The sequence below is a fragment of the Crocodylus siamensis genome, chromosome 3 (genome assembly GCF_052110815.1).
Source record: "Crocodylus siamensis isolate JL-2025a chromosome 3, ASM5211081v1, whole genome shotgun sequence".
Taxonomy (NCBI): Eukaryota; Metazoa; Chordata; order Crocodylia; family Crocodylidae; genus Crocodylus; species Crocodylus siamensis.
The window spans coordinates 50,654,538-50,726,626 of NC_143397.1; positions in this window are offsets into that span (position 1 = coordinate 50,654,538).

The window sequence follows — 72,089 nt, forward strand, 5'->3', positions numbered from 1 at the left end:
CAGGGCCTGGGAATTGTTTAGGGGGCTCTGTGTGTGTGTGGGTGGCAGGGCTGTGTGGAGGGGAATGGGTGTGGGGGCCAGTGCTAAGAGAAGGTGGCTATGCAGTGGGGCTGTGGCAGGGAGGGGGCAGGAGGGAAGTGCCTGCCTCTTCAGTGAGGGAAGGAGAGCTTGGGAGCGAGGGGCAGCAGAGGGGTGGGAATCTGGGTTGGGAGTACAGGGAACCGGCAGGGTTGGAGGAGTGTGTGTGTGGGAGGTATTATTTCTGAAAAAATAACACTTGTTATTTACTGTAACTTTGTATAATTGTGGGGGAAACTGCCTCCCCCCCCAATTATATGCCCCCCCCCCGGCAGGTTTCCTTATTTTTGGAACTGGAATATAGTAACCCTATGCTAGAAGGCAAAAAGAAAAAGAATTCCTGAAGCCAAAAATACTGTTGTGGAGGTGGGAGGTGGGAAGGAACAATCTTCCTAACCTAATTGGCAGAAACCGCGAAGGCCCATTTTCCAAGAAGATATCTTTTTGTTAGAATTCTTGGAAGCTTTTTGGTAGTCTTGTAGGTGGTCATGGGTTAACTTTGCTAAAGTCATTCATATTTGCAGAGTCTACCTTCAAGCATTCAGCTGATATGTGGAAAATAGAGCTGGTTGAAAACGTCAAGTTTTGTTGGATTTTTTTCATTGAAATTTTTCATTGAATTTGTTTCTAATTTTTAAATTTGCATCATGTGCTTATAGTGCTCTTAAAAGCCAATGACACTGTGTGGAGGATCATGTTGTGCAGTGATGGTCAGTTAGAACTTTAGACTCAATTAAGGGGGTGGCTCTGAGACATCACTGAATAACTCATGGTTTCAGGAGACAAACAAAAGTCCCACTACAGTTATGCTCTGCAAGCATGGAGGGGTGCTGGCTGGGGAGGGGGTAGAAAAAAAAGAAGACACTCAGAAGTAAAGTTATTGCTGGTAATAAGCTGGTTATGGAGCACTTGATAGTTTAAGCAGTTTTCAGTTAAATCGGGCAGAGGTGTTTAATTATGGTGCTCTTACAGAAATTTGAGAAGCAGTGTACTTCACATGAGCCATATGATTTTGAACGGGGTCTGAAAGAAAGTGAAAACATAGTTTGTGACTGATTTGAGGCTGCAGTTCTAGGGGATAAGCAGACCCTGGTGAACCACCAGATTGTGACTTGACATCTTCGACAAAAATCTCAGAGTCCTGGAAGATCCATAATTAAGTTTGGAATATCAATTAGAATTTGTCAAGCAAAGGAAGTCAAGGAGATGAGATTGATGTTATGGATAGTGGACATAAGGGAAAATTTTAATTATGATAGAAGAGCCTCTTTGTAGCAAATCTTGTATTGCTCAGAGTCTGCAAAATAAAACAAAATGCACTTCACAGGGCACTACACACACCGGCAAATGAGGCAAGGAAGAAAATACCCATTTTGGGTCTGTTTTTTTTTACATTGGAATAATTGCAGTTGGTCTCATATTGCAAGGAATGCCAACAAAGTACACACATTATAGACAAAAAAAATTATACCACCACCAATAGCTCAGGGAGATTCTTCTGAGGAACAGTGTTACAACAGAAGATAAATGAACTATCGACCTGAAAATAAATGGGACAGTCATCCACTGAACACAGGTGTACAACTCAGTGTAATACCACAAACAGTGATATTAGCTCTGAAATGCTGCAGGCAATAGGAAGTAAGCAGCTAAAAGTCAGGGCTTACGGTGATGATGACTTATTCTTATAAAGGGGGCTTGTGAATTAAATGTCTGGGTAAATAACAGACTGGGAAATACTATTTGTATTACTAGTACAGAGAAAACCCCTTATTTGGTTTAAAGAAGTGAAGCCTTTTGTCTCATTAAGAGGATGTGCAGAGAACTAAAACTTTTGGGGAAAAGTTTAAGAATATTTTCCAGGGGATAGGGATGCTCTCAAGAGAGCATGGAATAGATTTCAAAGAGTCAAACTGTCTCATGAGTCATGCTTCATGCTTTGCCCTAAGACAAAAGACCTGGAGTGACTCATTGCTCTAGGTTTCACAGAATAAGAAGTAGAACAAAGAGTGAGCATACCACTGGCATTATAGGACAAAAAAAAAAGATGAAACCCTTTGCTCATGTATAAACTAAAATGATTAAATGTGTAAAAAAGAGAACATTTTTCACTACAAAAGGAGGCACTTCATGAGAGGTGGCTTTGCCAAGTATTTTTCTGCACTTGACACATCAGCAGGGTTCTGACAGTTGCCCTCAGAAAAACTGTGCACATGTTTGTGCACATTTGACAGCCCCTTTGGGAGATGGTGTTACTTTATCCATTTGATAGCTTTGAGGGTACTAAGGCCTATATAGATGTTTTGATCTGGGGAAGAACAGTAGAATAACATGCCTAGAGACTCCAAGCAGCTTTGGGAAGAGCCAGAACCATTACATTCTACGTAACTGGCATAACATACCGGGAGAGGAAGCAATGCAGAAAAGTACGTGGGAAGAACAAAGTAACATCAAAGACATCACCAGCATGGTTGCCTGAATAGAAATGGAAAGGGTACTATGATTCCTGAGAGTGGTGAAATGTGAAAGGAAACTTGTGCTAAATCTAGCTGCCTGAACCAGAAACCTGAGAGTATTATTGTGTAAACATGTCCAATGAGCATAGAATATAAATCTTAAAAGTTTGAGAAACTGAAGGCAATTGAGGTTCCAGTGCCGAGGTATATTACGGTAGTTAATGCAACACTAGGATGTCCACAGGTGCCTCAAAGGAAGATATTATTACAGTCCTCTTATAACACTATGGTAAAAATTAGGGTTACCTTATGTCTGGGTTTTCCTGGACACGTCCTCATTTTAGATCCTGTGATCTTGGTCTGGGTGATTTTTTTAAAATACGATCAAATGTCCAGGATATTGCTCTGCTCCTGGCTTGCCCCAGCAAGGACATACTTGGGGCTGAGAGCAGGGCAATTGGAAGCAGGGTGCACACACACATGGCTGGCACTGGGGCCGGTGCCTGTGCTCACAGGGGCAGGGCTGGGGGGAGCAGGGAGCTGTGGTTTGGGAGTGAGGGGCACCAGCAAGACTGGGGGGAGCTGTGGCTTCTGAGTGAGGGGCACTGGGAGGTGGGGGGGGGGGGGCGCTGTGGCTTGGGAGTTAGGGGCAACTGGGTCATCTTGAAAATCCCAACACAGGATCATTCCCTTCAAGCCCTGAGGGAGTCTTCTTGGCTTTCCAAGGTTACTGAGACATGTTCCAAGGATCTCACAAAGTTCCCACACTCCTGGTGATCCTGGAGATGCATCTCAGTAAGTGGGGAAATACTGGGTTTCTCATATACTGTGGCATACCCCAGAGATCCCAGGGGTTCCTCTTGGTAAACAAGAAAGGTTTGGCAGGTGCTCCTAGGGCTCAAGGGACACATTTCTGCAAGGGAATTGCTGGGTGTGCAGGATCTGGTTTCTGGTTCAGGTAGCTCAAGCACCTACCTAGGTGGTTGGAGAGTGCTGGCAGCTCTGGGCTGGCCACTGGCACTTTCTCACCATAAAATAAATAGACATTCACATCTAAGTAGAGCCCCCAAAATGAAACATCTTCATCATGGCCACACTTAGTGGTGCAACAAGGGGCACGGGTGTCTTTGTTTACTTGTTTTTTGTGCCACCATTAAAAATTTATGGTGTCACCAAGGTGATGAAAAGCAATGTCTGTTTTCACCCTTAGAGAACTGATTGTAAAAAGGAGCACTAGGTGCTGAAAGAGCAATGTGCCATTTTCATGACAAAGATGAGCATGTATAACTCATTGGAATTTATATAAGGCTGGGTCAAGATGGTGGATCCATGAATGTGAAAAAATAAATAAGTAAAAAAGATTCAATTGACATTTTAAAAGGTTTATTTAGTTTTGGATTGATTCCTGGGAAATGGGAAGCAGAAAATATTTCTGATATTTAAAAAGGTCAAGAGAGAAACTAAAAAAAGAAACTTTAAAAACAGTTGCTTGAACTTCACTTGTAAGGAAGTTTTGGAAACTATCTTATGTATTACTAACATGGACTCAGTCAGGGAACTGCTTGATTTACCTTCTCCAGTTCTTTGTGTATAATCCAATACTGAAAACGTAAAGTAAAGAAGGAAAATTTGGAGTCTACACATGCTTGGGGAGCAGAGACTACTTTTCAAATGTGGCACAAGGTGATACACCTATGGGTATCACCTCTTAAGTTGACTTTACTCACACGATGGCTGCCACCATGTCAAGAAGCTTCATGTGTGTGTATGCTCTGGTATGGCTTAAGTTGATTTAGTTAAGTTGCCTTATTTTAAATCAACTTATTATGTGCACCCTCAGAGACTAACTCTGAAATAGAGACAGGGAGTAAGAGATACAGAGGATTGGGAAGAGGACTTATCTTAGGTCTGATCAAAGCTCCCACTCAGAATTGGAGCTGGTATTCATCTTCTAGTAAACCGTAGCAAAAAAGGAAACTATGAAAGATGAAAGGGTTTCCCTGTAAGGTTCTTTTGAGCAGAGGTTCTTTACCTTGTCTACACCCAGGACCTTTATCATGCAAGAACATGGTATTAAAGAAAGAGAAGATAGTCACCACTCTTGTGTGCTTGTTTGTGAAACTTGAGAAGCTATCATATTTACTAAACTATAAGACAAGGTTTTTTCCACCAATCCACATAGGCAAAAAAGATCCTTGTCTCGCATCTGCATACAAGAAAACACATTAAGTACATTGTCTACTGTTAAGCTACTGCCAAAAGCAGCATGTATTCAGTAGTGGAAATCAACTAGGGCATTGATTAAAAAGCAGCCAACACTGAGCATGACTGTAAGACACACGACCCATAATGAACAATCATAATGATAGGGTCCTTCTACGGGGATATATTAGTGCAGTTAAATTGAATAAAATATATGGTAGTGCCCATTTTGCTCAGTCCACCTCATCACTGACTCTTTTTAAAAAGTCATGGTGAGCCACAAGATTGCATAAATTTTGAGTTCCTCTTCACTCCCATACCTGAGCTGTGCCTTTTTTTCTCATTTCCAGTGGTTCCTGCTTCTTCATCATCCTTAAATATCTGACAAACATCACCAAATGGGGTCCCAAACTATTCACCCAGAGAAGCTTTGTTGTCCCCTCTCTCAGCCTGTCCTGATTAGTGTGGCCTCATGAACCATGAGATGAAACTGGAGAAGGTTGCCCTGCACCTCATCTTCATATACATTTTTGGAGGATCCCAGGACTTGTGACAGGAATACCCAGTTCCAATCATGAGTTGGGGGTTAATTAGCAAATGGCTCCTTTGTGAGGGAGGATATCTGGAATACACACACATACTGAGCAGTGCTGAGCTCTGGGCTCACTATGTTTTGAAACACTCTTGAGTCTGGTGGTGCCCAGCCCAATGAATCATATGGAAATTCATGAGCTTTTTGGTTTTGGACCAATATCATGTATAGTTTGTATTTTCATATATTTCATAGATTTCATAGATTTCATAGACATTTGGGCTGGAAGGGACCCCAGAGGATCATCGAGTCCAGCCCCCTGCCCCAGGGGCAGGAAGTCAGCAGGGATCATAGGATACCAGCAAGATAAGCATCCAAATGTGTCTTGAAGGGATTCAAAGTGGGTGCTTGAACTGCCTCCAGTGGCAGTCTGTTCCAAACTTTCAGGGCTCGGACAGTGAAGAAGTTCTTCCTCATGTCCAGCCTGAATCGGTCACAGTGGAGTTTGTGACCATTCGATGTTGTCATCCCTTGGGAGGCTCTGGTGAACAGACATTCCCCCAGATCCTGATGACCACCCCTGATAAACTTATAGGTGGCCACCAGATCACCCCTGAGCCTGAGCTTTTCCAGGCTGAATAGCCCCATTGTTCTCAGCCTCTCAGCATAAGATCTGTTTTCCTGACCTCTGATCATGTGCGTGGCTCTCCTCTGCACCCTCTCAAGCTTCTCCGCATCCTTTTTTGAATTGTGGAGCCCAAAACTGGACGCAGTACTCCAGCTGTGGCCTCACCAAGGCCAAGTACAGTGGGAGATTGAAGTCCCGGAATCTGCTTGAGAAGCATCTATGGATGCAAGCCAGCATTTTGCTCACTTTACTAGTCGCAGCATCACACTGAAGGCTTATGTTCATCTTGTGGTCAACCATGACCCCCAAGTCCCTTTCATCTGTACTGCTAATCAACATAGCACTACCAAGCCTATAAGGATCCTCCAGTTTTTTCCACCCAAGGTGAAGAATCTCATATTTTTCAGTGTTGAACACCATCAGGTTCTCGTCCGCCCATTTCATTAGTCTGTCCAGATCTGCCTGGATCACCCTCCTGTCCTCACGTGTGGGTGCTTTACCCCAGAGTTTGGTGTCATCGGCAAACTTGGCCAGTCCACTTCTGATACCAATGGACATCATTGATGAAGATGTTAAACAGTATCGGCCCTAGAACAGAGGGTTGTGGCACCCTACTGGTCACAGTGCACCAAGACGATTGGCTCCCATCGACCACCACCCTTTGGGTCCTTCTGCGGAGCCAGTTCCCCAGGCAGCAAATCATGGTGACATCAAGGCCGCTATTAGCCAGTTTAGCCAGGAGGTGATCATGGGGTACCAGATCGAAGGCTTTTTAAAGTTGAGGTATACGACGTTGATCTCTTCCCCCTTGTCCAGGTGATACGTCACCTGGTCATAAAAGGAAATAAGATTGGTCAGGCAAGACCTACCCGCAACAAACGTATGCTGGGTATCCCTTAGGATATTGCCTTCAGCTAGTCTGTTAAGGATGGCCTCCTTGATAATCTTTTCCAAGACCTTCCCCAGGATAGAGGGCAGGCTGATGGGCCTGTAGTTTGCTTTCCTCCCTTTCTTGAAGATAGGCACCACATTGGGCCTCTTCTAATCATTGGGCACTTCACCCAAGTGCCAAGAACTCTCAAAGATCTGTGCCAGGGGCTGAGCTATGATGCTCGCCAGCTTCCTGAGTACCCTTGGGTGTAACCCATCAGGGCTGGCTGACTTGAAGGTATCCAGTCTGTCGAGGTGTTCCTTCACGAGATCAGCTTCAATGAAGAGAAAGGAATCTCCCTCACTTGGGCCTCCTTGACCCATAGTGGGCAGGGCTGTCCCATGGGACTGGTGAAAAACTGATGGAAAGTACCCATTTAGCAAGTTCGCTTTTTCCTAGGCATCAGTTGTCAGTTATATATTTTATATAAGTAGGTCCAAAAGTGCTGCTTAAAAGTATGTTTGTGGAGAGATACAGAATGTTCAGCCCTAATGTCATCCAAACTTGTGCTAAAATTTACATCAGTATAAAAAACCAAGAACAAAATATGTCAATTCATCCCTGTGTTTTCAAATTTGACTCTTACTTCTATGTGCTCAGGAAGAGCAAGGTATAATAGTGTAAGTGAATAGGGAGGGGCTGCAGGGGGAAGAAGTTGTGGGGTGGCCATGCCCCACCCCTCAATTTTTTTCCGTGCTGTAGGAGTGTGTGTGTATGGGGTGAAATAGCAAGGCAAACCTCCAATAGTTAGATTCTATACCTGAAAAATAACAAATGTATACAGTTTCCATATATAGAATCTAATTATGTGGGGGCAGGGCAGGGGTCATCTTATAATCAGGGTAATCTTATATTTCAGTAAATATGGTACACTGAGGTTGTTGGAACCTCATTAGTTATGATAATACTATGTCCTGCCTTAGATCTGCATGTGGCTACTGTAACTGGAGACAGAGTAAGTAATGCAAGTAGAATCTGGAAATTGTGGATCCTTTATTTAAGTGAATCAGTTTGTAGATTCTCTAAGTAGATTTTTAGTTGCCAGGAGGGCTTGAGAGAGGGCATTTGTGCCCCAAAACCTGTCTGCCAGCTCTCCCAACTGTACAGTTGTCCATTAAAAGAGATCACCAAAAAACCTTGCTTTTCACATATTTCCTGGTCCCTCACAGCTACAGTCAAACACTATTATAAGTTTTTATACGTCAGTTCTGGGCAAAAATATATAGAGACTTAGAGCAAAGAATCAAACCTAGAAAGGAGTGCACAAGGCACAGCTAAAAATGCAGTTTGATTAACATCTGGGTGCAACTATAAGCATCATTGAAACTGTCGGGCTATTGACATGCTATATTAAAAGGTATACATCAAACTAGCCATACCCAATGCAACATCCACCTTTCATACTCCATCTTACATTATGGAATTTTGCATGTAATGCAGTAATACTCACTCTTTCCTACTCATCCATTAGGCTTCTCTTGTAATAGGAATAACAAATTCTCTGAAGAACACTAATCTCAACTAGAATGTAAATATCTGAATGAAATTCCTCATGTGAGCTAGTTTCCCCCTATAGCATGGTTTTCTGTATATGAAGGTTGCACTTCATGAATCTCTCAGTACCATGATTTTGTTGGTAAAGAAATTATGCAGTCAGCATCACCTAAAGGCTCCCCTGTGATATGATTCTCTCTTGTAATGAGCAGTTCTGATGGTAAGTGATTTCTAGCCTGCTTTTATAATTATTATATGTGTTGTGACAGGGCCAAGTTATTCTAACCAGGACTGAGGCCTCATTGTGTTTAGCTACTGTACACACCCACATAATGTAAAAACATTACCTGCCCCAAAGATCTTAGAATCTAAAAGCACTGTCTTTTGCTTTTTCTGTTCAGTTGTTTGAGCCATTCCTGCCAAAGCTCTCTTCTCAAGTTGCCCTACTGCTTTCTCTGTCAAAATTTTCACCATAAATTCTTATAAGCTTTCAATCCAGATGGTGAAAATGTATGTGATGGCATATTCTCCTGACACTGTGATTAGACTGTGCCAAATTTTTGCAAGAATAGATTACCTTATAGGATTTGCAAATGTCAGAAGACAATTGCGCACTACAGATTTTGATATCGTTTATATGCTTACATCGAAAACCAGAATTATGACTAGTTTTGACATAGTTGTCTGAATCTCCATCTTTACATCCTATATTCCTGTGAGGAGCTCAAGTTCAAGGGCTAACTGGTAACCACAAAGTAAAAGGTATCACAGCAACTGGATAGCTTTCATGGATATTCCATTTTACTTTAGCTGCTGAGTCACATCAGGGACTCAGCAACTGACAGATTAGCTTATTATGGATCATGAGGTCATAACAAAGCCATTTATTTTCATTGAACACAATGAGAACTATCCACTAGTCCATCGTTATAAAAGCCAGTGCACTCTGCTGTTCCATTATCTAGCACACAAGATGGATGTGGAAAAAGAATGACCATGCACATTCCAGAGAGTATTACAGGATCAGGCTTAAAAATAAATCAGATATTGCCCATCCACCTCCTACAAGATATGCCTTTCCTTTACCCTCTCTTTATTTTATATGAAATCCATATTTCCTTCTTGACAGGTCTGGAATACTTTTTGTAAGGAGCTGAGGGAGAGATAAAGTATCTGCTTGCTGTCTTCTGATTTGAGGGCAAACCTTCTGACTAGTAAAATTGCTCCCAAGACTGTAAGGTACATAAGAAAGAAGATCCTTAGCTGGTGGATATTGTCATTGCTTCATCAACCTCAGTGGCATTATAAACAGTTTACATCAAATGAGGATCTGCATCAAGGTTTTTAGCTGGCAGTTTCTTGTAATGCTAGGGTAGATAATCTGTTTGTCCTATCTTCCTGTGCATTTGTCTAGAGCAGAATGAGACTCCCTGTTGGTTAGCATGTCCACAACTAAGAATTTATGAGAGGTAGGTCGGTAGATCTGTTTGCTTTCTTACCAAGTCCAGAAGAAATGCTTGTATTCTATGGCATAAGCAAATAAAAAATACTGGGTTGCCGGTAACTGCAAGCTTGAACAGCAAACTTTGAACAACAAAGAAATAATAAAGCTTCCTTGTTTCATGATGTGTTGGGCTAACCCTTAGAAATGGTAGAAAATGATTTTTTTTTTTTTGTGGTAGTGAGCAAGGGTTTCCATTCTATTATGTTGATGACTTTATTGATATAAGATGGGGTGGGCAATTATTTCGGGCGGAGGACCACTTACCCAGTTTTGGAAAGCTGTCAAAGGCTGCATGAGTATCCCTGTCCCTTGACAGGTGCCCCACCCCCTGGTCACCATCTTAGGACCAATGTCCCAATGTCTTGGGACCAATGTCTCAGGGCCAGTACTGGTGGGGCCCAGAGCAGGGTGCAGGCTGGCAGGGGTCTGTGGATCTGGGCTGGGCTGCACCAGCGGGGAGAGAGGGGAGCTGGCCTGGTTCCATAGAGCCCCGGCCAGCTGGGACCCTGTACCCCCCTGCCCTGCCCTGGGCCCTGCGACACCAGTGTGGGCCCTGTGCTCCCACACCCACTCACTCCCAGCACCCACCAGCCCTGCGGTACAGGCGGGGGACAGGGCACAGCACCTGTTGGGGCTTCTGGCTGGGGGTGGGGGGGCGAGGCTGGACAGGCCCTGCTATTGCAGGATCCCACTGAGGATTCCTCTGGGTCCTACTGCCCCTGGTTCCTGTCATTTTTGATAGGAACCAAGGACAGATAGATTTTAATTTTCAAAAATTTTTTTAGGGGCCCCATAGGCCAAATAGAATGGCTTCACGGGCCTGATCCAGCCCGTGGGCCGTATTTTGCCTGCCCCGGTATAAGACATTCCAGTGCCTTGACAACTGGTACCAATACATGCCTGAAAAATAAGTTGTTCGGATGACATTAGGGCTGGACATTCCATATCTCTCCCAGTTTAACATCTATATAGTACAACTAGCCAATTGCCTGTCAAGAATGACAGGGGACGGGGGTGGGGGAGGGGGATGGGATGGAGTGATGCCACCTAATGCCCTGTGCTGCCTCTGTTCTGCCTCTTGCAGGGAGTGGGGTGGGGTTCTTGGTGCAGCTTTGGAATCATGGCAGCACGCCCCCATGCATGGAGCATTCTGATTGGCTGTTTCCATCAGCCAATCAGAGTGCAAATAAAGCATTACAGACAGACAGACAGATACATTTAGGCTTTTATAATATTAGAATAATTGCTAGGACCATAAAAATTACATGCCATCTCACTCACACCAGATTCTTTCTCAGCTTTCCTAGGGTTGTTGCATAAATAGGTTAGGGTGGGTTGCTGCTCTTTTATTTCACTCTAATAACTCGAGATGTGACTGGTTATTTCTGAATCTTCTACCTCTTCATATTTTAAATAAAACTTCCTCAATTTACAGAATGTTTTTCAGGATAAGAAGGTACCTCTTGTTATTCTGCAACAAAAGGGCATTAACATAAATCACTGGAAGGCAATGTAATCCACTGGGGAATGGCAGGGGGCTGGACAGCCAGTTGGGTTTGAGATAGATGGAAGAATTTGTTATTCACAGCACCCTGAACTGAAAAAAAGAGGAATAGGTTGGGTACCTGTTGGTTATATGCAGAAAATGAAGCACTGGAAAATTAGAATACTGTTGCCCTGCAAAAAGCAGATTCCAAGTTGATGTGGTGAGGCACAAAAAGGACTCCATAAAATAAGTCTGAATGAGTATTCAGAAATAAAATATTACTAGAATAGTACTTGGGAGTTATTCATGTGACTGAAAAGCAGTATCTGTGCTTTTTATTATGCACATTTTTTCAGTACGCCTGGCTCTATTGAACAATGCATTGTGACACATGGCAAGTTACAAGCACTTTATGGTCCCTTATGTCAAAATTTTGGTAAAAATACTGCTTTACATTAAATTAACTTTTGCTTTAAGTATTAAATGGATGCTAATCAGATTGATTCAGTCCTCCTAATATAAACAAGAGTAATTTAGATTTACCTTCCATGTCCCATTTCCCACTAATGATAGCGTTACAACCAGTATCAACACTATCAATTGTAGCATTCTGTAAGCTCCTTTACATGATCAGAGAGGTAAATGGTAGCTTTCTTGTGACTGAAAACGAGGCTTTATATTCAGAAACTTGAGTAAAGTCTTGAATAGGAATGCACTGTGCATTCCTGATTTCTTTTGTTAAAAACAAAGAAGGTTGCTTTTTTGCTCTCCCAGTTGTACAGCCACTAGGTAGTATCCTGGGCAGAACTAGTTTTTAGGGGGAAACAATCTGTGCAACTGCCTGGTAAGTCAGGTGACAGGAATTCCAATAGGGTAAGTTAGGTCAGATCTGCAGAGGCACAGTTCGGGTAGGAAGAGAAGGAGGTTCATGCCTTGCTCTCTGCCCAGAATCCTGAGGGGTCTAACACTGACTCTGACGGGTTGTCAGTTCAGCAGAACAATATATCATTTAGAGCAATACAATGGGCTAAGGTTTATACCTTCTTAAATGGTGCACACAAAGAAGGAAAGAAGCTGACCTCCATAATGAACTCCCATACCTCTGCCGCTGCCTTCAACTGTGATTCTTCACACTGCTACTCTGCCTGATATGAACTGACATGTAATTATCTTATACTATTCCTGTCAAGTCACAGAGAGTGGAATTCACATATCAATGATATTTTAGGAGTACGTACCTTGTTCTCCCTGATAATCTAGGAAGAGATTGGACGTGACAATGAGGAGCCAGCATTGTGCAAACTGTGTGTTGACACCAAGTTAAATGTTTTGTCCAAAATATGATGCTACATAAAATTGATTTTGTGACAATGGAGTATGACTTAACTTCTCAAACTTTTTTGCCTTTTAATTTTTGCTATAAGTGTCTATGGGCAAATATTAGTCCATACACAAGAGACCGCGTTTCTCATATACACTGTATATTTTTTGAGCTATGAAACTGTACTAATTTAATACACCATCAGTATATATCCTGTAGATTCTTAAGCCTGACTCGCTATCCTGACAACTTACATTTTGAGCCTTGACCATGGGTGGATCCAAGATTTTGGAAAGAGGGGTACGGGATCAGTCACCTGCACTGCAGAAGTGGCTGGACCCTGCCTTCTAATCTCTTCCTTCCACCAGGGGTGGCAAGCCCCAACAAAGCAGCAGGAGCACAGGACTTTGAGGTTCCTTAAGCAGGTAAGACTCTTCCCTCCCCGCACTTCCGCTCCATGCTCAGCAGTATGGTGGCAGTGGGGTGGCCTCCAGAGATACTCCTGCCCCACTGCAGCCAGGCTATATCTAGAGCCAGGCTCATATAGAGATGGCAGTGGGAGGGAGGTTCACTTTGGCTGCACCTGCTCCTGGGGTGGCAGCGAACACTGGGAGGACTGAGCAGGGAACATGGCCAGTGCTGCTGCTGTTCCTGGCTAAGCCTGGCTCTATGTGGAGCCCTCATGGAGTAGACAAGAGTAATCCTAGAGCTCCTCCCTCATACCCACTTCTAGAAGCATTGGGCAGTGAAGAAGGAGGAGGGATGCTACTGAGCACAGAGGAAGGGAAGGTACAATTCTTACTTGCTTTAGGGACTTAAATAAAAACTCCCACCTGCTGCTGCCATCATGGTGTGGTCAGTTGTATGACTGCACCCTCCCATCCCCTCTCCCTCCCCCACAGCCCCAGATCCATTGCTGACCATGCCCAGATTGTGTCATCTAGATTATTGTAATTCCCCCCTCTTTGGTCTCTCCTGCTAGGTCTGTCTCTTTTGGTTAGGCCAGAAGACATGCTATGTGAAAGGTTATTCTAATTGCTCCATCTCCCCTGCACCAAGTATAAATTACTGTCTGTGTATATGAGAGTCTGCACAATTCTTACCCCAGCCTATGGTTTCAGTTGGTGCCCTATGGGCACGTCTACGTGTGCAATTAATGCACCTGAATTTTCTTCACAGAAAGAGCAGTGCTCCAGGGGTGCAAATTTATACATGCACCCCCATGAGGAGCAAATTGCACTAACAGGAGCAGCCCAGTTCAGGAGTGCTCCTGCCCTGCTCTGCCCCTCTGCAGCAGCCAGGGGAAGCTCCAGTCTCCCCTGGGTGCCAAGCATGGGGGCTGGTCCCAATCCCTATATGGTCTGGAGATCTGCCTGCCAATCATGTAGAGATTGGGAGGTTCCCAATCATCACATGGCTAGCAGGCAGCACCGTGCCAAATGGGGATAGCTCTCCTGGCCATGTGAGGATTGGGTCCCAACCCAATTTCCACATGGCTGGGAGATAGCAGTCCCAGCTGCTGTGACAGCTTTCCCAGCCATGTGGAGGTAAGGTCATAACCTGATCTCCATGTGGCTGGGATGTAGCAGTCCTGGCTGCCAGGACAGCACTCCTGGCTATGTGGGGAGAGCTGCCTGGGCTGCCTGGGAATAAATTGCTCCTGGTTAGCATGTACTTGTACACTACTGTAGCTAATGCACCATTAATCTCCACCTGTATTTCCTGGTACTAACAAATAGTGCAATAGCCTAGATAACTGCATAGTAAATTCTGCACACTTGTAGATGATGATGCTTTACTACACATTAGATGAGTCTAATATGCAGTAAAACATCTCATGTAGATGTGCCCTGTGTTTTTTTTCTATGTATATAAATTATAATCAAGGCTTATATATTCCTGAGCTCATTCTATATCTTCTGAGTAAATTAGGTCTGTCTGTCTGCATTGTGAAATAGCAATGGGGTACTCTTAGGTGCTGTTATATCATAATGTTGAATAGGTCCAATACAGAGAGCTTATGCAAAACAGCTTTTTTCATAGATAGTAATTCAATTCAACCGTTTTAAAAACACGTCACTTTTTAAGTGACTCTCTACATCAGCTAAAATCTTGTGCTCTAGATTTTGTTGCTGTTTGTGAAAGAGGGGAATTAGGAACTTATTGAGAATTATCTAAACTGAAGCTCAGGAAGCTGGATGATTTTAGTCTCTGGGAGAAACACAAGTATGTTATCAATTAGAACCATAGTGAAAACTCCTTTTGGGAAATTATTTTCTTTTTTTTTGGACTGTAAAATGTAATTTTATGGTGTTCTTCCATTTGAAATTGATGTTTTAACAGTATCAAAAAGATAGCTTTCTAGTTTCCCACAATACTCCTGGGACTCATGTTTTTGCATTCATGCTCACATTCTAAGCTCTGTTGTAAAAGTCTTGCTCACTGACTGGAGCTCAGAAGATGCCCCCCTTCAAAGCTGGCAGCCATGAAGTAATTGAATCCTTTTTAAAAATCCAGGCAAAAATCCTTGAATCAGACTGCCTAAATCTGAAAAGAACACGACTGAATTTATTGCTTCAAAATCACCGAGTTGATGTTAGCTTCTCTAGAAACATTCTGAAGTAAGCAATAATCAGCAGTGCATCCCCACATTCCTTGTGCTGTTTCTACTTATACTGCTGAGCACTGAAAAGAATATTAGTGACATGAAGAGTTATAGTTTTAAAGTATTTCCTTTAATCTCCAGGGTTCTTCAAATAAAAATTCAGAGTTAAAGAGTATGTACAGACATTATACTTAGACCAGCCTAAGTGAAAGAAAATTGATCTAAACTCATAACCATACAAAAGTTTAGAGCACATAGACTAGTCCAAAAATGGTGCAAATGGTTTAAGATAAACCTGGTGTGAGGTACACTCAATTCAGATCAATTTAGGTTAGATGTACACTGTTTCAAAGAAATTGTATTTACAGAAATAATTTATTCCAATTTGTATTATCTTGCCTATGTTATATGAAATACAATACTGAACATGTAGGATGAAATTCTTGTTTTAGTGCAACTCAGAGGGCACCTCTATTTATTCTACAAAGCTGTGTTAGTGTAATTGAAATATTTAGCCTATAATTATCTTGACAGAAGGAAGCCATTATGGAATTTCTTTAAGAAAAGGCACTGAGAAGTATTTAAAAGTGGAATGAGGGTTTTTTCCTTCTTACTGACTCTTAATATATATAGGAATATGTATTAGCATAAATGGGTATAACCATACACTAGTGCTTGTGAAAAAATATTTATTTTATAAAAATTGTGGAAAAGGAAAGGTAAATACATCTGTCAACATTTTTAGATAAGCAATATATATCTTATGCCAGATTTACCCACCTTCTTTCTCAGTTTTATATATATATAATATGTTACAAATAGGCATATACTGCATATATAGCTATAATAGTATGTGTATGCATATATATATATGTATGTGTGTGTATGTGTATATGTGTGTATTTAACTAGTTGTGTATATACATGTGTACAAATATATATACACACGCACACACACACTCCTGTACACATGCGCACATATCTCAAACACGAATATAATCACACACACCAATTAATCAGTATCCTCTTGTGTCACCTTTATGTGCATGTATATGTGTGTAACAAATATAGAAAAATACTAAATAACAAATATAGAAAAATAATATACATATAGATGTATATTTATGTTTGTATATACATAGAAAGATGGAAGAGGTGGATACAGAGCATTCTGTTATTTAACCAATGGGCATCTTAAATAACGAGGGACATTCTATATCTACATAAAGTGTTCATTATTTTGTGATAGAAGTACTGCAGAGAGACATGCACAGAAAAAGAATATACAAATAAATTTTATACCTATATATAATCCTTCTGGAACTCACTACCAGCCAATTATATCAAAAGCAGATCAGTGAAAAAGTACAAGTCCCCAAAATATAAGAGAATATTTCTCATTTTATAAACTAATATATTTTTGACATGTCTGGATGAAGGAAAAAAGAATGTTAGGTTCCCAGTTGGGGACTTGAATAAAGGCACTTTACTGCACAGCAATAATAACTGGAAGGCTAAAACAATTTCCAAACTACACTGAGAGCAAGGTGGTAAATCATTCCCATCTCCACCCCAAACAAAAAAGATGCAGTTAAAACTTACACATTAAAATGTCATTTTATCTTATTTCTTGTCTGTATTTATCGCTTTAGTGGTCCCAGACTGCTTCTTTTGCATCAGTGAAAGCAAAGATTTTGTTCAATATGCGTGAAACAGCTGGTTGTGGGTAAATGTGTTAGGCAGGCATTTGCAATTAGGTTGTCTAGTATAAAGAGGAGAACAGATAAACGCTGAAACCACACGTCTATTTTGATAGGAACAGAAAAAACTAGATAATCCTCTGCCCATACTAGAGATGCTTATGAATGCATGAGTTAAAGAAAAAGGATGAAACATTTATATTTTAAAGCTGTTTTGAAAATAGCCATGGCAAATAAATTACCTGCTGTGACTGCCATTTATAATGACATACACAAGCAACCAAAAAAGAATCATATCCATCTCCCCTTGCTCACCTGAGGAGTCCTACTGAATTCAGCAAGACCCCATGCTTGAGTAAAATGTGGGATTTGGCTCTTGGGGTCAAGGACAATCTCAGCTGCTTTATCATGAGCAACTTTGATAATATAGCACATCCCAAGAATCTGATATATTTTATAACCAATCAATTAAAGTTTTATGGAGCTCAGTAGTTTCAGTTTGCAGGTCTTTGTAGTTAAAGACCTTCATTCTTCTTCTGGTTTTCAGAAATCATTGACTTTTCTTGATTTCTAAGTACCAGGTAAACAAACAACAAAATAAGGAACCCACCTGACCCACAAATTTAATTCAGATATTATTTTTCCAAATCTCACATCTATGTAGACCTAGGACCTAATTCAATTTATTATACAAATAAGAGCATGTCTTGAGGTTTAGATCTCTTTTTATAGATGGTTGTATCATTCCTTAATATTTGTTTATTCAAGATTAGGGTACAATCTTTTATTCGCATGCTTGGAGTTGCAAACAAGATACCCAGAACAGTGCTGACAAATACAGCCTAAAGCACTATGTCAGGACATTAAACTTTTCTAAAGCAGCTTTGGCATAAAGGGAACCATTCCAGGCTTTGGCATAAAGGAAATAGTTAAATAAATTTTGCAAACATATAGTCAAAGTAAAAAGTTAAATAAAATCCATGGCATTATATAATAGGTTCATCTATTCTGGGAATAATAGAAATTTAGAGATAAATATCACCAGAAAACTTTGTATCAGGACTACTAGCAAGGTAGCAAACTTTAATTTGATAGCATTGTTATTCTTTATGACACTACTTGTAATTCATATGTTCCTAGGGCCAGGTGTCTCACCAGAGGGCATAGCTCTTTTGAATGACGTGGTATGTTGCTGGATCACATTGTACTGTCTGATAATCTCAGGCTGATTTCAGCCATTAAATTCTAAGAATGCCTGGAGTCTGACCCAGTGGAAATCTTGCTTATATATGGACTATAAGACCCTGTCTGTCAGCCTGTTTGAAGAACTACAAGATGTGACAATTCAGAAGTTGTTGTCTTCTTTGAGAAGTCAAGAATGATTGTTTTCCATCTGTGGGTCCAAATATGGCTGACAAGGCTGATCCAGGATCAACAGACTCTGTTGCAACTCATGGGGAAGGTGACTCTTGATTCAGTCTGCAACATACCATTTCTAACACTTCTGCTGTCTTCATAAGGTTTCAAAGTACTAAGCTCTTTGCAGCAGACCCTTCCTCCATTTGGGGCAGTCCTGGGCAATAGTTTCCCCTTAGTTAATGCTGATGTTACATGTTTTCAAGTTGGCCTTGAGGATGTTCTTCATAGTTTCATAGTTGGTAGGGTCAGAAGGGATATAAGCAGATCGTTGAGTCTGACCCCCTGCCATGGCAGGTAAGAGTACTGGGGTCAAACGACCCCAGCAAGGTGTTCGTCTAGCCTCCTCTTAAAGACCCCCAAGGTAGAAGCCAGCACCACTTCACTTGGAAGTTGGTTCCAGACCATAGCTGCCCTGAAAGTGAAGTAGCGCCTTCTGATGTCTAGTCTGAATCTACCCTCTGCCACCTTGTGACCATTATTTCTAGTCACTCCTGGTAGTGCTTGGGGGAACAGGAACTCCCCCAATGCCTGCTGGTCCCCTCTGACTAGTTTGTAACAGACCACTAGATCCCCCCTCAGCCTTCTCTTGTGGAGGCTGAACACGTTCAGGTCCCTTAGCCTCTCCTCATAGGGCCTGCCCTGCTGCCCCTGATCATGTAAGTGGCCCTCCTCTGGACCCTCTCCATGTTGTCCACATCCCTCTTGAAGTGTGGCACCCAGAACTGGATCAGTACTCCAACTACGGCCTGACCAGTGTTGCTTAGAGGGGGAGTATCACCTCCTTGGACCTGTTTGAGGTGCATCTGTAGATGCATGACAAGGTACGGTTGGCCTTCCTGACTGCATCCCCACACTAGACATCAGGAGGTGCTACTTCACTCTTGGGGTGGCTAGGATCTGGAACCAACTTCCAAGCAAAGTGGTGCTGGCTCCTACCCTAGGGGTCTTTAAGACAAGGCTAGATGAACACCTTGCTGGGGTTGTTTGACCCCAGTACTTTTTCCTGCCATGGCAGGGGGTCAGACTTGATGATCTGCTCAGGTCCCTTCCGACCCTACAAACTATGAAACTATGAAACTATTCTCCTTAGCTCATTGAAGTCCACCCTCCTGAAATCTAGGGCTGCTGCCTTGCTGCAGGTCTTTGCCACCTTGCACTGAATGGTGAATTCCGGCAGCCTATGATCGCTCTTGCCCAGGTGGTCAAGCACCTGCAGCCCCCTCACCAGGTCATTGCCTGTGGCCAGCACCAGGTCCAACAGCGCATCTCCCCTAGTGGGGCTGTCGACCTCCTGGGTTAGATGGAGGTGCTGCATTTTGGCTAGGAACCTACGTGAGTGGTCAGACCTGGCTGACTGCTCTTCCCAGCAGATGTCTGGAAAGTTCAGGTCACCCATAATGACCACATCTTTTGACCTAACTACCTCTGTGAGTTGACTTAAGAATTCCCAGTCTAGCTCTTCCCCTTGGTTGGGTGGTCTGTAGTAGACCCCCACCGTTAAGTCCCTTTCCCCTCTACTGCCTTGTATTCTAACCCAGAGCTCTTCAGTGTGGCTCTCCTATGACCCTGTGCTACTTGATGAGGATGTGTATTCCTCCTTGATGTAGAGCACCATACCCCCCAAGTGGAAGATCTTTCTATGCCCTCTTCTTGAGTGTGCACCTTGACTGTGCTGGGAGAATGAAACTTACTTTGGGAGTCTGGAGTTTGACATTCAGATGATGTGGTTGTCCCAGTGAAGTTGATGTTGGATGATCATCACCTTGATGCTCATGATATTTGTTTGCAAGAGGATGCTAATGTTGGTGGGCATGTCTTTCCACTGGATACAAAAGATCTTCTGCAGGCAGCATTGATGGTACTTCTCCAACAACTTGAAGTGTCTCCTATAGGTTATCCTATAGGTTGTCCATGTCTCAGCTCTGTACACTAAGTTGGGAATCACAATTGCTTGATAAAACATGAGCTTGCTTTTGTATCTGATGTGATCTCCAAACATCCATTTCCTCTAGTGTCCAAAGGCTGCACTTCCACATTTGATGTGTTGTTGGATTTCTTTACTGGTGTCAGCTTTCTACAAGAGATAGCTTCTGATGCACTGGAAATACTGAATATTCTCCAGAGTCTGACCATGAATCCGACTTACTGGAGCTGGGGACTGCTCATTAAGAGCTTGTTGATCAAGGACCTTGGTCTTCTGAATGTTAAGCATCATTCCCATTTTCTTGTATGCCTCAGCAAAAATAGCAATGATTTCCTGAAGGTCTGAGTGAACACACAATTACAGCATCATCAGCATACGGAAGCTCAATGACTGAAGTTGGAGTGATCTTGGCTTTGGTTTTGAGTCAGCTGAAATTAAACAGATTGCCATCCATTCAGTAGTTTAGCTCCACTCTAACTGGAAGCTTGTTGATAGTCAGATATAGCATCATGGTAAGAAATATTGAGGGAGTGTTAGAGTGACGATGCAGCCTTGCTTAACTCCTGTCTTAACCTTAAAAGGATCTGTTATTGAGAACCACTGCTCACATACCATCAAGCAAAGAATGGTGATAAATTTCAGCGGACATTCATACTTCAGAAGGATCTTCTACAAAATTTTTGATTGACAGAGTTGAAGGTCTTTGTGAAGTCAAGGAAGGCCATGTAGAGAGATTCCTGTTGCTGCTGGCATTTTTCCTGCAGCTGGTGAGATGTGAAGATCATGTCAGTTGTGCCTCTTGATGACCTAAATCTGCACTGAGATTCTAGTAGGAGTTCTTCAGCAAGTGAAAGCAGATGGTTCAGGAGGATTTCCACAATAATCTTTCTTGTGGTGGACAGCAAAGTGATATTTCTGTAATTTCCACTGATGGGCTTCTCTGCTTTTTTGAAGATTATCACAATCATGGCATTCCTGAGGTCATCTGGGATTTTGTCACTACCAACAATCTCCCATTGCTGTTGACTGAGTTCACCAGTTTTTCATTGAGACACTGGTGGAAGAGGTCTTGCTTGATTGGGTCCTTGCATCTTTCAATGTTGATCTTTCATCAGCATTGCTTCTTATGCAGTCATCGCTTGGGAGCCCTTTTGAGTGACATAATCAAACAGATGAGTTGGTGATATGTCTATCAATCATCAGCTCCTAACATAGCTCAGGTGATACAGGCATCTTTGTGATCCTGGGCACGAACAATGATGTAGTCAGTCAGGTGCCAATGCTTAGATTGTGGGTGTTGCTGTGATGTTTTGTGCCTGTTGTTCTATGGAACAGGGTGTTGGTGATGGTGAGTCCATGTTCTGTGTATTTGGTCAAACAGAGGATGCCTTTGGAGTTGATGTTTTCTACTCCTTTCTTGCTGATATTCCATTGCAGAAATTAGAATCCCTTCTGAATCTGGTGTTGAAATCACCAAGAAGAATAAGTCAGTCTCCCTCCAGAACATCAGACAGGACTTGATCAAAGTCGGTGTAGAATTCCTCCTTGGTTTTATCAGCAATGTCAAGAGTTGGGGCATACATGAATTCCAATATAGAACACACTGAGTTGGTTTATGAGTTCATTCTTGATGGCAAAACCAACTCTGTGAAGTTGACATTCTCCTTCATGTCTACCCTTCCAGAAGAAGGTATAGCCACCTCCGTGTTTGTTGAGCTGTTCATCTCCTGCTCATTGTGTTTCATTCAGTGCAGTGACATTGAGGTTGTGTCACCTGAGTTCTTGAGCCATGATTTCAGTACAGCATTCTGGGTATCTACTAGTAGGATTATCTATGATGGTCCTGATGTTCCACGTACCAACACTGATTGGTTGATTTTGGCTGCAGTAGAGGTGACCCCACTGGAAGCAGTTTTCCAGTCAGGAGGAAGATAGACAGGATATATTTTAGGTACCTTTTGTAGCCCCCTAACTACTTTGGGTGAGCACAGATGAAATTCTGAAGAGAGCTGCTCAGTCACAGTTACGGCTGCTGAATTGCACTCCTGCTTTATCTAAGTGCTAGACAATCTTCTTTTAACTGTTACCTTCAGACCAGTTCATGACTAGTAACTTCCAAACCTCACAATCCTGCTCCCATTGTAACTGTGCTGGAAAAGTCATTTCCATGGAATACACCTGTGCATGATTTATTTTATTGTGGGGAAGCTGCTGCACATCAGTTTCCACATGGTTCTTGACAGAATGTGACCTTAATCCAATGGCAAGAAGACCAAGACAATTGGCCAAGACAACTCACAGTAGAGCTGTACTGCTATCCACTGCATCCATAGGTGGCAGATAGAGGAATAAGCTCTAAGGAAGGTTTGGTGTGAAATAAGTGGTAGTAAAGCTGATGAATACGCAGTCATGGACCAAGCAGCTGCAGCACTATAAGGATGTGCTAGGGACAGCAGATGACAATGCTTTTCCTCCTGACTAGCCAAGTATATCCTTTGACACTGGTGTGATGTGGTGAGTACAGGTCACCACTATGATAAGCCTGCCCAGACCCCATCCGTGGGTGTACAAGTCCTCAACAGTGTGGCAGGTGGAAGAAGTTGTTAGAATCTCAACAGCTACAAAGGTCAATGAGGTCTGAGTGGAATGAGATCTCCGGTTTAGAAATATTATTCAATCTATACAAAAAGTCATCTTAAACTTGCATTAGATAGAGCTCTTTTGGCTTGATTAAATTTAACTCCTCATTTACACAGCAGACACAGAAGAAAATCAAGCCCAACAATACAGAATTGAATTGAGAAGTGATGCTTGGATCAAGACTTGTCATAGTGTAGTTTAGAATTTGAGTCTGAGGATTCCTTAGCTAAGATTTGGTTTTGAGTTAGAAGGTAATTGAAGCTCTGGCAAGTTGTCTTTTCAGGATTGTAGGTCACATAAATACTTGGAGGATAAGATCCTATTGGTGTTAGATTTGGCCAGGAATATAAATGAAGGGATCATATTTATGTCTATGGAATTAAGCTGTTACATGAAATTCATGCGTGCAGGGGAGTGGAAAGGGATTTGTGTATTGAGTGCATTTAGAAGCCGCATATAGACATTCATGTTCTCCTGGGAGAGTTGTTACTCTCCTAAGAGAAAACACAAGTGTACAGACGTTGAGGATTTTTATCCCAGAGCAAGCAAAAATGGATGCTTCAGAAAAAAATAACCTTGGAACAACAAGGGTTAAATCACTCTTGGGAGTGTTTTCCTGGGAGAGTGAATATGTATACAGGTTCTCATCTGAGAGAAGCCATAGCATAGTTTTACAGCATCTCAGTGTGCTGTGCTCCCTCCCACATAGACAGAGAGTCACTTGCTGGATTCTGCTGCTACAGCTGAACAGGGAGCAGAACACATCCCCTTCACAATCTCATACTATCATGGGCTAACCCTAAGTAGTCTGGGTCAGCTAGTCAAGGCTCCCTATATGCTGCTGCTGTCTGCTTCTGGGAAGGTTGAGGGAGTCTGCAGAGCATGCTGAGATGTGGGCATGAGAGTCCCTGGCTGTGTGGTGTCAGCAATACAAGCTCTCTGCTCTTGCAGGACTTAGTATTTGAATGTCTCTTTAGGCATCTTTCTGTAACTTTTTCTACCGGGAAAGCAAATTGAAAGTGTTTATGCAGCCAGTCATCATTGGGATTGGTCAAAATTACCATAATTCTTTGTTGAATTTTTTTTAAATTTTCCTTTTTCCAGATTTTTAGTAAGAAAAGATAATTGAACAATAACAAATATAGTCTTTTAAAAACATAGATTTTTAAAAATATATTTTTCCATTGGTAGAAAAAGGAAATGATATTGCCATTGAAGCCAATCATATATTTTTGTGGAATAAAAAACAGTTTGGGTACAATTTTATGGTTTAGAAGTGAGAGTGTCATTCTAATTTTTACTCTTCACAAGCTATAAAACAAAACAAAACTCATATTTTTTACAGAAAAAAGAAACTTTTCCAGTTACAGAAAAATGTACAATTTCAACCAAAATGAAAAATTTCCATGAAAATAATCATGTGGCTTGAACATGCACTTAAAAATGCTGCAAGCTGCAATAATCACTCAATAGCATTTAGAAAGCTAAAATAATCCTGTAGGCACATAACTTGAAAATTATATTGAAACTTCTTTAAAAAGTTTTCATAGAGATTATTATATTAAGCAAGTGTTGTGTTACCCATTGTACATCCATTTATACAGAAGAGACCATGAGGAAGTGAGTGATATAATCTTCTGCTGCCTTTCAGAGTAATTTTATAGACTGTGTTGTTGCAATGATGCAAAGAGATTTGAATACAGGCAACATTTTGGTCTGGTGATGAAGTTGTCATGTGGTATAGTGTGATATCATACTAGAAAGACAGGGATTATGATAATTATTTCATAAACTACTCAAATTCAGCACCTTCTCCCAAATTGAAAGTTAATTTGAGGATTATATGTTATCTTTAAAAATGTTCCCCCCCACACAGCTGAGGTTTATTAGTTATAATGTCTGTCTAAATCTCTCCTTGTCTGCCTAAATCCTTAGGCTCTACTTATTTTAAATTATGTATTTAGCAGGTGGCATGTTCTACAGGTGTCTAATTTACAGTCCGTATGTGCTTACCATTGTCCATCCCCATTTTTGCTCGCTTTCTAAATTTGACTACATTCAGTCACTGTAAGTTAAAACTCAGACTTAGCCTTAGTATAGGAGGCAAGACTATTAAGTGAAACAAAGTCCTTTTGTTGGTATTGATATAACTAGAGTATTGAGGAAGATGACTTGAATAAAACTATACAAATAGCTATGGAGTTATTGCACTCTAGAACTAAAGTCTTATTTTCCAACACACTTTTGGTCATGTCCCCACATGCAAGCATGTGCGCTTGCAGCAGCTCAAATAGAAGTGGTGCAAATTTGAGCTAGGGCTTTTTGCCTCAATGCATGTGCTCAGACATGCACTTTGTTGAGGAGCAAATTGTACCACTTGGAGCAAAATAACCCTGCCTGGCTCCTCCTGGATCTGCAGCCAGGGGGAGTTAGAGCCTGGGGCCAGTACCTATGCTGTCCCCAGCAGTATAAAAAGCTGCCCTGTCCTGGCCCCATCCATACAAAAACCTGCCCTGGCAAGTAGCTCAGGGCTACTCACTCTCAGGAGCTTCTGGGGCCCAGCCAATTGGTACCTGAGGACACTACCCCTTGTGCTAGCTGGACTGCTGCAGCAGCAACCCAAAACCATTTTTAAACCCCCCCCAAAATCAATGTTTTTCCACAATTAAAACAAAAGACCACTCTACACACACACATACATGCACATACACACACCCCCCTATAGAGAGAGAGAGAGTGATCAGCTGGGTGATGCTTTATTGGTATATTTGCAATGTAAAAGCAATTTAGAAGCCTACCAGTGTATCTTTCATTATGTTAAAATAAATTCTAAATACCTATGTAAGTGTTAGGGGCTCCCTCCCTTCCCAAGGGGGAAGGTGAGTAACCTACAAGTCACATGTCAAGGTAAAACCCAGTTACAATTCTTTATTGGATGATAATCAATGCAAATTTCACTAAATCAATGTATAACAAAGCTTTAAATTCATAAGCACATAGGGCTGCAGGAAAGGCACTCCCCACCCTAGCCCTGAGCTGTTACCTGATGGGTCTCGGGAACCCCACCCTACTTCCTTTACTGGGTCCTCAGTTTTGTCCTCCCTGAAGTAGTTCTGCCCAAGGCTTTATTCTTATGACCTTTATACCTTTCTGCTTCCCATCCCCATGGGAACCTCCAAACACATAAAGCTCCTAGCCTTATCACTTTTTACTGATTAGAACAAGCCTCAGTGTCAAAGCAGGGTCACCTTGGACCTTGCCACAGTTCTCCTTTACATAGCCATTATTTCTGGTATTTTTCCAGAGCCATTAGTTGCTCAAAGCAGTTCCCTTTACTTATTTTCAGCAGATCAGCAGATGCATTAGGTCATTGTCCCATGGCCTCCAGGTTCCGTGAAGCTGGACTCCCCTTCAGGGTGTCAGTTTGGCCTCCTCCCAGAAGCCTTTTTGGGACAGGATTCACAATGTGTTGATGTGTACTTTTGGTTTTCTTCACACATGATGGAGGTGGGGGGGCTGTGGTGTTTGCAGGAAGGGGGTGGGAAGGGGTGTGGGGAAGGCGAGTGAGTTTGTGGGTGTGTGGGTGTGTGTGGAGGGATGTGGTTTGGTCTGTGGGTAGGTGTGGGGCAATTTCTGGGGGGACTGTGGGTGTGGGGAACCTTGTGGGGGCTTCTCAGGAGGGACGGGTCCCCTGGCTCCCACAGGGTGCAGCTCCCCCTGGAGGGCCACAGCCTTTATCCCCCACACGGCCCCAGCCCCCACTCCCCAGGGTCCCAACTCCACCCTGACAGGCCCCAGCCCCCCCCCCCAGGATCTGTAACTGACCTTTTGCAGCAGCAGAGGGGGGGACTGTGCATCGAGCCCATCTGGGTCCTGCTGGCCCTGGAACTGCTTCTGCCACCTAGCCAGGCCAGTATTGTGCTGGGAGGACCCAGCATGATATGTGGGGACTGCATGCTGGGTCTAACTTGGCCAGGTAGCAGAGGGGCCCCAGGGCCGGCAGGACACAACTTGACTCAGTACACAGTCCCCATGCACCGTGCCGGGTCCTGCCTCTGCCCCACTGTGCCTGTGAAGAGGTGACATGTAGTGGGACCTGGGTGAGCCCCATGTGGCCTGCCAGTCTGGCTTTGCACCAGAGTGGGTCACATGGCTCTGGGAGGCACAGCTCCTGTGCGCACCTCCCACAGCCATGCAACCTACTCTGGTGCAAAGCTGGACTAGTGAGCTTCACAGGTCTGGGCCAGGTCCTCACCCCTGCAGCCCCAGGGACATCTACCCACCAATCTCCAACCCCCCACATCCCCCTGCCACCCCCACTCCCCATTCCCCTACTTACCATGGACAGTGCCGTGTGCTGGGGGCAGCAGGAGCACCAAAGAGACACTCTGGCCAAAATCAGAGCATCTCTTGTGGAGGACTGACTCCCTGCTGGTTCCAGGCATGGTGTGGGACTGTGTCTTGCTCTCCTGTTCTTTGGAATATTTGTTTTCACCCTTGGATATCCAGGGGTCTAATTTTCTCCCCATGTTGCAAACTTGCAGAGTGGGGAACATTTCTTTGTTCCCGCACGTGCATCTTGCCCCATCTCAAAGGGGTTTGAGGCAGGGCAAGAGGCACATGTGTGCTCATCTGGACATGCCCTTTTAGGCTTTACCTGACATTATTGTACTTTTCAACATGTAGGGTCATTCTCTTTGTAGGAAGAAGAAATGGTATTGGCAGCACAAACTCATATTAAAAGCAGCCACTTTTAAATAGGATTAAAATATGCTCTGGTACAGTTTGGTGGAATTTTATTTCTTTTTTTGCTTATCTAAATGGCAGCTTTCTAGCCATGTAAGTAGAATTTTTGGCACTTACACATAGATAGAAATTTTACTTCCCTGCAGTTTAATATGTACATGTAGCCTGAAGGTACACAGTAGGCTATGAAATGGACAGCCATGTACATGCCTCCTGACCTTCCCAGATTCAATGGTATGTACCAACACTGCCAGCATCTCGAGGAGACCACCTGCAAGATGATCGTGAGGCAACCGACTGGATGTGACTTGGCCACCTGCCTCAGTGGCTCACTGGAGGGTGAGTTTGGCAGAGATGGGAGGGACTTTGCCTCACTGTGGAGCTGAACCTGCCATGCACACACCAGCTTGGGAAGTACATTGGCTGTGCCTGGACTTGGACCAAGGTGCTGGGAGTCTCCCTGCAACCAGCCCCACACGCCAACTGTGTCACTGTGACACCCCACATGAGGGCCTTCCTGGAGCAATTCCTGAAGGATGCTGTCTGCAAGAAGTAGGCCGGCAAATTGAGAGTCAAACCTGACCAGGGCAAGGTCTTCAACATCACCTCAAAGTGGGACTCCAGCAACCACTTCATGCCCAGCAGGAACTTCACATGTTTTGCAGACTAACGCTTCCTCCACCATGCCTGCCTCAGCTGCCTACCTCTGAATGGGGCTGTCTGCTTTGGCCACCAGAACAAGAGGTACTGAAAGTGTGGCTACATGGCAGAAACCCTCCCACATGTTCAGTGAAGCTGCAGGCTACACTCCAGAGCCTAGCAGTTCTGCGACAATGCTGTCAAGGACCTCCTGGTGAGGGCTATGCTGGCCACAGTGGGGGAGAGCTCCGTGAACCTCACCATCCCAGGCTGCAAGAGCCGGATGTGCCCCAACATCACGATCACAAATGAAGAGGCCAAGAAGATCATGATCATGGACATGGCTGTCCTCTTTGAGAACTGATGCCACACCTTCACTGACACCCAGGCTTGCAAGTGGAAGAAGTAGGCCCCACTGGCTGACATCCAGAGGGGCCGCAGCTATGACAAGATGGTTGATGTGCTCATTGTGGGAACGGTCAAAGCCTGGGACCCCAGGAACAAGAGTGTCCTGTGTGCCTGCTGTGTCTCCTGCCACTACACCAAGCTGATGCGCTGCCTCATGGTGTCTGACATGATCCGCTGGTCCCATGACATCTATGTGGAGCACATCGCGGGCCACTGCCAGTACACTGACCCCACCAAACTGACCGCCACTGGACTGGACCCAGAGGGGACCGCCTGAACCCCCCTCTGTACCTGATGGACTTCACTTCAAGAAGAATCTTCAGCAATGAACCACCCCGGTCCACCTGAGGAGGACCCCCATGATGAGACTCCTTAGGGACTCCTCAACCTACTTCCTCCACCATTGCAAACCATTGTACGGGTTGTGTGTATCTACCTTCTTTCTCTCTCAGCGTCACAAACCCCCTCCCTCCCCTTCCCCCACCCTCTTCTCCCACCCCTGGGCTCAGTTGGCTAACATTGTATTTTCTGTAACCTAGTTGCATGCCCCTCCTCACCCCTGTCCCTTTTATGTTAGTCCCTCACTTGGGCAATCTGTATTTCCCTATTGGCTTTTGTCATCTTTTTGGATTTATAACTCTTATAATCTTCAGCTACATCTTAAAACTAGAAAATGGGAAATGAATAAGTATGAACACTTAGCTCCTGGCACTTGATTTATATAATTAATTGCCTATAAAATTATTTTGGTCAGCATGGATTTGCAATAGTGTTGAACAAATTGGTTGTTTAGCTTTGACTTTTTAAAAGCAACAAATTTGTTTTGTATTTGTTATTTTTCTTATTTTTCTTCTGAATATTTGGAAAGTATTTTGAACTTGCAAGTAGTTCACTGCAGACAGTTAAGATCATGCAAACGTACCAGTGAAAATGTTTGCACAGCAAATGTACCTGTAGCCATTCTGAGACCTTCGTGGTCCTCCTCCTCTGTAATTTCAGTCATCCAGTGAAGAAGTGGAACAGTCATGTGACTTGGGTTGCCAACAGCAAAGGCAAATTATGAATGGCTATTCCAAATTTGAATATCTTGATAAATCCATATGGTAAAATATATTGAAATAACATACTCTAATGATTTTGAAGTATGATCTAATTAATACATATCACTTCATATTTACAGGGAAAAGGCTATGTCATTTTTTTCTGTAAATTCCCTTTCAGCTTTAGTTAGCAGGATGGGCCTGTGCTTTATGTATTTCATCCTTTAGAAGTAAGCCTAATATTTCATTATGCTGTCTTTCAAATATCTCATGATTTTGCCGTTTAAAGGTCACTTAGAAGCTTGGAAGTTTTCTGCTAATGTGATTGGGAATTGTTTCCTTTGGATCAAAACTCACTTTACATTTTTTCCCAGCTAAAGCTGAATTATCAGATAAGGATCAGTTACATTATTATAATACATTTTTACATGTAGCCACTAAACTGTTAAACTAAGATAAGATTGCTGGTTTTAACTAGGATGAACAAAGTAAAAGTAGATATGGTTTGATTATAGGTTATCATAATATCGTTTCAATTTGTTTTGTGGGAGGATTGGAGAGAATTAATGGTCCATTTTTAGCAGTGTTGTCAGTAGGGTGACTTTTGTACAGTCAATCATTACATAAAATTCTGGATTATGCACCTATCTCCTACCATGCTCTGGGGGGCATGCTGAAGGAGGTGGGTGCACAGGTGGTATTCTCTTCTGTCCTACCAGTGAGTGGACATGGAAGACGGCATGAGACGTGCATCACAGAAACAAACTGGCAGCTTTGGGAATGGTGTCTTGAGGTGGGCTTTGGCTTCCTTGACAACGACGTGCACATCACAATGAGAGACGTGCTCAGATGGGATGGGCTTCACCTTTCCCCTAAAGATAAGCATGTGTTCTCTTCTAGGTTGGTGGCTCTCCTCTGGCGGGCTTTAAACTAGGCTTACTGGGGGAAGGGGAAGACGAGGGAGGAGGAAGTCTTGGACCACTAAACCAAGCGGCACCCACAAGTACAGCCCAGCCTAGACTGACAAGTGGAACACAGGTAAGCAACAGGGGCCAGGGCAATGCTGAGATTAGGGGTCCAGTGCACACATCTACAGGAGGCCTCAAATGCCTCTACACAAACACTTATAGTATGGGAAACAAGCAGGAGGAACTTACCTTCCTGCTAGCTGACACCAACCCAGATATAGCGGGTGAAATGTGGTGGGACCCAATGCATAACTGGGCAGTGAATAAAAAGGGCTATAGGCTGTATAGGAGGGACAGGACAGGAAGGAAAGGTGGGGGTGTGGCACTCTACATTAAGGAGGACTACATATCCTCATCAAGTAGCACAGAGTGAGAGGAGGGGCACACTGAAGTGCTCTGGGTTAGAATACAAGGCAGTCAAAAGGAAAGAGACTTAATGGTGGGGGTCTACTACAGACCACCCAACCAAAGGGAAGAGCTAGACCAGGAATTCTTAAGTCAGCTCACGGAGGTAGTTAGGTCAAAGGATATGGTCATCATGGGTGACCTGAACCTTCCAGACATCTGCTGGGAAGAGCAGTCAGCCAGGTCTGACCGCTTATGTAGGTTCCTAGCCAAAATGCAGGACCTCCATCTAACCCAGGAGATGCACAGCTCCACCAGGGGAGACACTTTGTTGGACCTGGTACTGGCCATGGGCGATGACCTGGTGAGGGAACTGTGGGTGCTCAACCACCTGGGTGACAGTGATCATTGCCTGCTGGAATTCACCATCCAGTGCAAGGTGGCAAAGGCCTGCAGCAAGGCAACAGCCCTAGATTTCAGGAGGGTGGACTTCAAAGCGCTAGGGAGAATAGTTGGGGAAGCACTGAGGTTCCAGAGGGGAGGGGCCCAGGTGTCCAAGAAGAGTGGTTGCTCCTTAAGGAGATGATCCTCCAAGCCCAAAGGGAGATAATCCCGACATGGATCAAAGGGAGCAGGAGGGCGCAAAAGCCCCCATGGCTCACCAAAAGCATCCGGGAATGTCTTCTAGCTAAAAGGGAGGCGTACACCCAATGGAAGGGAGGGGCCATCACCAGGGGGGATTATACAGCTGTTGCTCAGGGATGCAGGGGGGCAGTCAAGAAGGCCAAGGCGGAAATGGAACTGGGACTAGCTTCCCGTATCAAGGACAACAAGAAGTCATTTTTTAAATACATACGGGGCAAAAAGAAGGTACTGGGTAATGTGGGGCCCCTGCAAGACACGCTAGGTAATTTGGTCGTCACACCAAACGACAAAGCTAACCTATTTAATGACTTCTTTGCCTCCATTTTCCTGAGCAGGGACCAGATCAGCCTCACCACTGGGCCCCCTTCAGGCTCCAGGGGAGGCGTACCTAGGCCAAGGGTCAGTGAGAATCTAGTCAGGGAACTTCTGGAGAGACTGGATGAATTTAAATCAGCTAGTCCAGACGATCTCCATTGCAGAGTGCTGAGGGAATTAGCAGAGGTCATTGCGGGACCCCTGGCATGGCTTTACGAGCACTCGTGGTGCTCTGGTGTGGTGCCAGAGGACTGGAAGAGGGCCAATGTGATTCCCATCTTCAAAAAAGGAAGGAAGGAGGACCCGGGGAACTATAGGCCAGTTAGTTTTACCTCAGTCCTGGGCAAGCTTTTTGATAGAATTATTCTGGCACATGTCCACGAGGGACCAGCAGAGGAGATTATGCTTAGGGGCAACCAACACGGGTTCATTAGAGGTGAGTCATGTCAGACCAACCTGGTGGCCTTCTACAACCAGGTCACCAAATCCTTAGATGCAGGGGTAGCAGTTGACATAGTCTTTCTGGACTTTCAGAAGGCCTTTGACACTGTCTCTCACCCTGTTCTCATTTAAAAACTGGGGGACTGTGGTGTCGACACCCACACAGTCAAATGGGTCGCCAACTGGCTGGAGGGCCACACCCAGAGGGTGGTAGTGGATGGGTCCTTCTCAACCTGGAGGGATGTGAGAAGTGGGGTTCCACAAGGCTTGGTCCTCGGGCCCGCACTGTTCAACATCTTCGTCAGTGACTTGGATGAGGGGGTAAAAAGCACCCTGTTCAAATTTGCTGATGACACTAAGATGTGGGGGGATGCGGGCACATTAGAAGGAAGGAATAGGCTACAATTAGACCTAGACAGGTTACAGGGGTGGGTGGATGAGAGTAAGATGGGATTCAACACTGGCAAGTGCAAGATGATGCACCTGGGGAGGGACAACCAGCAGCACACCTACAGGCTGGGGAACTCCCTTTTTGTCAGTGCAGAGTCAGAAAAGGATCTTGGAGTCATCACTGACTCCAAGATGAACATGGGCCGGCAGTGTGGGGAAGCAGTCAGGAAGGCCAACCACACCTTGTCATGCATCCACAGATGCATGTCAAGCAGATCCAAGGAGGTGATCCTCCCACTCCATGCGTCTCTGGTCAGGTCACAGCTGGAGTACTGCATCCTGTTCTGGGTGCCGCACTTCAAGAGGGATGTGGACATAATGGAGAGGGTCCAGGGGAGGGCCACTCGCATGATCAGGGGGCAGCAGGGCAGGCCCTACGAGGAGAGGCTAAGGGACCTGAACCTGTTCAGCCTCCAGAAGAGAAGGCTGAGGGGAGATCTAGTGGCCTGTTACAAACTAGTCAGAGGGGACCAGCAGGCATTGGGGGAATCCCTGTTCCCCTGAGCACTACCAAGAGTGACTAGAAATAATGGTCACAAGCTGGCAGAGAGTAAATTCAGATTAGACATCAGGAGGCGCTACTTCACTGGCAGCGTGGCTAAGATCTGGAACCAACTTCCAAGCGAAGTGGTGCTGGCTCCTACCCTGGGGGTATTTAGGACAAGGCTTGACAATCACCTTGCTGGGGTTGTTTGACCCCAGTACTCTTTCCTGCCATGGCAGGGGGTCTGACTTGATGATCTGCTCAGGTCCTTTCCAACCCTACTAACTATGAAACGATGAAACTATAATGTAGGGTTGGCAAATTCTATCCCAAACTGGTAATTTTTCAGCAATCTACGTAACACTGATATAAAAGCAATATATCGTGTTAATACATAAACAGATCAGAAAATTTCAAGAACTTTTTTAAAGGGCATTTTTTAAAATAAATATTTTGTGTGTATGCATGTGTGCTTGTGGTATGAGAAGTCTATTTCCAATGAAAAAATCAGCAATGAGAGAACAGCAAATATTCAATTGAAAATCTCATATTTCTCTTTGAAAATGCTACTGATGTAAGTTGTAGTTCAATTGTATATATTCCTAATTTTGGTTGTGGCTTGGCTGTCTAGTCATGCTATATCTCCTCTTATACAACATCGTCTAGAACTACCATGATACATTGCATTCAGTCTCCAACAAGTGAGCCCATAGTGTATTAGGGAGGATGAAGTCTGAGGAGGCAACTCAGTTAGAGAGAATGGGAGTCTGACATAGCTGAAGTAGAAGTCCCATGAAGCACTGTGACAACACTTCCCTAATCAAAATATTTTGGTTTTGGTGGAATTTTTTTCAATTATTTTCCTTAAGAATAGAACTCACATTTTCAAATTAAGTTTAGTACACCTATGCTAGGGACATTTTGACGAGAATGAGGGTGTGGAGTAAAAAATAAGGTCAGTTTGGAGAACACCTCAGATTTTCTTTCCAGTTTCCGTCTGAAATCTAGTAATGTAATGTAATGTAATGATGAAAGGCAACCCACTATATGTTCCCCCATCTCTGGGCTGCCTTCTGTATCCCTACAGTATTAAACATCATATGAAGAACAGTGAATTCCTCAGACAGACTTCCATAACAATGCTTGGATTGGCTGGTACTAAACAGTAAAAAATATTTCCCACAGTGGGTTCCAGCACTTCTGTACACCAACAATTCTGTTAGTGTCCAGACAAGATCACATTCTCATGAAAATAAATTTGCAAGTACCCATACATGAATAGGAAGAAACAAAGTTCAGTTACAGTTAATTCCCTAAAGTAATTAAATATAGCCAGCTGAATCAGAAAAGGTCCACAACTCACTCATGTAAAGTCCCAGATGCAGGTGTAAGCATGCAGATATAGTTATATGTGGCATTATATAGTGGATCACTCTGGAGTGCTATGTAGCATCATGCACATTTGTCTTTGGTACCTTTTAAAGTTTGAAGTTACTTTACTATTTCCTGTGACTCTAGAATATTTTCCCCCAGAAATTCAGAATTGGCTATTTAGATATAAAGCCTGTATATCCCTTTTAGTGAGACATGGTTAGAAAATATATATATATGCACATTTCTGAACTGTGTAAGGAATGTGGTGTTTTTTCATGGACTATATCACTATACACATGGAAATACTTAATAGAGTGTGTCAGTTTTGCTGAGACAATATCCACCTTTCTTTCAACTATACACCACAGGCATCCAAAATTAAGCTGATGTTTGTAGCACAACAAGGACGTCAGTATGTGAATATCACTTCTCATTGAATCTTTCTCTGGTAGACTTCCTGACAAGCACTCTCTGAAAACTTCTGAAAACCTACTCCTCTGTCTACCTTAAGTCTCCAACTGACCAAAGTTTCCTCCCTCTGACTGACTGATTTTTGTCATAATAATCCATCCTGTTTAGTCTCTGTTCTAGGCTTCCATTGCTTGACCAGTTTTTTATACTTCATAAAAATTCAAGTTTGGATCAGCAGAAGGCATAGACCAGTTTTCTTTTAAGCCAATATATTCCTCTTTATCTAGTTTTGTTGTTTGAACATTAAAAAAGTAACTACAAGTTTCATGATCTGAAACTATATAATGATCACTGTTCATTTTTTTCAGTGCAACAGTGGCATTGAAACTACCTTTCAATTCACCACATGTTGCTAGAATATAAAAAAACACTTTACATTATGTATGGGCTATGTAACTCACCTGTAGGACTTCATATAACAGGCAGTATTACATCATGGTAGTGGGTAGGATATGTGGGTGATCAAACATTTCATCTGCCTGTAGATTTATGGCTAAAGTCCTGACCATTTGCTCTATAGTACTGAGGTATTTGGGGAGGTTCTGCTGACCATCTGTGTAGAGTGGCTAAATGTCCTACAGGAAAGATTCCTTGATACTGAGATTCTTCAAGGTAAAACAGAAAGCCATCTCAATATAGAGTCCTGAATGTACTTTTGTTTCTACCAGTGGTATAAGTGCAAGAAAAACGTATGCCTGGGAGTCATTCCTTGCTGGTTCACTGTCAAATAAATAACTGAATTCCTTACACCTTGATGCATTTGCTGTATTTTAACAGGAAACCAGCTGATGTATAAGATCAACCAACAAGCTAACTTGCCTATTGAATGTGGATCTTTTTCCCCCCATTTCTTTAGAAGACATCTTTCCATCAGACAGCCCATTGCCAAAGTATTTTTATGGAATGAGTAACCCCAGTCTCTTGATGAGTAAAAACAAACAGCAGCATTGGAAAAACACTTTTTAAAATTTCAAATTGTTTTTATGAATTAAAAATAGAAATCATAATTAAAGAAAATAGCAAAATATTTTGCCTGGGTGGCCTTCTGCTTAGGTTGTATACAAATCTACAGTGACTGAAGTTTTGCAGAAGCATTTAGCCAAGAAATGTTAAAATTATTATTGAAGGGGAGGGTGCTTTTTTGGAAAAACAACTCCCCTGCCAAGAGTTAAGATCCTTGGCCTAACACTTTTGTGAGAGTACTTGGAAAACTTCCATTAAATTCTATGTACTTTGAAAACAAATGTCTGTCTACTTTTTGGATGTTTCACCTATCCTGTTGAATTTCTAGTGTCATACCAAAGCAGCATTTCTCTAATGCACTGACCTGGTTCTGTATCTTATCTGCTTTCACAGCGTGATGATAGCAGAATTACATTTTCATGCTGTGCAAGAGGAAATAAAATACAGCATGATTATAAATGGGATTAAAAATGGAAATGGGGTGGATTTAGTGATCAGAGGTAATACAGATAAGGCGGTTGAATTTCAACATTTTCCCTGCAAGGCCACCACACAAATTGTAAAATTACCTGTGTATGTTAGTATGCTGCCTTTGCTTTGTAAGTGGTTGAGTTAATTCATCATCTCAGTGTCACATGAGCTCACTGCTGGCGCAGTTTCAAGAGATCTCATTATTTTTTGATGTCTGTGATGGATTAGAGATGAGAATATTGCTGGCCTAGGGGTTCACTAGCTCTGCCTGTCATATTTGTCAGCTACAAACCAGCTCTAGTGAAGGGTTATAAGGGCATTTGGGATAGTGGGCCATTAAAAAACTGTTCCATTACTTACACTCAGTCAGATTGAGGAAATGTAGGGTAACAAGTGTGAGAGTTAACCCATGGGATCCATTTTCTATATTATACACTCAAGAAGGAAAAATCAAGATGACAGCAGAAACAACAAGAAACTTTTTTTCAATGCTCAGTAGCCACATCTTCTAATTTCTCTCAGTGAAAAGCACTTGGTTTGGGTAACATCAGGAGAAAGTCCAGGAGCTTTATCACTAAGCAAAGATCCTGTTTGATCAGTTCCAATGGTAAAGTGAGTAGGATACCAAGGGAGGAAGAATTTAAGATGACCCCTCACCTTCTCACAGTCTGGTAAAAGGTCTCATTTGGAGCATTGTTTAAGCCTCAACCATATAACAACAACAGTTAATTCAGTAATCCTGTATATAGATATACACTTCTATCTATATAGATATCTATATATAGTCTAATTAAATTTAATTCTTCAGGCCAAATTCTGAGAGCTTTACTCAGGAACATCTTCAGAAAAGTTCCATTTGGCTTGACTAGGATTATGCCTGACAAGGACTGGGTAGTGTCTTTAGAATTTTAGTTCTATGGCTAGGGACAGAAATTGCACATAAACCAAAATAAGTGATCAGAAATCAGTTTAAATCTGAAACACAAGAGGAAATGCAGTGCATGGAAACCAGTTTCAAAATGGCTGAAACGTAATTAAGATAAACTTGGTTGGATGTAGTATCAGACTTAACCAACTTAGATTAAATCAGTTTATTGAACTCTTGTCCCAGATCCCCTTCTGATTTATAGAATCATAGAATGTTAGGGTTGGAAGGGACCTCAGGAGGTCATCCAATACAACCCCCTGCTCAAAGCAGGACCATTCACAACTAGATCACCCCAGCCAAAGCTTTGTTTAGCCAGGTTTTGAAAACCTCCAAGGATGGAGATTCCCCAGTCCCCACAGCATTTTTGTCAACCTCCACTGGACTCTTTCCAGTTTGTCCATGTCCTTTCTGTAGTGGGTGGTCCAAAAGTATGTGGCCTCACCAGTGCTGAAAAGAGGGGAATAATTCCTACCTTATCCTATTGGCAACACACCTACCAGTGCAGTCCAATATGCCATTAGCCTTCTTGGCAACAAGGGCACACTGATGGCTCATATTCAGCTTATTGTTTGCTGTGACCTCCAGGTCCTTTTCTGCAAAGCTGCTGCCCAGCCAGTCAGTCCTCATCCTGTACTGGTAAATGGGACTGTTCTGTCCCAAGTGTAGAACTTTGCATTTGTCCTTGTTGAACATCATGAGATTTTTTTTGTCCCAGTGCTCCAATTTGTCTACATCACTCTCAATCTTAGCCCTATTCTCCTGCATATTTACTACTCCCCCCAGCTTGGTGTCAACTGCAAACTTACTGAGGTTCCACTCTATGCCATCTTCTAGGTCACTGATGAAGACATTGAACAAAACTGGCCCCAGCATTGATTCCTGGGGGACAAGCTGGCTTCCCTCTCTCCCCTGGTGGAAGCTGGTGGGGTTTTTAAATTTCCTGTGGTGGCAATGTCAGCTGCTTCAATCAGGTGGGCTGCTCTGCCCCTGCCCATCTGGATGGTAAGTTTCCTGTGGTGTGGGGTGCTCTCTTTCCCCCTTCAGGGAACACCACAGGTTTTCCCGAGCACCTGTAGGGGCTTCTTGCCACCACAGCAACCTTGCCTGTGAGAATGTTGTGAGAGACCGTATCAAAGGTCTTGCTAAAATCAAGGTACACAACCACTGGTCTATCCACAGTCAGGTTGGTCAGGCATGACTTTCACAGATTTCACAGACATTAGGGCTGGAAGGGACCTTGGGAGATCATCAAGTCCAGCCCCCCGTCCCAGGGTCAGGAACTCAGCTGGAATCATAGGATAAACATTCAGTTTTCTCTTGAAGGTGTTCATAGTAGGTTCCTGAACCACCTCTGATGGCAGCCTATTCCAGACCTTGGGGGTTTGGACAGTAAAGAAATTTTTCCTTATGTCCAGCCTGAAATGGTCTTGCAGGAGTGTAGGGGAGTGAATCTTTACCTGCAGTATGTACCGCCTCCCCGTCTCAGAACCGCCCACTGGAGGTCAAAGGAGTGACTCACCGCTGGGTGGATGTTCGTACGCAACTGTCTCTCCTGCCATGACTTTGATGATGATTCAGGTAGGTTCAGTTGGTCCGGCATGTACAGTCCAGAAATGAGACTCCTTCACTCTGGGGTCCCAGGTTGATGAGGGCTTCTCCACCCCTACACCCTTGCCTGATCCACCGGGTGCGACCGTCCAACCAGATCGGTCATTCATTTATGATGTTCCAGGATAGGAAAAAGGAAAACAAGGTGCAGCTAACAAAAAAACCCATGGCCGAGGGCACCTGGGGTGTGCCGCCGGCTTCAATTCTAAACCGCCGACCCCGGTGCTCCCCCATCTGTTGAAGGGTGGGGAATTCTCCCTTTTTACTCTGGAACGGGCTGCTCCGCCTGTATCACCCAAAGGGAAAGTAAAAAAAACAAACATGTATACCGGCGACTCCTGCGTCCCGGTGTCCACCCCATTGCCGTCCCCTACGTCTCCGGCCCATACAGGGTCCTGGCTGCTCCCCGCGGCCTTTAGCCTTCTTCGGCCTTGTTGGGCCCGATGCCCTGGGTCCCGAGCCCCGCTGGGGGGCCCCGCTTACCCCAGAAAGTCCAGCCGTGCCTCCAAGTGGCTCGGATCCGCTGGAGAGCGCTCCCACCGGCGTCGACTCCTCCGCCTGCTCTTTCCGGATCTGCCCCCTCCTGGGCCAGCTCCGGTGCCCCTTTTAACCTGCTCCAGGTCTCTCTGATGCCCCCTCCTGCTGTGTCGCTGCAAAGGGTAAGTTCCCATCATGCTCTTTGAGCCTGGGCGCGTGGGGTATTCTCGGGGGCGTCTAGGTGGGGTTCCTCGGGGCCCGCCGCCTTCTCTTCTCCCTTATGAGGAGTTTATAACTGTTAGACCTTGTCATCCCTTTTGGATGCTCTGGTGAACAAACATTCCCCCAGATTCTGATGGACACCCCGATAAACTTATAGGTGGTCATCAGATCATGCCTAAGCCTGCACTTTTCCAGGCTGAAGAGTCCCATAGCTCTCAGCCTGTTGTCGTAAGGTCTATTTTCCTGACCTCTGATAATGCGTGTGGCTGTTCTCTGGACTCTCTCAAGCTTCTCCACATCCTTTTTGAATTGTGGAGGCCAAAACTGGATGCAGTACTCCAGCTGTGGCCTCACCAAGGCCGGGTACAATGGGAGAATGATGCCCTGGGATTTGCTGGAGAAGCATCTATGGATGCAAGCCAGTGTTTTGCTCGCTTTACTAGCCACAGCATCACATTGAAGACTCATGTTCATTTTGTGATCAATCATGACCCCCAAGTCCCTTTCATCTGTAGTGCTAACCAGGATAACATTGCTGAGCCTATAAGGATGCTGCAGGTTTTTCCTCCCAAGGTGGAGAACCTTGCATTTTTTAGTGTTAAACACCACCCATTTCCTGAGCTTGTTGAGGTCAGCCTGAGTCACCCTCGTGTCCTCAGGTGTGGATGTTTTACCCCAAAGTTTGGTATCATCAGCCAAACTGGTCTGGACAATCTCCACCCTAAAGTACTGAGGGAATTAGCTGAGGTCATTGCGGGACCCCTGGCATGGCTTTATGAGCACTCATGGTGCTCTGGTGTTGTGCCAGAGGACTGGAAGAGGGCCAACGTGGTTCCCATCTTCAAAAAGGGGAGGAAGGAGGACCCGGCAAACTATAGGTCAGTTAGTCTTGCCTCAATCCTGGGCAAATGTTTTGAAAGAATTATTCTGGCACATGTCCATGAGGGGCCAGCAGGAGAGATTATGCTTAGCGGCAACCAACACAGGTTCATTAGAGGCAGGTCCTGTCAGACCAACCTGGTGGCCTTCTACAACCAGGTCACCAAATCCTTAGATGCAGGGGTAGCAGTTGACATAGTCTTCCTGGAGTTTCGGAAGGCCATCAATACTGTCTCTTACCCCCTTCTCATTAAGAATCTGGAGGACTGTTGACACCTACACAGTCAAATGGGTTGTGAGCTGGCTGGAAGGTCACACCAAGAGAGTGGTAGTGGATGGGTCATTTTCAACCTGGAGGGATGTGGGCAGTGGGGTTCCGCAGGCCTCGGTCCTTGGGCCTGCACTGTTCAACATCTTTATCAGTGACTTGGATGAGGGGGTAAAAAGCACCCTGTTCAAATTTGCTGATGACACTAAGATGTGGGGGGATGTGGGTACACTAGAAGTGAGGAATAGGCTGCAATCAGATCTAGACAGGTTACGGGGTGGGTGGATGAGAATAGGATGGGATTCAACACTGACAAGTGCAAGGTGATGCACCTGGGGAGGAACAACCAGTACCATTCTTACAGGCTGGGGAACTCCCTTTTTGTCAGTACAGAGGTAGAAGAGGATCTTGGAATCATCATTGATGCCAAGATGAACATGGACTGCAGTTCATGCAGTGGGGATGCAGTTAGGAAGGCCAACCACACCTTGTCATGCATCCACAGATGCATGTCAAGCAGATCCAAGGAGGTAAGGAGGTGATACTCCCCCTCTATGTGGCACTGGTCAGGTCACAGCTGGAGTACTGCCTCCAGTTCTCGGTGCCGCACTTCAGGAGGGATGTGGACAACATGGAGAGGGTCCAGAGGAGGGCCACTTGCATGATCGGGGGCAGCAGGGCAGGCCCTATGAGGACAGCCTACGGGACCTGAACATGTTCAGCCTCCACAAGAGAAGGTTGAGGGGGGATCTAGTGGCTTTTTACAAACTAGTCAGAGGGGACCAGCAGGCACTGGGGGAGTCCCTGTTCCCCCAAGTCCTACCAGGAGTGACTAGAAATAATGGTCATAAGCTGGTAGAGGGTAGATTTAGGCTAGATATCAGGAGGCACTACTTCACGGTCCAGGTGGCTAGGATCTGGAACCAACTTCCAAGAGAAGTGGTGCTTGCTCCTACCCTGGGGGTCTTTAAAAGGAGGTTAAATGAACACCTTGCTGGGCTTATTAGCCCCCAGTATTCTTTCCTGCTATGGCAGGGGGTTGGACTCAATGATCTGCTCAGGTCCCTTCCAACCCTACTAATTATGAAACTATGAAACTTGGCCAGTCCACTTCTGACTCCAATGTCCACATCATTTATGAAGATGTCACACAATATGGGTCCAAGGATAGAGCCTTGATGGACTCCACTGGTCACAGGACACCATGACAATTGACTTCCATCAACCACCACCCTCTGGGTCCAACCACAGAGCCAATTCCTCATTCAGTAGATCATGATTCACCTGAGGCTGCAGTTGGCTAGTTTTGCCAAGAAGTAATCATGGGATACCAGATCAAAGGCTTTTTAAAAGACAAGATATACAACTTCAGTCTCCTCTCTCTTGTCCAGGTAATAGGCCACCTGGTCATAAAAGGAAATATGATTGGTCAAGCAAGACCTGCCCGCAACAAACCCATGCTGGCTATCCCTCAGGATGTTGCCATCAGAAAGTCCGTTAAGAATGGCCTCTTTGATATTGTTTTCTAAAACTTTCCCCAGGATAGAAGTCAGGCTGATGGGCCTGTAGTTTGGCGGATCCACTTTCCTCCCTTTCTTGAAGATAGGCACTACATTGGCCTTCTTGCAGTCTTCAGGCACCGCACCAGAGCACCAGGAGTTCTCCAAGATCTGTGCCAGGGGCTGAGCTATGATGCTAGCCAGCTCCTTGAGTGCCCTGGGGTGCAGATTGTCAGGGCCAGCTGACTTAAAGGTGTCCAGCCTCTCAAGGTGTTCTTTCACAAGGTCAGCATTGATGGAGGGCAAGGAATCTCCCTCACTCGGGCCTCCCTGTCCCGTGATGGGCAGAGGTGTCCAATGGGATTGGTGAAAAACTGACACAAAGTACCTTTTTAGTAGGTTAGCTTTTACCTAGACAGCAATCGTCAGTTTAGCAGGGGTCCAAAGTTGCTCTTGCTTTTCCTCTGGCTCTGCACATATCTAAAAAAGGACTTTTTATTATCCTTGATCCTAATAGCCAGTTGGAGTTCTGTTGCAGCCTTGGCTTTCCTGGTTTGCTTCCTACAGGTGTGGACCAGTGTAGAATATTCATCCTTGGAGGTGGAGCCCAACCCCCAGCCTTTGTAGATCTAAATAAAATGGCCTACAGCACCCAGGATTCCCAGGCAGTCTCCCATTCATGTGGGCCCAGGACTGCTTAGCTTCCATGATTGGATGGGATCAATCCGCTCTGGCTATAGGCTTTCCCTCGGTGAAGCTATGCTGACTGTTCCAAATTAACCTTTTCTTCTCCAAGCACTTACAAATGGATACCTTGAGGATCTCCTCCATGCTTTTTCCAGGGACTGAGGATGCTTTGCACCTCCCTACAATGCCCCCCATAGGGTGGGTGGGCTCATCTTGGTGCAAGCTGTGCACTCCAGCTGAGCAGGGAGGCATGCTGTAGTGCCCCTCAGCTTATGGCTTGGGCCACTGTAGGCCTGTGGCTGCATTTCCAGAGTCAAAGTCAATGTCTGTTTCTTTGCTTATCAGTTCAGTTTACACAGCATACACTTGCAAATACTGAATCAATTCATCCTCAGGGTTTTTGACTGTCTGTACTTAGCCTATAAATACAAACTCATGTACAAAAACATTAAGGTTATGTGTGAAATGATGTATGTCTCTGTGTTGCTGTATTTGAAATGGAATTATATTTTTCTGTTGCTTGGTGCAAAGGGTTTGTATCATATCTATACATTTTTCTGATTGGCATGAAATGAAATCTATAATAATACATCTTATCATGTAAGTAGTTTTGGGGTATATCCACTTTAGACCTCAAAAAATCCACCTCAGTTACAGAAACAGTATATATCTTAACAAACTCAGTATTTAATGGAATTCGCTTGTGGAGGAGGAAATGATCTTCAGAACAGATGAATTAGTAGAGCTTTAGGACTGCATGCTTCTTACCTTAACTCCATCCTATTTGACATCCAAAATGTTCATATACAACATGAAACTAAAGGGCTTTGAAACTAAAGATGGTACATATTGGCAGTCATAATGCCAAGTGTTTATGCCTTGAAATTCTCTAAAGATCATCAAACTGAATACTAAATTCTTAAGTGTGGAATGAACTTAAGAAAACACATTCTTTTTTCTGAAGAAGTTTGCTTTATGTGCATTTATCTATAGAAGATTTCTATATGTACTAGCTGTATATTAGATCATTCCCTCAGGAATAAATGACTATTTTTTTCTCAATTTCTTTGTTGACAGTTTAAAAAACATTCCCCAAAGTGGCTACATTAACTAGATACCATGAATGTGTCAGGAGCATTTTCCCCCATATATTAAATACTTCAATGCAATGCATGAAAAAAATAATTTCTTTTCTGATTTAATGACTGTCTATGTCCAGGTACAGATGTTCAAAAAGCCCAAGGTGGAAGCAATCTAAGTTTTATGCTTTACTCTTAAGTGCCCTAGGTTAGGTCAGGCGTGAACAGAACAGACATTCACCCTGGAGGTCCTCAAGCTGTCTGTGCTGGCTGAGTCCAGCAGGTTGTGGTTCTCTTGCATGTCTCCCAATAGGCTGCTAGAGAATGCCAAGTCCAGCTGAGCAGCTGGCTACCCCTGATTATCCAGCCTTGCCCCCTGCCAGTGGTCAGCTATCAGCAGCCGCGGTGGGCAGGGAAGTCCTGACATGGTCGTGGGCCCTCCAGTTCTGAGCCAGCAGAACTGGGGGCAGGGCATGTGTGTGGGGGGGAGGTCCTCTGCTCCTCATCACCTAATACCTATCCTGGCTGACAGCTCATGCCATGCTTCCTGCCTGCACTTGTCAGATGGGCTGTGTAGTTGGGAGCAGGGAGGGAAGGCAGGGAGAAAGCCAAGGACCCTGCTTTGTGGCCAGCACACCTGGAGATTGCTGCAAGAGGGGCCTCTATTCCCACTTCCTCTGCTGCCCGGCCCAGCTGACACGTGCAGACAGGATGTGGGGCTGGGGACAGAGTTTTGCTTCCTTGACTCTATAACAGCCTGGGGGTAGGAGCAGCCAAGTGAGCAGCCAAATTCCAACATGCCTCCTTGTGAGGGGATGTAGGGGGCTGCAAAGGCACCTGTGATGCTGGGGGACTGTGACCTAATTTCAGTCGGTAGAGGATCTAATACAGAAACTTTATAGGCCAGTTAAACTTAAATCGCTTAAGTTTGATACTACATCCATCCAGGTCTATCTTAGACCAGGTTGTGCCATTTTTAAACTGGTCTATGTACACTGAACTTCTGTGTGGTTAGAGCTGTAGGCTGGTTTCCAAGTGCTTATACTTGTATAAGTATAATGCCTGTACCTAGACTATGAGTGCCTCTCTGGATAATGAATGTCTTTTTTTTAAGTTTACACTTATTCCTGAAGCAGCCAACTGTCATGATTTCTATTAAACTAATTATCATTAAAAAATTACCTTTCACTTCTTTTTATATGCTACAGAGAACAGAGATCTCACTTTAAATTTCACATTAGTGGCTTAAGAATACTATAATGTCTATAAAAGAATGGGCAAACAGAATTAATAATTTCATGGTATTGAAAACAATTAGTAGAGTGCAAGCCAAAATTTTCAGAAAAAGATTGAATACTGTAATGGAGCCTTTTCTATTTAGTCTTTTCTTGCCTCTGTGTCCTTGGGGTTTATAAAGACATAACTCAAAGCCAAGTCAGTTCAACTATTTATCAATGACTAGTAAGCATATGGTCATAAAGTATATCAGTTCCGCTTTCCTTCAGCGAAAAGGACAAGGTATTTTGTTTCCTTTGAAACTAAAAACAATCTTCCAAAAAACCCTCAAATTTCTTAAATAAAATTGTCTTTTACAGGATCAGATTTTTTCTTTTCTTTTTTCTTTTTCTTCTTTTTCTTTATTTCTATCTTGTCTTTTTCTTGTTCTTGTTTTTTCTCTTCTTCCCTTCTCAAAAGAAAACAAATGAAAAATAAAAGATAATAAACATCATGACATTCAAAATCCCATCCTAAGATCTGGCAAGATAATCTATATATAAAATTACAAAAACTAAAAATGTTTATTCATTCAGGAATATAAACTGTGAATTATCTTTAAATTGCTGTCTGACCCATTATTTAAGTATTATATGCTATTCTCAAAATGGGGTCTGATTTTCCTCATATGTTTGAGACCCTTTAAAAATGTTCTTGTTTTGATGGAATTCTTCCACAGGAGGACAAAAAAACAGCTTTTCTGAAATATTTTTATATTGCTTCAGGATATAGTTTAGTGACTCATCCTAATCTTCTATGGTGAGTCACCAGTGGTTTGTCATAGACTTCTTTATTCAGTACCTGTGTCTAACAAAGTACTTAAAAATCCCAGAACAAAAACATTAAAACCTATTGATTCTATTTACGGTACTACTAGTATGGGTGACTCCATGCTTTTTGACTCACAAAAGTCTAATGAAAACTTTTTCAAAAGTCGAATAGAATAAAAAATTATTATGAACCACACAAATTTTGAATAAACTTTATAACTCCCCACCCTCCTGATCACAATCATAAATTTGTATTTCACAATCATAAATGAGGCCATGGTTAAAGATGCTGTAATACTGATGAAAGAATATGAAAACAAAGATAAAGTGAAAAGGATCTCTGAAAGGGAAAGGGAGATGAGTTTCACAGCTGCTTTCTGATGGAGACAATTTTAATGACGGGTAAAGTAGTCTAGTTGAAATAAGAGCTGACTCAAACTCTCAGGCAAAACCTAAACTGAACTCTTTATAGCAACATAAAGCATAGTTTAACCTTTAACAATTGCACTGCTTGTTCACTTGCTGATTTTTGAAAGTATCTATAAAGACTGTAACAAATCTTTGTCCCCTTCTTAAGAGACTCCATGATGAGGGGTTCTTTCTTTTTTTACCTGGATAATAACATTGAAAGGAATCCATGCTTATAAAATGTAAGTGGCTCTTTAAGAGAACTTGTCCAACTGGAGCTAGCATTCTGGATATGTGTACATAGACTGACTTCCTGTACTCTCCTCCCAGATTATTCCTTCCTACAATCTATGTTTCTGTCCCCAACTTCCATGCAGGTTGAAAAAGTTATGTTGAATACAAAGACAGTTTGGAATAACATGACCAAGTGAAACTCCACTAATATAGTGCCAAAGACAAGTAGCTGGAAAGTTCTGAATTCATTTGGTAGATGGCTATGGTATGCATGGAAACTTTTAACCATATGACTGCAATACCATTTCAGAGTCTATTTTCAGTGTACTAAAACTAGGAAGTCCTTGAAGACTCAGCTAGCAAGATTTTTTGGCTTCCAGACCAGAACATTATGAATAACATTGTGATAAGTATGGGAACATTTGGTAACTATTTGAAATGAAACCAACTCAGTCCCTTGAACCTTAAGAATGTCCCTTAACCTTAAGAGATAGCACACTGGGTCAGACCACAAATACATCTAGCCCAGTATTCGGTATCTCCCAGTGGTGCAGAGTGGATGCTAAGGGGTATTTATGCATTTCCTATCCACTATCCAGCTTCATTTTTCCTTGCCTAGCTTCCCTTATAGATTCCAAGTGTTGAAGGCCTAGGATAGTCTTAATCTGGAGGCTGCAGCATTACTAACATTTTTTATATCCACTGATGGACCTACCTTGGATGAATTTGTCCAGTCGTTTTTTGACCCTGATTAAATTCTCAGCCTCTACAATATTTTGAGTTCTAAAAGTCAATTGCACAATATCTGAAAAAGAATTTCCTTGTGTTTGTTTTAAAGCTCCTCCTAATCCTTTCATTGTATGCTCCTGTAACAGGGAACTCTAACCCTGTTACTAAGAGACAGGGTGGCCCCTTTAAGTCCGGAACCTTCTGATCATGGCCGGCCAGTCAAGTAGGGGTTAAGGCTCAAGTCCTGCCAGCTGGTCAGGTGACCGGAAGGGGCAGGGCCTGGCTCACTTATAAACCCCAGGGCTGATGCCAGGATGGCAGTTCCCTGCCAGCAGCCAAGGGGGAAGGAGCTCCCCCGGAGCAACCAAAGGGGAGAGACCTGACTGGAGGTACAGCCTCTGATATTGGTGAGGGCTGGAGCATCCCGGGTGTAGCTTGGATGATGTTATAGCTGGGTGGCTTGAATTTATGTTATAGCCCAGGGCCTTGTGTTTTGTTTGCTGTTTGACACCTGTGGTTTGGGTGAGGCTATTAGGGGATGGAAGAGGCCTCATAGGGTCCCATGGCAACATGAGGACCCTGGTGCCAGACAGGGCACAGCATTTTGGGGCGCGCTGACCCTGGCACCAGAGAGGGTGAAATACTTGGGGGTGAGCTGACCCCAGCACCAGAAGAGGGTGCAATACTCAGAGGTGAGTGGCCCCAGCACCCCAGAGGGACAGGAGCCCAAGTGAGGAGGGTTTTTTTGAGAGCTAGAGCCTGGAAATCAAACTCTGATTAGTGGGTTGTTTTTTTGACTGACAGGCCTAGCTAGAGAAAAGGGGGTAGGCTCACAGTGGCCTAGACCCCAACATAAAGAAGAATTTACAAATACCATCTGCGAGCCTTGGGCTGTGGTGTAGGGGAGGAACGGAGCCGCAGATAGCATCCCCCGTCATTGGGGCAGAAAATGAGCAGCCTCCCGCTTAATTACATCTATTAAACAATTAACAACAAGGCATGGCAGGAAAGAAAGTGGGCAGTTGGCCCATAACAGGTCGGCAGGACCACTGGTGGATGAACCCCAAAAAAGGCACCCCTGTTACAGCACCTTAGTTCTAGTACTGTGAGCAATGGTAAATGATGAATCACTATTTAGTATGGTTATGATGTACATTATAATAAGACCCCTCAATCATCTTTCCTCTATGCTGAAAAGTCCTAGTGGTATGAGGCAGTGGCAGGAGCAGTGGGGGACAGGCAATAGGGGGCAGGTGGTAGGGGGTGGGCAGTGTGGAGGTGTTGGGGGAGGCATGCAGTTTGTCCCCTGCTGCCTGTAACTCCCCACTTGCCTGCTTTGTACCTATCCCCCACAGCCTCAGGCAGGGGCAATGCATAGGGGGTGCACGTGGGTGCACGTGCATCCCCTGAGTTTGGCAGTGCATCCCATAGAAAAAGGCACTGCTGCCACCCTGCAGCTGGTCCATAATCCCTGCTGGCTGCTGCAGGTTGGTGCTCACCCCTTCCCACACCCCACCACCAACAGTGACATCTGCAGGAGCTCCCCCACTTACTGCCGCCATGCTCCTATCATCACCACTGTGCCCCACCCAGTCACTGGGGTCATGAGTCATTCATGGCCTCAGGCTCCCCTTCCCTCCCCACTCCCTTTCCCTTTCTGTGCTATTGCTGTCCTATAGCCTCAGGTTCCCACCCCTGCTTTCCCCTCATCTCCCTCCCACAAGTCTCTACACCCTGCCTGAGATCTTGTATTTCTGATCTTTTATTTTTCTCTTATCTGTCTCTCAAACTATGGGGTGAAGAATACTAAGGTTAGCTAGGGGCGAGGAGCCACCCCAGATACAAGATCTAGTCTATCCTCTAAGACAGGGGTCAGCAACCCCTGGCACATGTGCCAAGCATGGCACCCACGGCCAATTTGCTTGGCACACCACAGTCAGCCCCAGCTCTGGGTAGCTGCTGCCAGAGATGAAGTCCAGGCTGCTCCCAGCATGGCTTACAGCATCCCAGCTGCCTGCTGGGGGGTAGGGACTTTGGGTGGGGGGCAAGAGGACAAGCAGGGTATCCTGCCAGGTACCCCTTGCCCTCATTTTGTTTTTCCACCATGCCAGCAATCCAGTACCTTCTGAGGTAGGCATTGTGGTGTTTTTTGGCATTCCAGCCAAAAAATGTTGCCTACCCCTGCTCTAAGATATGCAGCAGAACAGAGAAGAGAAACTCGGGCTCCTGGATCACCTCCACGTCTTAACAGCACAGGGCTAGTCACACCCTTCTCTGGCTTTTCTAGTCCTGCACAGTGGCCTTGCAAGTGTGGGCAGACCAGAACAAGTTGTGTGAATACCATTAATTTATACAGTAGCATAATGGTATTTTGTGTTTTTTTTCCAATTCCCTTCTTACTAGCTCCTAACATTAAGAACATAAGAAATGCCATACTGGATCAGACCAATGGTCCATCTGGCCCAGTATTCTGTCTCTGACAGCGGCTGAAATGGGGGCTATAGAAAAAGAGAATTGAACTAATTATCTCTAGAGTGATCTATCCCCTATTCCTCCCTGGCATCAACAAGAGGAAAAATCTCCAACCATTCTGTTCAATAGCCATTAATAGAAGTATCATACATGAGTTTGTCCAGTCCCTTTTATGAACCTGGCTATGTTATTAGCCTCTACCACCTCCTGTGGCAATGAATTCTGTAAGTTAGAAGCATGTTGCATAAAAAGTAGCTTTCTTGTTCTCTTGGTAGTTTTAAACCTGTCACCTACTAATTTCAGTGGGTGGCCCCTAGTTCTAGTATTCTGGGACATGATAAACAACATTTCTGTGTTCACTTGGTCCACACCCTTCATAATTTTATAGACTTCTAGCATATCCCCCGGCAGTCTTGTCCTTTCCAAGCTGAAGAGTCCTAGACTTTTTAGTCTATCCTAGTATGGCAGGTGCTTCAGGCCCTTTATCATTTCAGTAGCCCTTCTGTGTGCCTCTCTAATTCTTCTACATACTTTTTTAGATACGGGGACCAAAAATGCACATAATATTCAAGGTGTGGGTGCACCAAGGATTTGTATAGTGGTACAATGATGTTCTCCATTTTGTTTTCAATTCTCCTCAATGTCTGACATTTTATTGGTTTTTCTGATCACTGCTGTTCACTGAACTGATGTTTTTAGAGAACTTTTTGCCATGAGCCCAAGGTTTCTTTCTTGAGTTGTAACAGCTAGTACAGAACCCCGTGTTATGTATGTATAGTTGAGGTTATTTTTCCTCATATTCATTTCCTTGCACTTGTTGACATTGAAGTTTATCTGAAATTGTTTTATGCACTCATTTCGCTTGGTGAGATCTTTCTGTAGATCCTCTCCATCAGCTTGGCACTTGAGTACTCAGAATGATTTGTGGTCATCTGCAAACTTGGAGATTTCACTGTGTACTGCCATTTCCAGACATTTGATGAAAATGTTGGACAAAATAGTGGACCAGAACAGATCCCTGTGGGACTCCACTTTTGACCTCCCTCCATTGCATTTGCCTTTATTAACTGATGCTGAACACTAGGCTAATGTTTTCAGAGAATGATACACAATAATTGGAAGACCTCTTTATTGTGTAGGAACATCCGGTATATATACCATTGCATATATTTATCAGGTTATTCTTTCATATGCATCTCGTTTTGTAGTTATTGAACGTCATCTTCCATTTTGTTGCCCAGTCATTCAATGTTAAAACATCCTACATTTCTTCACAGTTAGGTTTATTTTTTACCATGCTGAATAATTTGGCATGATGCGCTGACTTTGCCATCTCACTATTCACCATCCCCTCCCCTCCCCTGCTTCTAAATCATTTATGAATAAGTTAAACAGCATCTAAAACACTTGGAGGATCCCTCTACTTACTTCCCTCCATTGTGAGAACTGACCATTTATAGCTATTCTTCAGTTCCTGTCCTTTAGCTAGTTATTGATGCACAAGAATCAGATATTGCCTTTAATTCCATGATGAGGTAATTTCACTAAAAGCCCTTGGTACAGGGGTTTGTCCAAAGCTTTTTGAAAATCCAGATACCCTATATAGATTTATGAATCACTGCTCCACCTTCCAAGTCTGTTTATTGCAACTTATATATCTGATTCTCCTGTTTACATTCACACAATACTATTCCATTAATACTTTCAACACAGAGCCTGAGCCAAAGTAGCAGGAGGACAAGTGGAAAGTAATCTTGGACAAATGCAAAAAAAGTTTGCCCTTTGAAATAATCCAAACTGATTTTTTGCAAGAGTAGTGGCAGCTTTAATTGTAGGTGAATAATGGTGCCATTCATTTGATTTACTTTATTAAATTTCTTTAAACAATATAATCATATCAGCAATTTCCACTGCACTATCTTCTGAGGATTACATAGTAGATAAGTACTGAATATATTCAACATCTTAATAAAAGCAAAATTGAATACATTTATAAAATGCTTTTCCCCCTCATTTCTATATTATATCATAAATACAGTCACAATGGTAGGAAGTATATATAGTTAAAAATATTTCAAGTTAGTAAAAACAGCAACTGGAATATTTAAAAAATAATATTTGAAATTTACTTTTGAACACATTCCTTTGACATTTCACACAATAGCATCTTCATTAATGAATTATTAAACAACAAAGTATTACATTAATTCATCTATATGCTGCATTAACAATAGCTATGTTTGGTGATTGCTAATAATGCTGAGAATTCAGAAATTTGGTCAGTTAAAGAATCAGAGTTTGCTTCTTGGAGCTTTACTCAAACTTTCTGAATTTTTTTTTCTGAAAAACTAAGCTCAAAGTCTTAGTTGGATGAGATGGCGGTTTTGTGAGATTTCCATTAGCTTCGTACTGACTTTAGGATGGCTCATGCATATCAAGACTGCAGTGTCAAGCTCCTCATAATGGCATGGTAGTTCAAACTTTCACACTGGCTTTTGACAGGTGTTATATTCTCTTTTCATATTCTTAGCCTGCTACTGCCATTTCTCACTGTATAATAGATTCTGGAATTATATATTTATGAAATTATCTCATTAGACTGCCTAAAGGAAGAAAAATATAGTAGTCCACTGCCATTGAGTGTGGGCCTTTTATTTTTTTCTTTTTGACACCCAAACTGCTGGGGCGAGGCAGGGGAGGTAATCGGAGGCAGGACCAGGCAGGTGGGGGGGGCGATCAGGGAGTGGAGGCTTGGCAGGGGTGGGGCTCTGCCAGGAGGCCCCAGAGGTCCTAATGGCCGCAGCTATTGCTGGTGAATGCAGACCATTTTTATTTCTTTCTTTCTTTATTAGTCCTGGACTCCTCAGGCTAGGTAGGGGGGCAATGAGGGGTGGGGCCAGGTGGGGGAGCGATTGGGAAGTGGGGGCTGAGTGGGGGGACTCTGCCAGGAGGCTCCAGTGACCCCAACAGCCTTTGCTACAGCCGGTGAGTGTGGGGCTTTTTTCTTTTCTTTTTTAAATGCTGGAATACTGAGGCCAGGTGGGGTAGCCATTAAAGGGGCTGGGGGAGTGGATGGGAGATGCATGGACCTTGCATGGGGGTGGTAGCCCCTGTGGGGGACTGTGTTCCCTGTTGTGAGGCTGTAGTCCCTGTGGGGTGGCTGTGGCCCTTGTCAGGTATCTGTAGCCCCTGTGTGGGGCATGTGGCCCCTATGGAGAGTTGTAGCCCCTGTGGGGGGTCTATGGCCTCTGTTGGGGGGAAGCATTCATGGCATGTGCAGACATGCAAGTTAGCTCATGCCATGCTGCCAGGTGTGACTGCATGGCTGTGCATGTCTCACAGCTTAGAGGGAGCACTCTTTAGGGGGCTGTAACTCCTGTTGGGGGGTCTGTGGCCTTGTGGGAGGCTGTGGCCTTGTAGAGGGATGTGGCCTCTGTTAGGGGGAAGTCCATGAACTGTGCAGGGGGGCTGTGCCTTGTGGGTGGCATGGAACCCACCCCTCCTGTGCATCCCCCCATTCACAGTCCCCCCACACCTACCCACACATCTCACTGCCCCCCCAAATCTCTCCACATACTCCCACATCCCTCCACAGCCACCCTGACATGCCCCCAGAGGATAAGGCTGCAAGCAGCTGGGATAAGTTGCAGCAGGAAGAAGCAGGTTGCCCACTAGGTACAAGAAGAAACTCTGTGCTTGATTAGGGACCAAAAGTGGCAGTGCTCCAGGAGACCTAGTGCCAGGAGAAAGGTAGGCAGTATGGCCTGGTCCATTGCAGGGAATGGAGCTCCTAGGAGACAGGGGATGCAGCTGTCCTGGCAGGCATCAAACCACCCTGAGAAGTGGCATCTCCAAGGGAAGGAGGGCAAGATCTCTTTTACCCAGAGTGGGAAAGGTTTTTGTTGGAGAGCTGTTGCTTGTACTTTTGTAGCAGTTAAGTTTATAACTGGTGGGCTGGAGGTGGCTATTAGGGGTTGTTAGGAAACCATACAGGGGTGTCAGAGGAGCATGTGAAATTTGGGCCCTGCCAGGGGCAAGGGCTTGACATCTTCTTGCATATGACTTCAGAAAGTTGACTCCTCTAACCATTTAAGAGTAGATCCATGAATATTACTGCAGTCTTTCAGACTGTTTGCTCCTGCCATATAGAGGGCAGTCGGTTAATGTATGTTGTGCTGTCTGATCTCCTTTGCCACATGAGCATGATGGTGAGTTTCTAAGGGTCATGTTATGTTTGATTTTATTGAAGCCTCCATAGCCTGATTGCAGTTGATTCAGGTTTACCCATGCCTTATGTGGGAGTTTATAACCAGTAGGGTGTGAGGATGGTAGTTGTATGTCATTCTGTAGTGGGGCATGTTTTTTACTGCATTGCTCTTCCCACCTTCTCTGGGGCCATGATGACAGTAGGGTGACTCCTGCTTCCTCTATGATGTTTCTAGCAGATACTGGTAGGGGTTTTCTGCTTCTTAGATGTTTCTGAGTTGGTTATTTTTCAATTATGTCATGTAGTGGATGGTCTTCCTGTTGGCCTTTGGTTGCCAGATCAAGCAGGATTCCGGACCTCTTGATGTTATGTGGGGGGATTCTTGCCAAGATGAACATGTTTGCCTATTCTGTGTATACTGGACAACCACTTATTGTTCGTTGATAGCGGGGCAGAGACAAATGGAAGAAAAAAGCGGGGGAGGAGTGGGTTAAGGCCTGACCCAAAGGGTGGATATAGGTGGCCTCAGGCTGAAGAATGATAAGCCTGAGCCCTGAGGGGGTGACAAGGGCCAGGTGGTGGCTGATGATAAGGCTGGGACTGAGGAGCTGTGCTAGTGCAAGTGGGTCCAGGTTTAGAGTCTGCAGCTAGAGTAACCAGATGAATCTTATGAACACAGTCCATAAAATGCTTGGTGTTCTAGGACACCAATAGGGCCAGTAGAGCTGCAACTGTTTACGCAAGTGGCACATTTGGAGTGTACTGGACCTACTCTGTCCCCAGAAAGCAACCTACCAAACACTTTAAGCAACATCAAGACATGGCAGGAAAATAACAGGCAAGGGTACCCTGAGAGGTCAGAGTGAGCAGGACCTGCATTTATACCAGGGAGCATCATGGCAACTCTGGGGCATGGATCTTGTCACACTCTCATTTCTCTTTACCATCTCACCCCCAAAGAACTGGAATATTTATACCCAACAATATTGTTCACTTAATTGCAAAAATAAACAGGTGGCAATTCATGGCCTATTTCCAAATAGAGAACTCTTTGAGCATTGCATCTACTACTTCAGCTGCTATTTTAAGGTGAGAATATTCATTACCCTTGCACCATTCTTCTGTCATTCCAAATTCCCCCTTCACAGTTACTAGCCTCAGTAAAATGATCATGAATAATTATCCCATCCCAAAGAACTTGTTTTACTGACTGTATCTCTTCCTAATCCAGTGCTTTAATCTCTGCTGCTTCTCTACTCAAAACCTTTTTTAGATGTGAAATTCTCTGTAATTAATATTTTTGCTACATATTTTAGTAGCACTATTGGGAATGATTTGAGCTTCACATTGTCCAGAGAATAAAGACAATCTTTGTCCCCACAGAGCTCAATATGTATATGCCAGACATGAGATCAACAGGTGGATGAAACAGCAAAATAAAGTGGGTCTGGAAGGATGAAGTAAAAGTAACATGAACAAAGCAGAATTCACAGCTTGTTATTTCCCTGAGCAATCTCACAAGGTATTTATTTTTATCTATCTTCAGGGAATAGTTTTAAAGATTCATAGCTTCATAGTTTCTAGAGTCAGAAGGGACCTGAGCAGATCATCTAGTCTGACCCCCTGCCATGGCAGGAAAGAGTACTGGGGTCAAACAACCCCAGCAAGATGTTCATCTAACCTTCTCTTAAACACCCCCAAGATAGGAGCCTGCACCACTTCTCTTGGAAGTTGCTTCCAGACCCTAGCCGCCCTGACCGGGGGGGCAGGCAGGGTGGGGTCAGGTTCCCTGGCTACATTTTCCCCGGTGCTGTCAGAGGCAGGCCCCAAAGGGGCAGGCAGTCCTTTTGAAGTTCCATTTTGCTTCTTGCTTTTAGCTTAGGAGCAGCCAGCACCTCCCCCAAAGGGGATGGGCCAGGCTGCTTGGGGTTCACCACCTCCGAGTCCACCGCCTCGACTGAGGAAGGGGTGGAGGGAGGCGGATGGGAGGTCTCAGTTGCTCCACCTGATGAGGGCCCAGCACCTGAGATGCTAGCCATCCTGGGCAGAACTGGGACAGGGAGGGACTGGGAGGACTCCCCAGCCCCTCAACCGGGCAGGGCATCAGGCACCACAGGGGCAGGAGAACCCTGGGAGGACATCCTAGGCCCACCCCCCGGGTGACATGCCAGCACCAGAGGGATTCCCCCAAGATGGAATAGGGGTGGAGGGGGGCTAGGAGGATCTCCCAAGCCCACCCTTTTATGACGTCCCCACACCAGAGGTGGACATGCCACCCCCCCACGTGGGTGCAGCAGCTGGTGCCCCAGCTGACTGCACCAGTGGGCACTGGGCAGCCGGGTGGGAGCTGCTGCTGAAGTGGCAGCATGAATTCCCACCCTGGGAGAGGTACACCACGTAGGCCTTCCATCCAACATGAAGGTCATGGAGAGAGGCAGTTTCTGGGTGCCACCTGTGAGGAGCATGAATGCCTGCCTCTGAAAGGACAGGATATGCCTGAGCTTGAGTTCCCTGCTCCCCATGGTCAGCCTACACCAGGGGCTGGTGAGGACACCATAGCGCTCGAGCGCCTTGGTGAGGTTTTGGTCTGGCAGGTGTGGGGGGACATTGGAAGCCACCACCCACACTGCCAGGGTCTCCAGGGGTGTAACCAAGTGGTGGACCCCCGAGATCTCCAGCCCCACCACACACACCTCCCTCACCAGGCTGGGAGAGCTCAAAGATACGATGGGCACTGAATTTACACAGGAGGCATACCGGACACTGCGGCATCCCAGCAGGTCCGCCAGAGCTCCGGTGCAGTCCTCCACCCTGACATGGAGATGGGTGTGCATCCGTAGGCCTTGGCTGAGGGGAAGGTCTGTGGAGACATCCCCATGCCACGTGCCCTGGCTGCTGGCAGCCATCTCAGGCTGGAGAGTGTTAACTCTCCCACAGAGGGAGGAGAAAAAAAAGCCTCAAACTGAAGCTGGGGACTGGCTGGGGAAAGAAAGAAAGAAAGATGCTGATTGAGACGATAAGGCCCTGTAAGTCCAAAGGAAGAGGGACCACACCTGGGGAATTAAACAAAGAATAGAGAAATAGAACCCAGGGTAAAGACGGCTGGACTGATTACAAAAGCAACTGATAAACAGTACTTAGGTTGAATTTATATCCTAATTGGATCTTACTTTAGTTGATATACCTATTTAATTGATATAAAAAAGTAATGATAATCCTGCTAACAGCCGGACCATATGTAAGTTGGAAAAATTGATAAATAAAGGACATTGTAAACTTGACTTGAAAGGTGTCAGGCCATAATTGCAAATTGAAGGTCGACCCATTGGACTTCTTACAAGGAAAACAAAGAAAGGGGGAGCACAGGTGCAGTCCTAGGGGATCCTCTTCCTCATGAGACATTGCCAGCTACTATGACAGTAGATAATAATTGACACCTCCCGACTTATATCACCGTAAATCAATGAGGACATGGCAGGCGAGAGTTTCTAAATACCGTGATATGATCAGGCAGTGCAATCTGATATGCTGAAGACTAGGAGAGCATACTGGGTTAGACATGATCCCCCCCACAAGTGGTTCATTGGCCAGGAATTCAGTGACAGCCTTAGTTGTAATGCACACATGGAAATGCAGCCAGGTGCAATGGGGAGTCCAGAACTACTTCAGCAGACATAACATCTGGTGAGTCAACTGCTACAGCAACAACAACAGCAAGCAGTGCAAGAAATTGCTCTAGAGGAACAGTGGCTCCAGCAACAAACATGGACTCAATGGAACCAGGTGGAATTGAAGGTACCCAAGATGACTTTGCACAATGACTCAGAAGCCTTTCTAGAGAGTCTTGAACAGGGCACCTTGGCCTCAGGTTTGGATTGAAGTAGATGGGCCGGCCAATTGGGTGTCTTCCTGATCTGAAGGGCCCAGGCTGCTTATCAAGCTATGTCCTGAGGTGAAGCAGTCAACTATGACAAGGTAAAAAAGGAAATTATGTATCATTTGAACATCAACCCAGGGAAATATCGTGAAGCCTTTCGAATGAAGAAGAGAAGAGAGGATAAATCCTCATTTTTCCTACTCCAGCATTTAGTGGCTCTATTAGACAAGTGGTTGAGACCTCAAGAGGTATCCAAAGTGGATCTGTGTGACCAGATTTTACTAAAGCAGGTTTTAATGGATCTGGATGAAGGTACACAGTAGTAGGTATGTTGTCACTACCCAAAATCATCTGCATAGGCATTGAGATTAACAAAAGATTTTGACAGCACTCAGGGAGAAGGCACAAGAGAACATGGTAGCAAAAGAAGGCCAACCCCCGTAGCCCCAGAGGCAGACCATAAGGAACCCTGGGAAATGAGAAGATCAACAATAGTGTGTTTCTGGTACAGACAGATAGGACACATGGCCAGGGAATGTATGAATGTTCCCCAACAGAGTCACCATGGATGAGAGATGTTGTTTGAAACCAGGATACAACACAATGAACAGAGAGAGTGGACAGGTAGAGATGGTGGACTGTAGTATAGGTAAAACAAGTGGGGAGAAACCAAAGGATAAACTGACAATTTGGGTTTGGATAGGCGGGAAGAAGATGCAAGGCAGACATGGCTCTGAAGGATTGGGCTCCAAGACCCAAGCCCTATGAGGAGAGACTAAGGCACCTGGACCTCTTCAGCCTCCACAAGAGAAGGATGAGAGGCAACCCTGTGGCTGCCTATAAATTCATCATGGGGGCACAGAAGGGAATTGGTGAGGCTCTACTCACCAAGGCACCCTTGGGGGTTACAAGAAATAATGGCCATAAGCTAGCAAGAGGATCCCCTAGGACTGCACCTGTGGTCCCCCTTTCTTTGTTTTCCTTGTAAGTTGTCCAGTGGGTCGACCTTCAATTCGCCATTATAACCTGACACCTTTCAAGTCAAGTTTACGAGGGCCCAGCGGGTGATCCATGCATTATCAGTTTGTGTGGTCCTTTACTTATCAATTTTTCCAACTTATATATGGTCTTCCTGCTAGCAGGATTATCATTACTTCTTTATATCAATTAAATAGGTATATCAATTTAAATAAGATCCAACTCGGATATAAATTCAACCTAACTGAGTACTGTTTATCAATTGCTTTTGTAATCAGTCCAGCTTTCTTTACCCTGGGTTCTATTTCTCTATTCCTTGTTTTATTCCTCAGGCATGGTCCCTCTTCCTTGGGACTTGCAGCAACATAGCTTCTCAGTCACTTGCTTGCTGCTTGCTTGCTTTCTTTCTGATTGATTAAGGTTTTGCTGGACCAGTTACCAAACATGCCCTCCACAACAACAACCACCCAGCCTCAATATCCTCAGCATGGGAGGAGGGTTCCCTGGTCCTGATTTTCTTCCTCTAGAAGATTACCTCCCCAGCCTGTCTCGCCAGAGTCCCTCCATCCAGCAGGTCTCTCTGGTCCTCTTAAGTCGCTGTGAGCCTTTTTTCGCTGCTTTTTTCCTCCCTGCTTCTCATTCAGGTTTTTCTCCCACTGGCTCCACCTGCCTCCTCCTGCCTCCAGTTCTTGCCAGCCCTAGCCCTCTCTCCTGCAGCTTGTCCAGGCATCACAGAGCAGCTGCTCCAGAACCTCCATTCTCCTCCTGTTCCTTTCCCAGACCTTTCTCCTACTGAAAATCTTTTGTTACTTCCCACTGTCTCTTTACACATCCTGCCCCTTAAGACATGATTAGGCACCTTACCTTTCAGCCCCTCGGTGCATTCTCAAAGTGCAGAGGACTCACCTAAGCAAGTAATAGGAGTCAGCATTGGGTCATTGTCTAAATGACACCGGGACAGGAATTCTACCATGACATTGGCACAGCGGAGCCTGAATTTAATATGGAAATTAAATGGTTGTAAGGCGAGGGCCCAGCGGGTGATCCATGCATTATCAGTTTGTGTGGTCTGTAGCTACTTCAAAGGGGCATGATCAGTAACCAAGGTGAATGTATGGCCTAGGAGCTAGTACCAGAAATACCCGACTCCCCATTTGATGGCCAAACATTCCTGCTCAATTTTGGCATAACTTGGCTCCTAGAGGTTCAATTTTCTGTTAGTTTAGGCAATGGGGCATTCTATGCCCTCGGTCTCTTTCATTAACACCACTCCCAGGGCATGATTAGAGGCATCTGTCTGCAAGATGAAAGGGTGAGTGAAGTTGGATGTTTGAAGGAGCACATTCTTACATAAAGCCTGTTCTGTTTTCCAGACAGCTTCCAAACGTCTGCATTTCATTGTAAGGGTCCGTTACCTCTCCCTTTTAATAAATCGGTTAGTGGGGCAGTTACTGTCACGAAATGAGGGATGAACCAGCAGTAATAACTGACCAATCCTAGGAAGGCCCACATTTGTTTCTTAGTTTGTGGCAGTGAATAGTCCCAAATGGTCTCTATTTTATCTGTAAGTGGACAAATATATCCCTGTCTGACCACAAAGCCCAAGTATTTGGTTTCAGCTTTCCCTAATACACATTTGCGTGGATTTGCAGTTAGCCCAGTCAGTCTTAATTCTTGAAGAACTGCCCAGAGGGCATTTATATACTGGGGGTCCCAGTCATCATCTTAAATTATAGTATCATCTATATATGCTGCAGCATATTGCGATGAGGTGCCAAGACCCAATCAATTAATCTTTGGAAAATCGCTGCAGCTTTGTGTAAGCCAAAAGGCATACGCTTGAATTCATGCAATCTGTACGGAGTGCCAAAAGCAGTTTTCGCCTGGTCTTCTTTGTGAACAGGAATCTACCAGTAACCTTTTGTCATATCTAAGCTGGATATGAATTTGGCCCGTCCAACCCTTTCTAATAGTTTGCTTATCTGTGGCATGGGAAAAGCATCACATTTTGATATTGTGTTTAATTTTCTGAAGTCCACACATAATCGTAACGTGCTGTCTTGTTTGGGCATAGCTACTAATGGACTATGCCATGGACTTTGATCTCTGTTGATCTCTGCTTTTATCTCATTATACCAGTGATATGGAATTCGCCTCCACTTTTCTCTAATTACTTTCCTTTCAGGGGTGATGATTTTATGATTTACTCCTTTAGCATATCCTGGAGTTTCATTAAACACATCTTCAAATTCATTTATTAGAAGCTTTAACTGTTCCTTTTGCTCTACTATCAGTTGATCTCCCAAGCCTACTCCTTTATTGGCTTCCTGTCCCCTTTTGAATTTGATTGTTTTGTGTGTTGTCTCTGGCTGTTCTCTGATTTGGGTCCCCAGTAGGCACTCCAGTTCATTCCATGGTTTCAGCAAATTGATATGGAAAATTTGTTTCTCTTTTTGTATCCAGGGCATAATATATCATAATCAACAGGGCCAACTTGCCTGATTACCTCGAATGGCCCTTGCCAACAAGTTAAGAATTTACTTGCTGCACTTAGTAGTAGTACCAACACTTTTTGCCCTTCCCGTACTTCTCTTTGTTGGGTCCCTTTGTCATAATTGACTTTTTGTCTCTCTTGTGCTTGTTTGAGATGCCCCCTGGCTACCTCCCCTGCTTTTCGTAACCTCTTCCTCAACTCTCATACATATTCTGTTGGTTGTGTCCCTGTAGGTTTCCCTTTCTCCCTTTCCTCCCGTACGATATCCAACAGGCTCCATGGTTGGTGGCCATATACCAGTTTGAACAGGGAAAACCCCAGAGAAGATTGTGGGACTTCCCTTACAGCGACTAACAGAGGGGGCACTAACAAGTCCCACTTTCATGGTTCTTCTTGAGTGCATCAGCATAGCATGTTTTTGAGTGTCCCGTTAAACCTTTCTACCAACCCATTTGTTTGGGGATGGTATACAGCCGTGCACAAGTGTCATATCTTGAGTACTTGACATAGACTTGACATAGACATGGGACATGACGTTCGTCCCTTGGTCAGTAATTATTTCTTTGGGTATGCCCACTCTTGATACCCACTTAAGGAATTCCTCTGCTACATGAGGTCCTGTAACTGCATAGAGGGATCACTTCAGGGAACCTAGTGGTGTAGTCTATTAAGACTAGCAAGAATTGGTAGCCTGATGAACTTTTTGATAGTGGCCCTATTATATCGAGGGCTATTCGGGCAAAGGGTTCTTCCATTATTGGCACTGAACATAGGGGAACTCAATGGGGTTTTAGGAGGCTGACCCGTGGACAATTAGGGCAAGCTCTACAGAAGTCTTGGACCTGCTCGTAGGGTTGGGTCCAGAAAACACCATTTAGTCAGTCAAGCCTCCATTTTTGTCTTCCCCATGTGTTCTCCCAAAGGATTTGTATGGGACATTTTCAATAAGGTATTCCTATACACCTGGGGAATTAGCAGTTGTGGTACCTCTACTCCATCAGGTTGGCCTAATTTAATTCTATACAATAGATCCTTCCTTATTTTTTATCGGGGTGATACACAACACCATTCCGGGCTTATTACCCTTTCATCTTGTTTGGCTAATTCTGGAATAAATAATAAAGCCATGGAACAAATCTTCTCCCTGTTGGGTTTCTCTAAAGTGGGCACTGCTGGCAAAACTCACTAAGTCATAGAATCATAGAAGTAGGGTCGGAAGGGACCTTGTAGATCTTCAAGTCTGACCCCCTGCCTGGGCAGGAGAAAAACTGGGCTCAAATGACTCCAGCCAGGTAGGCATCAAGCCTCCTCTTAAAGACCCCCAGGGTAGGAGCCAGCACCACTTCCCTTGGAAGTTGGTTCCAGATCCTAGCTAACTGCAGATGGAGATAGGTCTCAGACTATTTACAGTATAAAGGAAATTAGTCTGGATCATTACAGCAAGTTACAACCTCATTCTTTTAAAATGGAGGGACTTTTCAAAAGAACATCAAGGACTTTGGAAAGAGAAGCTGACATGCCTGTTTTGCCATCGTTCCTTTTCCAGTTCAGCAATAACATCCATAACTCTGAGTATTTCATACAATCATTTCCCCACCTCCTTTCTTATTCCAATTGACTTCCTGCTGAGGAAATTATGCTAAGCTAATACCCTCATTAATTGAACTCCTGAATTCCTGATGCAATCTGAAGGGTTAGTCTATAACAAACTGTTCAAACAAGTCATTTGTTAGTTGATTTTATATATTTTTTAAATAATATATTCAGATAAACTCCAAAAGAACCAAAAGGCCCATCTGTTCTCAGGGAGCAGTATATTTGCTACCCTGGATACTATCCCTCTTCACTACAGATGGCTGCAGTAATTTGTTCTGGTGTTGATTTTTTTAGTTCTGGGTACTACAGCTGTTTCTTTCCAACATGGCTGGATATCTCACAGAGACCAATGACATTAGCTCATGTTACCCCATCTGTACAATAAGCTGGATTTAAGACATCTCGTTAAATGTGCAGTCTCACCAGGAGTCTGTCTTGCAAATTTTTAAATTATTTTGGGAGACACAAAACTCCATTTCATATTCTATTTTTTTGATTCATTGAGGCTGAATGTGTAACAATAACAACTGTACTCTAGGTCACTAGGTAAAATAAAACTGGAATCATACTGAAAAATGAGTACATGTTTTATTCATCACGGTATCTATGCTGATAACCTTCCACATGTCACTTTTGCAGTTATATAGTATAATTTGTTTGTTATAATTTATGTTTTAAAGGTACAGAGAAAGGCAACAAAAATTATCAGGAGTATGCAGCACCTGCTGTACCGGGAGTGATTGAAAAGGCTTTCATTTAGAAAGGAGAAGGCTGACAGAAGTCTATAAAATCATGAAAGATATGGATAAAATGAACAGGGCACTGCGATTCAACAGGTCCCAGAATAGAAAAACTAGGAGGAACCCAAAACAAGTGAAAGGAAGTACAGGCAGTCTTCATAATTACAGCAGCTTACATTCCTGGAAAAGGTGCTGTAAATTGAACAATGTAAGTCAAATCTGATTTTCTCATAGAAACAATGTTATAATAGGTGGTTTCATAGTTTCATAGTTGGTAGGATCGGAAGAGACCTGAGCAGATCATCAAGTACAACCCCCAGCCATAGCAGGAAAGAGTACTGGGGTCAAAAGACCCCAGCAAGGTGTTCATCTAGCCTCTTCTTAAAGACCCCCAGGGTAGGAGCCAGCATGACTTCTCTTGGAAGTTGGTTCCAGATCCTAACTGCCCTGACAGTGAAGTAGCACCTCCTGATGTCTAGTCTGAATCTGCCCCCTGCCAGCTTGTGACTGTTATTTCTAGTCACCCCTGGTAGTGCTTGGGGAAACAGGGACTCCCCCAATGTCTGCTGATCCCCTCTGACTAGTTTGTAACAGGCCACTAGATCCCCCTTCAGCCTTCTCTTGTGCAGGCTGAATAGGTTTAGGTCTCTAAGCCTCTCCTTGTTGGGCCTGCCCCACTGCCCACTGATCATGCAAGTGGCCCTCCTCTGAACCCTCTCCATGTTATCCACATCCCTCCTGAAGTGCAGCACCCAGAACTGGACGCAGTACTCCAGCTGCAGCCTGACCAGTGTCGCATAGAGGGTGAGTATCACCTCCTTGGACCTGCTTGAGATGCATCTGTGGACGCATGACAAGGTATGGTTGGCCTTCCTGACTGCAGACACTGTCAGCCCATGTTCCTCCTCACACTGTCAGCCCATGTTCATTTTGGCATCAATAATGATTGCAAGATCCTTTTCTGCCTCTGGACAGACGAGAAGGGAGTTCTTTCCCCTCAGGTGCAGTACTTTGCACTTGTCAGTGTTGAAACCCATCCTCTTCTCATCTGCCTACCCCTGTAACCTGTCTAGGTCTGATTGCAGCCCATTCCTCTCTTCTAGCATGCCCAGTTCCCCCCACATCTTAATGTCATCTGTGAATTTGAACAGAGTGCTTTTTACCCCCTCGTCCAAGTTGCTGATGAAGATGTTGAACAGTGCAGGCCCAAGGACCGAGCCCTGCGGAACCCCACTGCCCACATCCCTCCAGGTCAAATAGGACCCATCCACCACCATTCTCTGGGTGCAGCCCTCCAGCCAGTTAGTGACCCAATTGACTGTGTAGGTGTCAATGCCACTGTTCCCTAGTTTTTTTAATGAGAAGGGGGTGAGAGACAGTGTTGAAGGCCTTCCTAAAGTCCAGAAAGACTATGTCCACTACTACACTTGTATCTAAGGATTTTGTGACTTGGTCATAGAAGGCAACCAGTTTGTCTGACAGGACCTGCCTCTAATGAACCCGTGTTGATTGCCCCTGAGCATAATCTCCCCTGCTGGCCCCTCATGGACATGTGCCAGGATAATTCTCTCAAAAAGCTTACCCAGGATTGAAGTAAGACTAACTGGCCTGCAGTTTCCTGGGTTCTCCTTCCTCCCTTTTTTGAAAATGGGAACCACATTAGCCCTTTTCCAGTCATCTGGCACCACAACAGAGCACCATAAGTGCTTGTAAAGCCATGCCAGGGGTCCCACAATGATCTCTGCTAATTCCCTCAGCACTCTGGGGTGGAGGGTTACATGCCTAATGCCCAACTTTTTATACAAATGATCATAAACACCATATTTAAATAAGTTATTTAAGCAACTATAAGTGATATGCACTGTACAGTACAAAGCTTTCTAAAGTATACTGTATATAAATTAATTAAACGGGGCAATACAGTAATTAATCACATACAATTTTATTTAACCAGAAGGTGAAGGAGCACCTTCATCAAGGTCATGGAATTCAGAAGGGCTTCTTTGGGGAGATTTTTGGGGAGACTTAGGGCCACTTAATGGCTTTTTGAGAAACTGATCCAGGGATGTGTTTTGCTGCCCTCTTTTTCCCATTGTAAATTTCCCTGTAGTGCTGTAAGATCCAATGCCGTAAGTAACAACATGGGTGTAAATAGTGGAGCACCGCAAGTGTGAATCACCATAAGTTGAAACGCTGTAAGTCAAGGACTGCCTGCACTTAACATGGTGTGTGGTTAACTTGTATATGCCATTGCATGGGAGGCTGGAAAAGCAGATAGTATAACCAATATATTCCTTTAAAAAATGGTATTAGATATCTGTGGAGGACAGGTCCATTAGATATTATTAAATAGAACAGTCAGCGATGTATCCTCTGACATTTCTAACCAATAGGTTAGTATCATAGAGGGTGGATTAAGTATCATACAGAGTGGATTATTTTAGACATGTTTAGTTCATAAAGGGCACTTTTACATGTGCTCTGAGGATCAGGCTGGGGGGGAATCGCTTTAATTAGAATGGCTCCAAGAACATCTCTAATTAAAGAGCCACAGTGAATGTCTCATGTATCAGCATGCCTGCACTTCAAAATGGTGGTGGGGGCACTTCAACTAAAGCTCATTCAATGAGCATTAGTTCAAGTGCCCCGCTGCCATTTTGAAGTACAGGGACACTGATACGTGAGATACAGAGGCTGGTTAGAGTCCAATAATTACCATGCTCCAGCAGACTCAATTAATCGAGTCTGTTCTGATGTGGTGTAATTACAGAGCATCAGAGCAGCCTCCGTGTTGTGTGTAGGCACCCATAGTCTCTCTCTCTAACACACATACTATGGTTGGAGATTGAATACTGAGCTAGATGGATTGCTGGTCTGATCAGATATAACATATATGTTCTTGCACTAATTAGTTGTGTCAAAAAATGATAAGGTCTCAATCCTAAACCATTATGAAATTATAGCTGATTTTTATGCAGGCACGATTATTTCTGCTTAAATTCTTAATGGTGTTAACTTTAAATTCAAATTCCTTTTCACTTAGTACCAAAACACCCATAAAAGAATATTTCTACTGGAATGGATTTGGACTATTCAGTAAATATTTACATATCCTTCCACACCCTTAACTCTGGAATAAGGAATTTGTAAACTGGAGATATTCCAAAGTCCCATAAATCCCCCTCCTATTTTATATCGGAAACCAAAAGCCTTTACCTGAAAGTCATCCAAATTCAACTATGACTGGAGGTAACCAAGGTGTCCTGGAATTCATATCTAAATAAGTTTCTTAATACTCTGTGCACCTGTTCTCCCTTCCCCCCACCCCAAAGAACACTGAAACTAGAGGTTAATGAGAATCAGGCTAAGTCACCTACCTGGATACCCTCCTGTCAAATGTCATTAACATAATCAGATGCAAGCCAGGAGATAAAAATGGAAAGAGGCAAGGAGTTGTTCATGGCTCATGAGATCAGTGGTCACTATGCATTTGATGTGTCATATCCTGAGAGAGCGATAGCTGCTGAAAGTATTGATGTGATAAAATTCCCTCTTACATGTGCTGCAACAAGAGTGCTCAGTTATTCATGTGTTTGACATTTACAGCCGTTAACATAGACACCCTAAGCCTAGCATTCCATAGGGCTTGTTTTGCTTTCCTGTCCTAGAAAGAAGAGTTTCTGGGTTATACTCTGCAACAAATATTATCAAACACTTGTTCTGCAAAAATAATTTAACTATGTTTAGTAAACTAATTCAAAAAGAAGACATTGCATTAGGACATATTAAATGTGAGTGAATAATTTGCAACAAATAATTTATTCAGTGATTTTTAGCTTTTTCTCCTGTAGTGAGATATCTATGAACTTTTTTATACCTACATCTGTGATAAATTCCCTAAGGAAAAGACAGCTCTTATGGTAATGAAAGAGAGAAAGGGGGCTTGTGGGTGCTGATAATTTTCATGTGCAGCTTCCCCATGTCACCAACTTGTGATGGGAAAAGCAGGCTTAATGCTACCACTTTCTCATCATGCACATGGGCATAGAGTGAAGAGGGAAATCTCAGGAATGGATGGCTCTACCCTCCCATTCAGTGCACCAGTTTTCATAGCTAATAGCATTTTAGCTTTAACTTTGTGAGACAGCTTGCTTGTAACATGTAGCACCTAGACTTTACCCATTACTCAGCTCAAGCTATAAATTCTAATGCTTGATCTCTTTGAATGTATTTGATAGTTTTTAAAAGAAATTACTCCAGAGAATTGATTGCACACATTCATAAATGCATCTGTGACATGAAGTAGTCAGTCATAGTGCTTTGTTTCTAAAACTTGTTTAAGCAGATTTCACTTTTTGCTAGTAAATCTTTTGCTTTAGTAAATCACTTTCACTAGTAAATAGTTTGCTCAAATATCTGCTGAAAACAGAAAGGGACAAGGATAGGAGAGACCTGCTAGAATTCATTCTTTTGAAAACCTGAATGAACATTTTTGGAAAAGTATTTAATCAGCTTGACATTTCTTTCAATTAAGTTAAACTGCATAGATAATAATTTCTGTGGGCCCTGAAAATGTAACATTTCAGAGAGGCTAGTGGAGATTTAGTCACATAGCTCTTTGCTAGGGTTTGAAAACACAGTACAGGATAATAGTTTCATAGTTTCTAGGGTCAGAAGGGACCTGAGCAGATCATCTAGTCCAACCCCCTGCCATGGCAGGAAAGAGTACTGGGGTCAAATGACCCCAGCAAGATGTGCATCTAATCTCCTCTTAAACTGCCCCAGGGTAGGAGCCTGCACGACTTCTCTTGGAAGTTGGTTCCAGACCCTAGCCGCCCTGACTGTGAAATAGCGCCTCCTGATATCTAACCTAAACCTACCCTCTGCTAGCTTGTGACCGTTATTCCTGGTCACTCCTGGCAGCGCTCAGGGGAACAGTGACTCCCCCAATGCCTGCTGATCCCCCTGACTAGTTTATAACAGGCCACAAGATCCCCCCTCAGCCTTCTCTTTTGGAGGCTGAACAGGTTCAGGTCCCGTAGCCTCTCCTCATAGGGCCTGCCCTGTTGTCCCCTGATCATACGAGTGGCCCTCCTCTGGACCCTCTCCATGCTGTCCACATCCCTCTTGAAGTGTGGCGCCCAGAACTGGATGCAATACTCCAGCTGCGGCCTGACCAGTGCCACAGAGAGGGGGAGGATCACCTCTTTGGACCTGCTCGAGATGCATCTGTGGATGCATGACAAGGTGCGGTTGGCCTTCCTAACTGCCTCTCCACACTGCCAGCCCATGTTCCTCTTGGAGGCAATGATGACCCCCAGATCCTTTTCCACCTCTGTGCTGACAAGAGGGGAGTTCCCTAACCTGTTGGTATGGTGCCGGTTGTTCCTCCCGAGGTGTATCACCTTGCACTTGTCTGTGTTGAAACCCATCCCATTCTCGTCCGCCCACCCCTGTAACCTGTCTAGGTCTGATTGTAGCCTGTTGCATCCTTCCAGTGTGCCCACGTTCCCCCACATCTTAGTGTCATCAGCAAAGTTGAACAGTGTGCTTTTTACCCCCTTGTCCAAATCACTGATGAAGATGTTGAACAGCGCGGACCCGAGGACTGAGCCCTGCAGAACCCCACTGCCCAGGTCCTTCCAGGTTGAGAAGGACCCATCCACTACCACCCTCTGGGTGCGGCCCTCCAGCCAGTTGGCAACCCATTTGACTGTGTGGGTGTCTACACCACAGCCCCCGAGTTTCTTAATGAGAACGGGGTGAGAGACAGTGTCAAAAGCCTTCCGGAAGTCCAGGAAGACTATATTCACTGCTACCCCTGCATCTAATGATCTGGTGATCTGATCGTAAAAGGCCACCAGGTTGGTCTGACAGGACCTGCCACTGATAAACCTATGTTGGTTGCCCCTAAGCATGCGGTCCCCTGCTGACTCCTCCTGGATGTGTGCCAGCATAATTTTCTCGAACAGCTTGCCTAGGATCGAGGTAAGACTAACCAGCCTATAGTTTCCCAGGTCCTCCTTCCTCCTTTTTTTGAAGAAGGGAACCACATTGGCCCTCTTCTAGTCCTCCGGTACCTCACCAGAGCACCATGAGTGCTTGTAAAGCCGTGCCAGGGGACTTGCAATGACCTCGGCCACTTCCTTTAGAATTCTAGGGTGGAGATCATCCGAACCAGCTTACTTGAATATGTCCAACTCCTCCAGAAGCTCCCTAACTAAATCCTTGCTAACCCGTGGCCCAGGTGTGCCTCCCCCAGGGTCCGAGGGGGGTCCAGCAGGGAGGTGGCTGTTCTGGTCCCTACTTAGGAAGATGGAGGCAAAGAAATTGTTAAACATGTTAGCTTTGCCGTCTGGGGTGATGACCAAGTTTCCCATCACGTCCTGCAAGGGCCCCACATTACCCGGGACCTTCTTTTTACCCCCTATGTATTTAAAAAAGGACTTCTTATTGTCCTTAATCTGGGAAGCTAGTCCCAGTTCCATCTCTGCCTTGGCCTTCCTAACTACCCCTACATCCCCGAGCAACTACAGAATAGTCCTCCCTGGTGATGAGCCCTTCTTTCCATTGGGTGTAAGCCTCCTTTTTAGCAAGGAGACATTCCCGGATGCTTTTGATGAGCCACGGAGGCTTGTGTGCTCTCCTGCTCCCTTTGATCCTCATTGGGATTACCTTCCTTTTGGCTTGGAGGATCATCTCCTTAAGGAGCGACCACTCTCCTTGGACCCCTGGCTCCCCTCCCCTCCGGGACCTCAGCGCTTCTCCAACTATCCTCCTTAACTCATTGAAGTCTGCCCTCCTAAAATCTAGGGCCACTGCCTTACCGCATGCCTTTGCCACCTTGCGCTGGATGGTGAATTCCAGCAGGCAATGATCACCGTTGCCCAGGTGGTCGAGCACCCGCAGCCCCCTCACCAGGTCATCACCCGTGGCCAGCACTAGGTCCAACAAGGCGTCTCCCCTGGTGGGGCTGTGCTCCTCCTGGGTGAGATGGAGGTCCTGCACTCTAGCCAAGAACCTACATGAGCATTCAGACCTGGCTGACTGTTCTTCCCAGCATATGTCTGGGAAATTCAGGTCCCCCATGACCACATCCTTAGCCTTCACTACCTCTGTGAGCTGACCCAAGAATTCCTGGTCAAGCTCTCCTCCCTGGTTGGGAGGTCTATAGTAGACTCCCACTGTTATGTCCCTTTCCTCTCAACTGCCTTGTACTCTAACCCAAAGCACTTCAGAGTGCCCCTCCCCTGACTCCTTACTAATTAACAAGGATGTGTATTCTTCCTTAATATAGAGCGCCACGACCCCACCTCTGTTTCCTATCCTGTCCCTCCTGTACAGCCTATAGCCCTTGACATTCACCGCTCAATCATGCGTTGCGTCCCACCACAATAAGATTCTACACTAAGGATTAAATGTTGATTTAGGCATTTGTGGTTTGGAAAAAGGCAGTGTTCAAAACCTAGGACACAAAGAATGAGGAGGGAAGTGGTAATAAAGAATTCTAAGCTGAAGATTAATCTTCTAATGAACTTCCAAAGAGAAGAGGCAAATCTAGAATGTGACTGTCCTGCAGTAAGAATACACAATTTTTTTCAACAGAATATTTAATGGCAGCCTGCAGCTACCTGAAGGGTGGTTCCAAAAAGGATGGAGCTAGACTGTTCTCAGTGGTGGCAGATGACAGAACAAAGAAAAATGGTGTCAAGTTGCAGCAAGAGAAGTTTAGGTGAGATAGGAAAAACTTTCTTATTAGGAGGGTGGTAAAGCACTAGTATAGGACACCCAGAGAGGTTGTGAAATCGCCATCCTTGTAAGTTTTTAAGAGCTAGCTAGACAAAGCTTTGGCTGGGATGATATAGATGGGGATTTTTTTATGTGATCCTGCTTTTGAGCAGGGGGGTGGACTAAATGACCTTCTGAGGTCCCTTTTAATCTTACTTTTCTATGATTCTTTGATTTGCATCTTTAAAATGACAC